The following is a 69,289-nucleotide window of genomic DNA, read 5'->3' on the forward strand; positions in this document are numbered from 1 at the left end:
GAATGCGTTTATATAACATTGTTTGACTTTACTTGTCATTTGTGAACAAGAAATATGCACTATTATGTGATATGGTTTAATGGTATGTAGATGTATCGTGACATACGCCAATTTGGTACGTGGACACGTACTATAATTATAAGCGAGTGAGCGAGTATGGTTTTACGCCGCTTTAAGTAATATTTCAGCAATATCACGGCGAATCATTTATGACACCTGCAGTTATAATTATATTAAGCGTAATGGTATATATCGGTCATTATGCTGAATGATTTTGCACTGATATTTCATATCAAATGTTGTACTGGTATGTACCAGTAACTGATATGAAAAATATTAAACGTGAGTTGGGTGAACAATTGACTTGCCCTGGCATGTGTTTCTGACGGGTGCCACCGGTTGGGCAGGATACGCCCACCTGTTCACGAACACCTAGTATCATCACTATTTGATAGTGATTCGGAAACACTTGCTCATGATATAGTAGGAATGGTACAATCGAGATTTCTTATCAATATGAAAAGGGTTTTGTCGCTATAAATTAACGCCGCTTTAAACAGTATTCCAGTTATTGCACGACGTGTCAGCTTAATGTCAAAGGAATCTCCGAAGTGATGCAGGTCCATCAAACGTTTTTAGACCTAAAATAAGGTAATGGTATACCGAAACGACGTTCACTTAGACAATGAATCATCTCTCACACCAATATCGGGTCGATTCCTAGTGAAGCACATGAACTCCATGTGATAAATACTTAGCTTCATTTGACAATGATATAAAACATAATCAAGTCATTATTGTTTCCATACCAAGTTTAAATGGTGAAATTATGCACATAAACAGCCATCATATTGCACTGTGTTGAGTCCTTTCAGCTATGAATTACACAATAGGTCCTGTAGTATTGGTAATGTGATTGATCAATCGAAATGTAAACCCACAGGTTAGAACGCGCTTTCATCGTTATGTATCATATACTTCACGCATGAAAATACTTGTAAAACTTGCAATTATTATTTTTTATCCTGTATTATGTTTTCGTTTAATTGCCTATCTTACTTCGTCCGTTCATGAAATCCTTTAGGGAAGTAATCAATATACAGAGAAGTATTATTTTTCTGTTCAAAATGACGTTTTGCAGTTTCAAATCACTTCAACCTGTGACAATCGGATTCTCTATCAAAGTTAACTACAGCATCAACTTTGTTGCCCGAATGCATTCATAATATAACAGGGCTGTCAGATCAACGAGAGTTCCATTTCAGACTTCAGTAGCAGGAACCATTCATTGGATACAAGTTACAAGGTCTTTTAACTCAACACAGAAAAACCATTGTGTTACTGCCAGATATAAAAAAAAATGTACTGACAGTTTTAGGTTTCATCCTTGCCTACATTGGACTCGAAGTGATTATCAACATCTCAATTAATCTGTAAACTGTAACATGTGTGATTCTAATTTGAATAATCTAACTACGCATTGTTGTTGATGACTTGCGCTTGGTGTGTAGCTATAAAAACTAACGATGCTGCAGGATTGCTATCCAGCGATATCTATGAATTGTTCCAGCCCTTTGTAGTAGTTTTTTGTGTGTGGCACATCTGGCGTATGACGACAAGAACCTGTGAACTGATGTTTAACACTTATTGGTGTGGAATACAACGATCTGCTACCACGAATCTGTGAATAATTTTAACTTCCACGTCTCTAGCTAATAAATATCACTTCAGAGTAATGTAGGCAAACTTCAGTGTTAGGCGACATAATCACACGTCATTATAGACAGTGAATCGTTTATTCGATTTTGTCTTGTTTTCCAAAGAACGGCGATGAACGAGATATGGGTGTCTTGTTAATACGGTATTTGAGAAGACATTTTAAACATAGTACGTTTAAGTGGGATTTCATGAGAATACAGCTATCAGTAAAGTAATAGAATATATTTAAATGTATAGTATTTCATTTAGCTTAAAAAAGGCCACTCACAAAAGTCCAATTTCATGTGAAGGTGTAAATACTGCATATAGTGCCATGGTTGGCACTGACACAATGTGTAAATATGGTACTGTAGTATTTAGAACTGGGGATGATGTACATTGTCAATGTGTGAACGTTGACAAGAAAAATGTTTTTTATGACTTAGAACTGCAAATTTGCCTTCCAACGTTGCCTATTTCATCTTAAACCGACGTACCAGTTTTTGGCAAACGTGTGTTTACACACTCGTATATACGAGAAATATTTCAAATAGATATTTGCCGCGTGTACGTTCCTTTATCCTGCCCCAAGATGACAATACAGATTTTTAAATACGAAGTGATTCCCTTCATCAAATTCCATCGAATGCCATACTGAAAAATATTGGTACGCTTTAATATAATCTCTAGTTTGTTCATCCCCTGTTGTTATTCCCAACGGCTAAACACCCAGAAGTGGTATGTTTTTAAGAAAAATAACCTCTGGTGATATTACCTCGCCCATTTTACTCCACATGAAAGATCTGAAAGGATCGAGCCTTGTACGTCGACCTGAAGACGTTGGTGTGTCGGTGTAGTTGGTGTCTGCCTACTCTTTGTTAGGCAACTGTTTCTAACGCGGGAGTCTTGTTCTCTCATTGTACCAACTATACGATCTTACGAAGCCAGCTGCCGTAAGCCGTTGCCGTTATTTACCTACCGTGACTTTACACCGTTTGCGACAAATCAGTGGAAACAAACGCGAGCTGCTAACAATACATTGGTATGCTGTTCTATTACTTTGTAGTTTAGGTTCGTCTTCTGCCTGTTCTCCACGAGATCCTCTGTCGCGTACGGAGCTTGATGGTTCCAGCGTAACCCGAGAGCAATTTCCCCATAATAAACAGTTAGCCTTCACAGCTCAAGAGAACCAGCAGTAGGCATTGTAAAACTACTGGGTTGTCGGGTGACTTTCGCCACCGGTATACAAACAGCGTTAGCCAACAATAACCCACCATGATACCCCCTTCTCGACCTCTCCCAATCACATACCTACCCCTCTCTGTCAATGCTCTCGACAACGTCCCGGTATCTTCAGTTAAACCTCTGATAAAAAGCTAACTAAGATCAAAGCGTTGAACATCCTTTAAAGCTGACGGCAAAGCAGTGTCTTATTTTACGTTTACTCGATGCTTATATCTATTCATCGCCTGTGTGGAAATATACAATGGACCCCAAAGATGAAATGCAAGGATATCGGTCGGGCAAACTAAACTTTTAAATTTCTATATATTCTCCAAAATACATGATAGTGTTATTACCTTAATGGTCCTTCTGTTCGTTGGAACTTTTTTTTGACTGAAAGGACCACCAACGTTTTGTCGACGGACACCTGTGTTGAGACATCGTGTAATAGATGATCAAGTGTTTTCAAAACAATTTATTAAAAAAATGGCTTTCAAAGAATCTCTTATTTACAAATATAGCAGGACATCCCCCACTCCATCCCCAATCCATCCACCTCTCTCCCCGCCAAAACCTGTTCGGTTAAAAGAAATAAATATACAGATACAAAGAAAAACACCAAAACATGGCTATGTGGGTCATCATGACCCCGAAACTTGATGTACTAAATGGCTGGGACAGAGCTGTATCATAAATGATAGTGAACGTGCGTTCTCTCGTATCAACTTGGCAGTCTTTTGCATTAAGAGATCAGCGTACTTGCCAATGTGTTTTTCCATATTAAAACAAGCTGTGAAACTTGAAACTACGATAACATATTTACACAAGAAACAAAAATATGGATAAAATGGACACGTTGATCGAACGTGAACTGATTTATTAGGTTAATGAGCGGATTTTTGTGTAACAGGGCAAAGATGCAGGTTGGGTTAACACGATGATAATGTGTATATATATAGAGAGAGGGTTTTGTGTCATTGAAATCTCCAATTAATACTTGCATGCTTGCGTGTGAGTGTTTGCTTTTGCATTTGTGTCATCGCTTATACATGATATATATATATATATCTATTCTTCCTGAAATATTAGTCATTGTTTGTTCGAATGAGAACATAAGAGTGATGCATTGAGTATAAATGGGAATATCTTTATAACATCATTTATAATTTAAATGGCAAATATATATATTGCATCTGCTTTGTTAAAGTACTAAAGAAAAGTATTCTGTAAAGCCCAAAGAAAGGAATTCTGTATACCAAAAGAAAGGTATTTTGTATGTTAAAAGAACGGTATTCTGCATATTCAAAGGAAAGGTATTCTGTATCATAAAAAACAGGAATGTATTCTGTACTGCAGAAGGGTATTCTATTTTGTATACATAGGCTAAGTATTCTGCATAAACAACAAAAGTGTATTCATTAAATGTATATTTAAGGAAGGCACTCTGCACATAAAGACGGAATATGTTCACAAACAATACAGAAGTATTATGTATATGTAGAAAAGAAACATTCTGTTCGTGAGAAAGAAGGATATTCTGTAGAAATAAAAGGTATTTGTATTCTCAAGATATGTGCTCTTTTAATACAAAGTAAGAAACGCATTCTCTATTTTTTTTAAAGTATTCTGAATATTCGAGGGAGGCATTATGTATCTGTGAATGAAAAGAAAGCTTGATGTACGAATGAAAGGTAGTTCGTATTACCGTTCGTGCAGAATAATGGCATTCTGCATAAACAATAGTTTGTTGTTTGACGCCGCACTCAGCAATATTCCAGCTATATGACGGCGGTCTGTAAATAATCGAGTTTGAAACAGATAATCCAGTTATTGATATCGTGAGCATCGATCCACGCAAATGGGATACGATGGCATGCATCAACCAAATCAGCGAGCCTAACCACTAAATCCCGTTAGTCGCCTCTTACGTCAAGCACAGTCGGTATAAACAAGAGACAAGAGAACGCTATTTTGTATATACGATGTACAGGGAATATATATTCTACATAAGTATGCTGGATACGTAAGAGAATCATATTTTGTATATATACTGGAAGTGCATTCTATATTATACAAAAGAAAAGGCATACTGCACATAAAAGAGAAAGACAGTTTTAATGGACAACAGAAAAGTGCTCTGCATATACAAGAGAACGATATTTTGTAAATGCAAAGGAAATCTATGTTATATTATACATATAAATAAGGCAATATGCATATGTAAAAGAACTATTTTTGTATGTTTAAGAAAAATGTTTTCTGTATATACAACAGGAAATCATTATACCTTTTCCAGTAGAAAGGCACTCCGTATATAGAACAGTTATGTATGCATGATACACAGCAGAAAGGTAATTCGTGTATACAAAAGAAACATAAAGGGTGCTGATGATACGAGCTTGCCAACTGATGCAACACGTGGGCATATTCATGATCGTTCATGCATGTGAGATGATCATTGTCGGTATTCTGCCAGTGCACATCAAAGTGTAAGTAAATCTAATTAAGTCCCCGGATGGTCACATGGTCGCACGTGCAAGGCCAGCTGATACACCACAGCTCCTGTGTCATCGTGCAGTGGACATGTGGGATTAAAAGTTGGTTTATTGCGAGCAAATGAGAGGGTTCATATTTCTATTGTGGGTATTATGAACAGGTTCCGATGATGATATATAGGCAGTGATACTATGGTTGTCTCTATCAGGATGCATACAATTAAGGCCTTGGTAACTGATCCATGCAGAATAATGCATGTTAAGATGTGATTTACATTTAATTGTGGGTGTTTTATTTCGATCCTGGTTTGATAGAAGTATATATGGAACATTAAAACACCTGCCCAATGTATGCCTAGAATGTCGTTTTACCGTCCGTCATGACTTAATCGTGTTTCGAAGCGTCCATAGACTACATATAATCTTCAGTCATCGGAGGAAATAGAGAATGTATGTATGTATGTATGTATGTATGTATGTATGTATGTATGTATGTATGTATGTATGTATGTATGTATGTATGTATGTATGTATGTATGTATGTATGTATGTATGTATGTATGTATGTATGTATGTATGTATTCCGTGCGCTTTAGGAGAGAATTTGAGTTTGCCGGAGTTGGTCGGAATGGTGTTATGTCACTTTTAGCGGAAGACATGTACCCTGTCCTTCATAAGTACCCTCGTATCCAGTTGCATATTAATGAATAGCAGTCAACATCCTTAGACCCCTTAGGCTAACCTTAGATCTCTGTATGTATACACATAATTTTTCAATGACACAATAATGTTGACATTGGCGGTCCCTACATCGTGCATATACCATTGCAGTAGACGGAAAACGTCCATTCTATTCGAACATTTAATATACATAGTCTGATTTTCGAACCGAATATATTGTCGTCAGCAAACGTAATAACAGCCCAACAATCACATGTTGTCCATTTCGATAAAGGTTAATATCATAATGTATTAATAATATTTCTACACAACGAATACTGGGCGTGATGTGAACATCTAAATGACGTTTTTAAACACTAGATTTTTATTCAGCTACGATTTAGACAATCAGACATAGATCTGAATACTTCATATTATCGTTCTACATAATTTGGTTACGTGTTTAGTATTAACTTACAATATAAAATAATCAATGCCGCCAGATCTATGTGCCAGGGTTCATCCAAGGCAGAACTTCTGCAAACGACTATAGAGTTACACTTGCAGCAATATGAAAAATACTATGCACAACTGTGAGTTGATACTAATGTGCTCAGTGTGTTCTGTCAGTTCGATATATACAAAACCTTTATAAACTTTCAAGTCATAACCTTTTTTAGTCTCATTCAACACCTTCATGAAAAGAACGATAAATATACACATAAATGTTAATATTTAGATCATTACAGTAATACACCTTGCAAGTTTATTAGTTAATCTGAACATTACTTTATTGGATGCCATGTTGCTACTGACATATTGTACCAGCATCCAGATGATGGTTTAATTAGAAAGCCGAAAAGCGAAACTGGTTATAAACGTACACACAAAAGCAACGCCAAAAGTGAATAAACACAATCAACCAGCGTGTCTTTGGGTACAGTCGCTTCTAAAAGCAAAACATCAGTAACAGGTGGTTTATCATAGCAGTATTCAAAACATATACGGTACTGACATGAAGCTTGCAAAAACAAATTTTGATTATGTAAACCAAGCAGAGGTTTTTTTCAATTACTGTATGCTAAAGAACCTCAGATGGAGTTATTCTAGGCTTATTGTTAATGGGGCATTTCAAATGATGCGAGAAAAGCATATGTCAGATGTTTCAAAGAAAAGTTTGTGCTGGATATATATTCATTGATATAGGGTCACGATTGAGGTACTTTCAATTAATAAAAACATATCATCACTGAATGGTAATTATACTCGTCTAGCATTTCAAACCATTATTTCATGTATCCTTTACACTGCCTTACAAATAGTGCGATACTGTGCATACGTTGCAGTTACTGTGACAAGAAAAACATACTGACACAAGGTCGAGAGGCAAATGACGGAAAGAGGGAGAGAGAGAGAGAGAGAGAGAGAGAGAGAGAGAGAGAGAGAGAGAGAGAGAGACGGAGAGTGGGGGTCACATAAAGACATATATAGACATGTACACGCACTCTCGAGCTCTCTCTAAGGGATAGAGAGAAAGTCATGTTGGATAAAAGTATTGGCATTGCAACATAAATCAACGGTCATACAAGGGAAAAATGAAGACATCGTTAATGAAGATATCTATTGTAATTCCTCTATTGTCGCAATTAATGTTGTTGGGGATCACAAGAAAAGTAGCAGATTACAGGAGGATAAACGGAGCCAAAATATTTTTTTCTGAACAAACGTCACAGTTCGGCAAAAACATAGAAATAGCAATATTCAATTTGCAATTAGCGTTATAAAATCGTAGAATCAGAGGCAAGGTTGTTGTAATAACAACCAAAATAGAAATATTGCTGACTGTCAGGAATTTCAAAACTCAACATGATATCCTTTTGGAAATAAATACATAATCAGAGAATTGTCTAGATTGTCTGCCGAAACAGTTTATGGTGAAAATTATATAAATGGATAACTGAAAATTAGAAAAGACTGTCATTGTTTGCATAGTTTTAAGTATTATCTCACATTGAGACACAGCCTTTAAGATAAGGAAACTGGTTACATCTTATAGTTTCAGAAACAGAGTACGTTATGTGTGAGCATTCTGTAATGCGACGGTGGGGACTCGGGGAGTCCAGATAAATGGATTTTAGACTTTAATTAGCTGATGATTTAATTACATCTTTGAATTAATTAACACAACGTGAAAGTTATGACACACCAGTGGTTCAGCTTCTCACATATGTGTTACACTTATAATATATAATTACAGGCTCGCACGGTGTTTTATCATTGCTCCTTATGCGTGCAGTAATTGTCTTCTCTAGCCTATGAATCCACATATGCTGATCAGTAATCATGTTTTCTTATCAAAGTGGCCTGCATCACACATACAAACCAGTGTTTGTGTATAATGTCAGTGTTACATAAATTAATTTGCCTAGATAATGTATGTTGTAGAGGGATTTTTCGAGTGAATGGTTTTCACATATGGATCTTTTTTTATTTCATTTCTCTTTTTGTAACTCTTTTTCAACTTTTTTTAAAACGTTTCAACTAGGTTCATATAAAATTAATTAAATTAGCATAAATATGATTTATCGCCGAAGAGTGTTCCAAATGGGCATGTTTGACAAATTTCATGCATTTTGTTATCAGTTATTTGTTTGCTGACGCTACACTAATGATGTATAATTTGAGATATTATACATGTCATATATCTGGAAATAAATAGTACTCCGAAACTGATATTATCTTGATTTCCTTAGCCTCTGTTTTCGCAGAGAGAACATGACTACACAAACTTCTTAAAATGGAGTAGTAAAATTCATATTTTGCTTTTGGCTTTAGGTATTAGGGCTTTATACTAATACCAAAATCCTATCTCTGGTTCCATGTGGGTAGAACGAATGCAAACACTGTTGGTGGAACACACTTTGCCCTATGGAAAGGCATTCGGTCTGATGTGCTAAAAATCACCCTATCAATGTCAACTTTGAAAATCTGATTAAAGAAGCCAAATCGAGTCTATCACGCAGTGACACTACGGTAGACACTACCTTGTTTGCTTTTGGTATATCATTGAACAGGTTTCGTGCCATCCGTATGAAGTGAGTCGGGTAAAGCAACCGTGGACAAACACAGGGAGCACCTTGTGCCTACTACACTCAAAGAAGAAAGGTCTTTCTTGGTTTCTTGTCCCTCTCCAGTTTCAAGCTAAAGGTAGGCTTTTTGTTTGCATTAAATTGACTTACTTTGTTGTCGATATATAAGACATTGTTCTTTGGCTCGTTTTCGCTCCCCAGCATGGGCGCATGTTGTTATCCTTTTGCTTTAATTCTTCCCAGCTACTTTATACTATATTACAACATGGTAAGCTTTCCCTTCGTACATGTTTGTACAATATATTTACCTTTCTTTAATATATTGAAACCATCAAATGTGTTTTTTGAAAATTGTGAAAATAAAATAAATAACAGAAATATTGTCATGTTTTTGCTGTTAATTCGAAAATTTATGTTAAGTGTAAACAGACAGTTGATTTGCTGACTAAATGTTAGATATTCGACATGATGTGACATTCTAGCTGATTATGAGTTAAAGGTACATTTCTAATGAAAAAGGTAAGATAAAGGAAATAAATACTTAATAACAAACAAGATTGTAATATCTCGTTTTCAGGTGATTTTTATTGAAATGTGTTGCTCTCAAAACAACATATTGCTCATTAAATTATGTATACAGGTGTCTCGGCATTGACTCGCCTAACGTATAATTTCCTAGTTTCCTTCAACAAAGAAAACTGAAAAAATGATAGACTTGCTTGATTCGAGTTGTCAAAAGATAAACTTTAGTAGAAAAATATTAACATCGCTATGTTTGCAACATTCTTTTTCAGAAATTAATCAAGTTTATCAAATCAATCGAGCGCAATCACAACAAGTATATTTCTTAAACAAGAAAAGGTATGTGAAAGAAGAAATCGCAGATGAAAAAAGGTTTTGTCATTGAAACATTTTTTCAGAACAACGTTGATGTGGATTAATAATTAAGACCTGAGAGTATATAGTCTAACATATCATTTAATCACCATATTTGTCTTCACGGTGGTTTCCTGGGCTGAGTCCACTCGATGAGTAATCACTCCCCAACTGCTAATGTCCAGCCCGGTGGTCGACAAGGACCTGTCATATTACCACGGCTATTATCACCTAACACACTGAGATCTCCGTTTGTGAAGTAATTGTGTCTAGTTATCTGGGTGGGGAAAGCTTTTGACGAATTCCAATACAAGTGACATTATTCTCCATACACACCGACTAAACAGCTAAGTCCCTGCCTCCAAAACGCCTGTGCTTTATCCGTGCGCTTCAAGCATGCCATCCATTGTTGCAGGGAGCCAATCGCGAGGGGGCTGGCTTGTCAACGCAGGAGTATGTAATCATACAGTTTGACTTGTCGCCACCAGACGAGGCCAAGTGAGAGAAGCGCCAAATGGTGCTTGTTCGTCTCGCGCTCCTACTGCTCTGTGATTGGCTGGCATAGAGCTCGGGTCAAAGTGGGATTTATCTGTTCTGCGACAACTTCAACACGGAGTAGACTACGCCAAGTGATAGCACAGGAGAGTGGATTAAGATGAATCGACCCTCGGGAACTTCCAGTAAGTGTTTGGTGTATATATGTAGATAACAAGTCTTTTCTTAACACGCGTTATACAGACACTCGACGAGGATCACTTCCGTCTTTGTAACATTGTGTAATTGTAGTGATTTGTTACTACCGATCAAAATGTTTATTTTCTCCCGTGAGTATCCAAAACAATAACATGCTCTGACGAGCGAATAGGGATTTTTTTATGAAGTTGGAGAGAAATCACTAATGTCTAAATATATATCAGTGATGTCTTTAATCAAAGTACAACCTTTTGTTGAAATAGTGTTGTTAGAAATTAATGTTATCAATATTTTTTCTCGTTTGGATACATGTTCATATAGAAAATTTATTTCTATCCTTCTATTACTAATAATACTTCTAATTATATAAAAACAGCATAAATACATCCAGTTGACACTTGAATAGAATATCATTTGAAATTACGACATAATTAAATTTACCAACCCACCATAAAGAGTGTTAGCTTGTTCAAGTTCATGTCTGGGTGGATAGCACATTGTGTGTATAAGTGATTAAGTTCTGAAGGCAACACATTATGTCTCTAGTTATGTATTCCAGCCTGTATTTACGATATTGACTGTTGAAGATTCCTAGGTCGATGACAACTACATGACACAACCCTTATCTCAACCTTGTCAGCTTATTTATGCTACAGAACAAATCTCGTAGCTGTAGTCTTTAAAATGACTTCTGAATAATATATAGAAGCAATTATTGACTCGCGGTTATTTGGTAAATGCACGAAGAGCAAATTTCCGTTGATGTATAGGACGAGTTGACTTGTAACCGGGTGTCTCTGGGTGGGACGTGGACTGAGAGACGCTACACTGGTGAAAAGACGTGATAAATTAAGAGACTATCCCACACAGTGGTACTTGTACTATAGCAATCCTTAAGTGTTTTTAATCACAATATTGTTGGGGTAAATTAAAGTGTGATAAATTCCACGCCACTGGCCTACATGCAGACGCTGAGAATTAAATCTGGGAATACTGTTTCATTATATATGTATGTTTAAATTTCATGCACCTTGTAAACCTGTGCAAAATTGAATTTTAGAAATGTATATGGTGGCAGTTTGAACACAGCTGTCAAGTACTGAACATTGTAAGGTGTTAAATGCAAGCATAAATTTTGATTATTCAAAACTAATGTCTTTGAGCATGTTATATTTTGAAATACAGTTGCACCCCTTATGGAACATTTATCTGTAGAATGAAAAATAATTCCAGCCAAAATACAACGCATTTGATTTTTCTATTCTAAGAATTTCTCACTCTTCGGTTACTATGATACTGTTGTATTAGTATTCTCTATTGACACATAAGGCCCCTTATGTCCTTGAACCGTATACTCATTCAATACAATATATCTGTAAATCCACCTGAAAAATATTTTAACCTTCTGGAATAAAAAAAATCAGACAGCGGTATTTCTATGAATGGTCTAAAATCTTCCATATTTCTAATATAAAGTCTGGTAAAACAATGTTTTAAATGATTGTTTGTGCAATTTTTTTAAATCAATTTAAAAACAAAATTGAAAAAAATCATTACCAAAATGAATAGGTAAAATAATTAAGTGCAGATGGTAATATAAACATAAACATACGATGGTTGAAAACACAGAACAAAACTACAAATATTATTGTATAATAACTATTTTGATATTCCATGAATGCAAATGTGTTTTCAGAATATCGGGAACGTGTCCATTGCACTTTGGATAATTTGAATTCGATAATGACAGGATATGTATACTTGTGTCGTAATCAATCAAGTTACATTTGTTTTTAAAACAAAACAAAAACGTTACACCTTTCGTTATTATCACATCACACATTTTAATTTATTACATTACACTTTTCAAAAGTCCTCTTTTTCAATCCATCAGTTCAAGCAGTTGCTGCTGGTATATAAGAAAAACTTTTGCAGTTTCGTTTCACACTATGATTCTCTTAGAACAGGAAATACCATAACCTCAAGTTAATCGCGTTTAGCCTTGTGGGTGATCCTTGTGAAACGGAGTGACCGACAATAAAGTCCTCTGGTTTAATCTGGACGGGCACTTGGGTCCAAATCCTTCACTACAAGTGTTCCAAAGCTTTTGATACAAGTGCCAAATGGTGTGGGATCATCTTCAGCGCCGTGGTCAGACGGTCTCTATCAGAAGCTTCCTTGATCTCCCTGTCAAACAGACCCTAACTTTACTTGTTCGAGTTCGCCCTCCTTATCCTTCCAATGTTTGAATGTTCTTTACGAGAAAAACATTGTTCATCCCTAATAGGCCCTGAATGCCAGATAGAAAGCATCTTCCCTACACTTGTCGCGGTATGAGATGCGGATTCTGTAAACTGACTCGAGATATGACAAGGATAAACACATTCGAAGGCGCTAGGGACTGTGTCTTATACTTAAGCATACAGTTGACGTTGCAGCAGGTTCACGATAGAGGCTGCAGGCGGACCTTAAACCCTGGACGGATTTTCTAGCATTAACCAAAGCATACCAAGCAAACATCAAGTCAGATTCGGACTGTGGATCAAATTGAAATTCATGGCAATTTTTTTTCCAGCAGAAGCATTTTGAATATGAAACTCACCTTTCAGCAAACTAGGAAAATCACATTCTGAAGCTAAATGATATAGGTTAAATGTCACGTGGGTGGTTTTGCCTGTGTCATAGTGGTGTACTTGGAAATTCGTATACTCACGAATCAAATTTTCAAAAAGGATATTTGAACGACTACTTGATCATCTGTACAATATATTTCAGTCAATTTCTGTATATAGCATATTATCTGTCACGTGTGAATATGCCTTAATACTATGTTGTTATTAAAATGCTTACTCAGATATGCAAATCAACAGAATACCACTTCTTTACTATTTATGCATACTTTGTTATGACAAAAATATAACCAGAAGTGATGTATAATAATTTTCAAACATAATCTCCCTTATGAATATCATGTAAACAGAATATATAGTGCATAACATAAATCAGAAACACGATCATGTTAACAGATTGGTGAAATTATTCTTTTCAGAAATATTTAATTTATTCCTTGAAATAAATAAACAATTGAAATAAGCATAAACTATACCTTTTTTATACCTGTGTGTTATCATATTGCACGATTTCAACGCTGTGATTAATTGTCCGTCGAGTTAAAAAAATATGACTAAATGGCGTGAGCAAGATAGGCATAAAAACGAAATGCCCGTATCGTGTACAATATAGCAAAACAGGGTGGCTGGTAGATTACGGGATTATCCCAGCACTTGAGCTCGCTATTGATTGTTAAGTGTCACCGTGTTGCTTGGACTTACTTAATCATTTCAACATTCATCTAATCTCGTAATCAAGTCACGCGGCCTTCAGAATACACTCTCTCAATTGATTCCACTGCGAGTTAATTTCACAAGACTCCTCACACGGCGAAACTTTTAATGACACAAGTTTATTGTATGAATAAAAGTTTATAAGGCAATGCTTTGACATACCGCGTTACTTCCTTACTTCGGGGTAGCGTCACGTGTTCCTCAGATTAGCGCGGATTATCCGATAAAGGATGAGGTATTACCGAAGGATATTGCACATGCACGCGTGTGGTATTGCTAGCTATATTGCCCGATACTATCTACGTGACGACTAGTTTCATAAAACTCTGCCCAAACCTCCTCATTAAAAAGTTAATAAAATATTTTTATGGAAAGCACTATACAGCGGATATTAAATAGCATCGTTATGTATCGGGGTTACCGAGAGGTGTCAGGTGTATGTTCAGCAAATGATCCGCTGAATCATTCTTAAACTATTCATCTCAAATAAACGCGTAGTTTACACAGATATTATCAGTGTAACAAAGACTGTTCTTAAATGTTTTCGATTCTGAATCTTTTTTAGTTTCGATAGTTTCAAATAAATGTGGGAATATGTAAAGTTTATGTTTGAGGTAACAATGATTATTTGCTATGAATTTATTTCACTGACACCCAAATTTAAACGCACTCTCTGTGTGTATATTGTAGATCACTGTATATAAGGAACAGGGTCGGAAGTGCACAATGGTCTCCGCTTCTAAGAGATATTTCACATAAATATGGAAAGGGTTTTGACGCTTTTATTTGACATTTCATGGACCATTTTAATCAAGTACATTCGAAAAAGAAATTCATTTTTACCTGCTAAATTACAATATAAAACAATTATGTTGGAGTGAATAGGTGTTATTTCAGTTACCACAAAGCCATAATAACATTTCGCCAATATGAGATATGCCTGAACGCATTCTGATTTTGTCTCGTGCATCAGTCGATTACACGTAACAGAAGACAAAATAGCATACTTTTGAATGAACATAGTGACATGCCCCGGCCACATCTTCCTCTGTTGTAGCATCTCGACATTACTGCAACCACATTCATGTTGTTTTTTTAATGAACATCAGCTTCGGTTTTTAAATTATTGCACAGTTACAATCCGTCAATAATAATTATTTTTGCTCAATCGTCTGAAAATTGGTTCGTTTTTGAACATTTTTCGATAGATATACAGAAGCTCAAGCATTAATATATTTTTGTATTATTTCAAATCTCTACACGAAATCTCTCTCTCTGGGAGCAGATAATGATTGCCTTCTAGCGCGTTATTGTGTATGCACTGTTTATATTTGCTGTAATTTCTAAACTATGGACGGTCGCTACTCTGTTCTAATCGTTGTCACTGTACAACTTTTCACTTTCGTTTACCAATATAACAAACTGTTCAATTATCCCCATAACAAGATGACGGAGCATGCGGGGACATAATGGCTATAATATTGACATTCCTAGCTAAATGAAACGAAGTCGGAACCCGTGTTTGCTGTATTCATTTGCATGGCTAAAACTTTCATTATAATCTTCATCATACTCCCTTTATGACTAAGTCATTCTGCTTTTGCCGTGTACCGTTTTAACAAAGGGTAGAGAGATACTGTTCTGGGCAGTCTGGCTATAAATGATTCCTCTACAATAATCATTTGTGTGTTTAAGATATCAATGGACGCAGTACTATCTCATATCTGCCAATCTTCACCATTTTTTTCCCATCACGAAAGACAAGTCGGAGAGATAATTGCTACCGTTGGGTGTGAATGAGCTCGGTGTGTTTGTCTGAATATTGATTTTTAATTGGAAGCCTGTTGACTTGGATGCGACAAGTTAACATTCGAATCTGCCTGATGGTTCGCAAAGAACGGCCTTCTTTGATTTAGTTGTTTGTACATTAGCGTACCATGCGGCGAGCACAATGCTCCTTTTATTACGAATCGGATGCTCACGACTCTCCCGGCGATTGTTCTAGACAGTCAATATGCAGACACTGTTGGGAAATCAAGCTTGTTGTTTCGGAGGTATCGATTTGGAACATTCATCTGAAGCCCTACAACAAACGGTGATGAAAAGTCGGGACAAGGGAAACACATACGCATACCTGTGTTGTCAGATGGGAGGACGACTTCTATCTGATCATTTGTCAACACCTGTAGGGCTCCCGAAATCCTCTTAAGAGTCTCGCTTCTACAGTCCTCATTGCACAGCGGTATATCTGGTTCTCGTATCATTTCGACATAATTGGGAAAATCTGGTGGTTATTAGATAACTGGTCATTACGCAGCGGTCATTATCTAACCACGAGGCTGGGGTAGCAGTGGACACCTCATACTGACCAGCTATTGTCTGGCCACAACGCTGACTGTTTAGGGTTGAAATGCGACCACGAGAAGGTAACGCTCCCTTTCACGCTTTGGTAAACACCTTACGCTTTTCTTGCTTGTCAACATAAGTGAGAGCTTCATTACTCTGTTATGTGACGCCATGCCTTCTATGGGAGATACGTGGTTTCGTAATCTTCACTTCACTTTCACTCAACTGTTTCAAATTGCTGGTCGCTTTTTGTCCCTGGTATTGAGTCGACAGTGGGAAAACCCGCCTCTTCCCCGCTGACCGTGGGGAGACAGACAGTACATCTCACCCGGGGGCACTAATCATGGAACGCTACTCTCACACCTGTAATTACATATATGCTACCTGTAGAGACTTACATGTGCCGTTATTGGAAACCAACAGGCTGTAAAAACAGCTACCTTTCCAATCCTTTCCCAGATTCTAAGTATATCTTACACCCAATTATATTCATGCAGAACTTGACAACTGCTTAGCTTAAACTAGACCTAACATAAAATAAATGACACTGGTGTATCATAACACAGTGGTCCTACTTATACTGGCGACATCATATGAACATATTTTATGAGGTATTTTTATGGATTTGAAAATGAGGATGACATGGTGTTTTTTGTTTTACTTTAGGTCGTATTCTGGTGGACATACCTTGTAAGGTCTGTCAAGATCACTCGTCAGGAAAACACTACGGAATCTATGCTTGTGATGGGTAAGGATGCAATACTATCTTATTTTTTTGTTAAAAAGTTCTTGAATGGATACCTGTTTTTGTATTATTAAACAAGATTTTTATTTATTTATTTATTTATTTATTTATTTATCTTTACTTGTTTATTTTTATTTGTGTGTTTATTTATTTTTCACTTATATATTAATAATATGTACTTTATATCCCACTAATGACAAAATTATTTGATTGCAATACAGATAGTACAGGGTTTGATCATCAAATGATTCCTCTATCAAAACACCTATCAGTGGATGGGTATATTTCGTGTCATCAAACAACTGGTCACAATTTAGGATACTCTGTTAATCCAATACACTGTCCGCCCAATAACCCTTCATTGCAGCAGTAGTAATGACGCTGTATATCTACCTAACGGTTCCATATGTTGTACTCAGTTTCATTATTTGTACAAACTGCAATATTGGCTATATTGGCTGGCTTCCACGTAAACTACCATTGCAGTCATGCCTTGTACCAGCTTGCATAGGTCTCAGTGTTTAGCTGTATTGTATTGGCACAGTCTGGTTAATATACCTGTACAGGTCTTCGATATTGTTCGCGAGCTGACATTGTCTGTTGATCTCCGCTCTTAATTATTGCTCTATCAGAGGGATGACTACAGGATTCGATTAAGTTTCAAATACCAGGATAAATCATAGCTGTCTGAGTTTATTTTCACCCATTTGTTTCATTTGAAACGGAATACAGAGCACATATTTAAAATCATTTTCAAATTTTGATTTATGGAAAATAATTTTGTTCTCATTAACAAATCGGCTTTGTTGATATTGAAATTCTATCCCTTTCCTCCCTTGTGATTATCTTTCAACGTATTTACTTTGGACCGACATTGACATAAATCATGACCTTGTTGTTTGTGTTAATGGTATTATCTTTCAAGTTTAATCATTGGTACAATTTACAATTGAAAACTAGACGATCTACAGATCATAATGAAATATCACAACAACGTCTCCTGTCAAAATGAAGGTTATGAACAGGTTCTGCACCTGACGTGCTTGACAAGCACCTGTCATGCATTATTCTATGTAACTCAATGTTTCGACAAATCATCAATCTATATGCAATCACTAGTGTAGAAGTTTGGAAATAGGTTTAAAAACAAATCGTTTTTATAGTATTAACTGAATATTTATCTGAAAAATACACTTTCCGTCATATACATGTTCTAATATATTAGCATTCTTCATTCCGCTTAGAATATATTATTTGTCATAATTAAGTTAAGATTATTATTGAAAGACAAAAATGTATGTTTACTTCGTATTACACTACCAGACACACTGATGTTAATAAATGTTCCCTAGAAACGAAACGACTGGATACATTATGCAATGATAATTCCCATATATTGCTGCTCAACTATTTCTTTCCACTTAAACGTTTTGACGGTTAATTACCACTGAGCATCGTCATCTGTTCGACGATTTCATTTATTATTATTATTATTATTATTATTATTATTATTATTATTATTATTATTAACACAACAGCCCTATCATCAACTTTTGATAAAGGCCCCAGTTTCCAGGCATCACTTAACAAAGTTTCTAAATATACCATATTTTATCATGTCCTTTACAGGCAAACCTCACTAATGTTTTTATAATCTTCCTTTCCAGCTGTGCCGGGTTCTTTAAGGTGAGTTTTAAATGTCTTAGTTACTTAGTCCGCCCTTTTAACATACATACTTGTCCGCCTTTGAATCAAAGTTAAAAGAGACGCAACTTTTCTCCAGGTAAAGTAACGCGTACTGTTTCCGCCTGCATCCCGCAAAGACAATCAATTCCCATCTTCCGCCCCTCCCCCATTCGTCACCCCCATTCCGCCACCCCAACCATGATGACAGTCATATGAGGGGGGTATTTGTTGAGGGGCACATCGCACGGTCCGCAAGCTGAAGTCGTCCCCTAGTGCAGTGTGTCCTTTGACTTCAGCTTCAGTGTTGGCAACCTGTCTATCCGGATCAAGTATTAACCCCCGTGTTTACTAGAACAAAAGTCTTCCGATTAGAAAGTTTAACATTTTCTTACCCAAACCCACCCGTAGCGGCTCGGCACGCTGACATCAAAGGACCAGGTTTACGTCCTCGTAGCTACCGATGTTTCGAACAATATTTAGTTTATACGACAGTCCCCTATAGGGCTGGCACGGGATTTCCTGATATCCCTGGCTCGCAAAATTAAACCAAAAGGTAAAAACTTAACGCAAACCTTGTAAAAATCTGTCGATAAAGCGTAGAAGTGGAGGGCTTGAATGTCAATAGCACAACTACGGTGGGGCACGTTGGATTGCGGAGGACGGGGGACACTACATAGCATGGATTGCCAATACTGAGATAAAGTGAGAGCCGCAAAAGTCAGGTTTGCTTATGGCTTTTGATTCTGTTGAAGTTACAGAAACAAACCAACGGCAAAAACTCGCAACATTTCTGAAACAGCTCTCACAGCTCTTCTCAGGAAGATTACAATGATTTGCAAACTCGAGTATTTGCCTAAAGCCCCTAAGATCAAAACTTGTCAAAGATTTGTTGATCAAAAGCTTTAGAAGTTGTGACTTTAGCGATTGCTTTGGAATGATTGATTTGACCACACGGCACGAGATCACGGCGTGACCCTGCGAGATCTCACTTCACAGAGCTGAGTTGCGTCATAGAAGGGTGGACAGACTCAAGTAAACTCAAACATTCGGGTTCTCGCGGTTCACCCCTTCCGACCTCAGTATCCAAATAAAAAATGCGTGTTCGAGTTTCGCGCGTTGTCCTTCGTCTCGTGTAGAACGTGATTTCCTACATCCGGGTGATGAAAAGGAAACGTACAATTTGCAAACCATTTTCCAACTATTTCATTCACAAATAACCACATTCCAATTTTATTAGACCGGAAATGAAACAAAACATATTACTCACTCACTCTTCAGTTATGCATCCTTAACGACGTCTATTTTCTTGACGTCAAGACAATGACACCAGTTAGTTTTACATGCATTCTTGGCTATATCAGTGTCGTTTATACCTACTTTCTGTGACGTTTCTTCTGAAATGATTAGTTTCTTAAAAGCAAGATACATTCTATGCTCAGGGAGAGAAGGGATTTAGATGGTGACGTCACTTCCGAAAGCTATCGTTGGAAATGGGTCCACGGTATGTCAGCAACCCATGCTTGTCATAGGAGACGACTAACGGGATCGGGTGGTCAGGCTCGCTGACTTGGTTGATGCATGTCATCGTATCCGAATTGCGTGGATCGATGCTCACTCTATCAATCACTGGGTTGTCTGGTCAAGACTCGATTATTTACAAACAGCCGTCATATAGCTTTGATAGTTCTGAGTGCGGCGGAAAAAAAACTTGTATCCTGTAGAGATAATATAGGAAGATATAATACCCTGGGTAGTCGATGGTGGACAAAGAAATTATCTAACAAGATGGAAGACAATCCATGAATCATTGTAAACAGTAACGATAATGACACACAGGGCCAAATTACATGTTTACTTCTATTTAATGAATGGCACCTGTGAAGATTCGGGTTAGAATAGGTCTTCAACAACCCATGCTTACCGTAAAAGGCGACTATGCTTGTCGTAAGAGGCGACTAACGGGATCGGATGGTCAGGCTCGCTGACTTGGTTGATGCATGTCATCGTATCCCAATTGCGTGGATCGATGATCATGATGTCAATCACTGGATTATCTGGTCCAGACTCGATTATTTACAGACCGCCGTCTTATATAGCTGCGATATTGCTGATTTCGGCGTTAAACAACAAACAAACAAACAAATCAATAAATGGGCAACTACATTCTAAAATATCATGGTATTAATCTGTTAATTAGTCTTTTAAGATGAATTGACACGGTGCGATTTGTTGGTACAAGAAATTGTATACGATAAGTTGTACTGTGTGAATGCACCTTAACTCCGTTTTAGCAATATCCAAGCAATACCATGGCAGGGGACGCTCGGGGTACACATTGTACCTATGTTGTATTCGAAGCCAGACGTGGGAATTACGCTTTAAGCACCACGCTAATACTAACCTCCTTAACACTTGTAGATATCCCATGTCAATAGGACGTTGTATGTAACCGTTTCACTGGTGTTTTATATCAAAGAGCGAGGGTTGTGTCCGGCTCACAGCGGGTGATCAATACCTTGACTGACATTATCTACCTGTTACGCCGGCGTCATAGTTTCCACTGATAACGACGTCTACAGCTCCACCTACTCAGACCAGTCAGATACATTTAGGGTACCTAAGCTGGCTTGTTAATATCACAGTCTGAACGTGGAAGTATATAATTCCACGCGTGGTGGAAGGTGAAGATATTTTATTAAAAAAGAAACTTTTCTCATTCACGAGATAAAATAAACATTGGACAACAAATACCATGAATTAACGAAGTAGTCTCTGTCATGATCATTTTGTGGAACGCAGTTGTATTGAATATTCTCTGAAATGCTTTGTCAACAAGGAAGTCGGGTTGCCGTGGAAACGTCTGTTTTGTGATGGCGTTACAGAAACTTTACTGTACATGATATCATAGATGAACTGGCCTTCAGCAACCCATGCTTTTCGCGAGAGGCGGTTAACGATATTGGGTGGTCAGGCACGCTAGCTTAGTTAATGCTTGCAATCGTATCCCAATTGCGTAGGTCGATGCTCATGAAGTCAATCATTGGATTGTCTGGTTCAGACCCGATTATTTGCAGAACGCCCTCATGCATTAGAATACATTGCATAAGAATATTGCTGAGTGCGGCTTTAAGCACCAAACGAACAAGCATATAGAACTTAACGACGACGTTCAATGACATGGTTGGCTAGCTATATTCGAAGTTCTCAGTATCAGTAAATACTGCACAACGGTACACAATAAAAACTAACACATTTATAAGGACTACCATTTGAAATTGGTTGTCAAAGCGACGCAACAACAATCGAATGGCGCATTTTTGTATATATATTCAAGTGTATTCTTCAGTTCGATTTTATCATATATGTCAAGCAAATCTCGTTTTCTAACACCATTTCAATGAGATAAAAACAATTTAGATCAGTAGTGCTGATTTCTTTGAAAAAGTTCTTGACGCATGATCGTCAAAGTGCAGCCAACTTTTAACATAACGATTCATTAATTAATATTACGTAGGGGGATTTCTAATCCCAGATGAATTGAACTTTATGTTATAACTCAGGCATATAACTTCGGATATTATAACCAATCCGAATGGCTTATTAACACACGTACTTTACGTCATATGGAATAACATGACATAGGGTGGTATGAAAGCCGATATACATGCACATGTTACCTCATTTCTATGAGGGGCGGTCGGGTAGCCTAGTGGTTAAAGCGTTCGCTCATCACGCCGAAGACCCGGGTTCGATTCCCGACATGGGTACAATGTGTGAAGCCCATTTCTGGTGTCCCCCGCCGTGATATTGCTGGAATATTGCTAAAAGCGGCGTAAAACCATACTCACTCACTCATTTCCATGTATGTACAGCTCAGCGTTGTCTCATCACGCCAAACAAAGCGCTGGCACGTCGCGCCAAACACCCCGGTTCGATTCCCAGTTTGGTTTCAATGTGTGATGCTCGTTCTTACTGTCAGTCGTCGTAATGGCTGGTATAAGGTCACGGTTGGTGGAATATGTTAAACTCTTCTTTTATAAACTTCTGTATTATTAAAACATGTTGAACAATCGGTATGTTTATGAAACATGAAAAATTGTATGTTTGCCTCTTCAGCGCTCAATCCGACGCAACCGCCAATACATTTGCAAATCGAGAGGACAGGGAAATTGTCCTGTGGATAAAACTCACCGCAATCAGTGTCGGGCGTGTCGTCTTAAGAAGTGCATTGAAGCTGGTATGAACAAAGACGGTAAGTAAACTTTGTGGCATTGTCTTTTCCACAAGGCTGTCACTTAAACACGAATAATGTGTTTTATTTCTTCAGAAAACTATCATTGGTTTTTACTGAGAGCGAGCATGTTGCAGATGAGGATGATGGTGGCTGGGAAAGGAGGGGGCGTGGTTTGTTTACTTTCTCTAGTGGGGTTCCCTCCCCATAAAGACCACTGATGAATGTGCCCCTCTTTTCTTCTTGCATATGACTAGGGGCTCCTACTTTCAAATAATGATGCTTTTTGCAGCTTTACACATTCTATGACCTTTTATATGACATCAATCGTGGTTTTGTTCTGAAGTTTGTTTGATTTTCAGCTTATAATAACCCCTTTTTGCCTTTGAAAATAATTCAATAAATAGTCATTGTCTGGTTTGGACTGTGTATTTTTCGGCATTGAAGCAATCAATTTTCGTAATTGTGGTACGTTGACGCGTTCCGTCTTTTCATAACTCCCAACAGTCGTAGTTCACACAGGCAAATAGTTCAGATCGCCAGGAACAATTAAGCCAGTCGGTGACTGTTTGGTTATCTTAGTGTAGCATAAATAATATGATTGACCGAAATAATAACGTTAAACTAAATAAATTGACCCCAAATCACATTCTGTGGTAGTGTATCCCAAAGACCCATTAGTAGGCCCCTACCTTCGACCAATCCATAAAGTTATAATGTTCGGATTGACTAAGACAGACAAAAACGAAACACGGTTACTAAATCAATACCTATTCATAATGGGAAATCAGTTCTTCCTGACATTGGTCACGTTTGTTGAAAATCACGAAATCAACATAATCGTCATGCTTGACACATTTTGGCTTCACCTTGTACATAACTGACAATCAAGTACAAAAGTATAAGGGCCACGCATAAAGAGATGTTTCTGTGTCAAACGTCCCTTTTCACATCATCATCTGCAACAGCTTGCAAATTCAAGGAGTCAATCTATATGACCCACAATGCATCATATCCAGTTCCGTCATTGAACAATGCAGATGCAAGCGGTGTCAGCTTTACGTGATAAACATTATTTTTCACATAAAGTCATAATTACCACACGCGGCTTTTCATTCCTTTCTCTTTGCGTTTGCTCCCGATCAGGTCTAGTAGTCCTCCGATGAACATATATTAAAAAATAATTAAATCCTTTGAAACGTCACTTGAAATGGTGGTGTTCTTCTAGGGCCTGCGACACTATGACACGCAATAAGGGCGTCGGGTCTTTAGCACCAATTGTTGATGGAGATAGCACTTCACAATTGAAATAAAAGATGCTATCGCCATGCAACCGATCTATTTGATGGTTTACTTTAAATCTGGTCATATGACATATGATTTCTTGTTTCTGGAAATGGAGTTAATAAATCCATATAATATCGCGTCAAACCGAATAATTATCTCAGTTTATCTCTAATCAAACTCACTGTTACTTTGTTCTAAATGACAACATCAGGAAGGCCTAAATATTTGTTTATAGTGATCGCAGGAAATGTTTTAAAATAATTCATGCAAGATTCGTAAATACGTTTCGACACTACATTATGTGGGTGGACGTGTATAAATGATTGTATTTTAAATATCCATACATATGAAAATTATTTTACTTATTGTTACAACCCCTAAGATATAGTATGGTGACATTTTCTCATGGTAGAGTACAAGCTGACATGTTTGGTGGTAGTTTTTTTAATTAATTAGAGTCATCTGAAGAGCGGCATTTTTTAAAGTTAAATTATACATTACATTTGTTCACAACTCTTCATTATTGTGGGTACATATAACCACACCATAGTTTAATATTTGCAAAATTAAAAAAATCAATCTTATGACCAATTAAAATCTTAAATCAAAGAAATATGTCAACCGATTTTTAATGAAAGGCTAATCGTTTTCAACGATTCAAACACGATTATTAAATCTAAATTAAACGCCAGTTAATATCTGCGGATTAACCATTTTGACACAAAACGAGTGATCCCCACTCGAGACCTCCACTCCTATGAGATCGTGTTTCCCAAGCGCATGGACTCTGTGGTTAGTCTAGCCGAAAAGCAGGGTGTTCCTCATAATTTAGTGATAATACGGCGATCAGCGAGTAACAACTTTTAATGAGACACTCGAATTTGATGAGTCGATCGTCAACACAGGGACGCAAGGCGAGAAAGCCCCGCAAGGAGCAGAAGCGGAGACACGCTTGTACGTGGACGAATAATTGACTCGGAAAGCACACGTACAAATAGAGTCGAGGCAACCAAACACGAAGGATAGGGCGAAACACTCCGATTGTAACCCGATGAGAAATGCGCTCAACGATTTGATTAGGCAATTACCGGAGTCATTGTATGACGCGGAACGTCTGAATAGATGGTCACGTAGCTAACCTGTCCTTGTGTAATTATACTCAGGGGGCAGGAGCTCATAATCCGGGGGGTGGGGCCCTCATGGCCAAAAATCTGTCACTTTTATGAAACATTTGTTTTGATCTTAGTAACATTTGTTACATTCAACCAGAACCGGACATTGTAGGACATTGTAAGACGTTGCATTAGCGCGTTCCAAATACCTGGAATGTCCAGTGACACTGATGACAATTCCCCCTAAGATAACACTGACTTTAACGTATGTTTAGCGCTTTGTTAATTAAGTTCACGCACATCTCCAAAAATGTCATCGTTTACGGTGTTTGGAGGCAGAAACTGTTTCTTTTTAAAGGGACCATTTCTTAAATTCCTGAAACTGATTAAATTCCAGACATGACGCAAAGGTTGGCGGTGAAGCATCCTTCTGTGATATGGTTATTTTACAAATGAAAAGTTTAAATTCCATTTTGTTTAATCGAGTCCACATCTGTCACCATGCATTTTGTTTATCAACGTCTTGTCCTAACCAGATTTCTTCTGAGTGGCACAGTGTATTTAGTATCTTGGCACGCGAAGACTTAATTTAAGCAAGAGCGACATCGGTCATGTTTGCTAATCATACATGTTTGCAATATCAATAATTTAATTTCAAAGAGTTTCATCGACAATTTACGATTGAATTTCTCGATAAGTGACACCTTTAATTGTTTTTTAATGTTTAATGAATGTTAATCATTTGCATCACATTTGTAAACTAGAATAAATAATCCATTTACATTATAAAACATTTAATTTTTAATAATGCTCTGAAACTTACAATTATGACTTTAGACGCGTCAGATTTGTAAAAAAAATATAAAAAGGATTTTCTTTTTAAAGTTACCTCCCTGGTTAATAGGTTTACAGATTATGGCGTAGGATTAAAAAAATAAATGTTCCAACAGGTTCCGATAAAAGCAGTTCAGTAATGCTCTGATAAGCCAGCAATATCTGAGAAGAAAATCAATTTAAGAGACACATTTCGTCAAGGACTTTTTATAGCCTCAATAGAGTAGGCCCAAACCCTCTGATAGAAAGATAGCAGGGTAGAGGTGAGCTGGTCTTGAGTGAAGGTATTGTGATGGCTTTGTCATGGGGTTTCCTTCTCTCCCACCTGTCTAAATACACAGCATAAACTGAATAGTCCCGGATATCTCTCAATTTCCAGGTTTGCAAGTAATGTACACATGACGTTCTCCGTTGGTCCTCTTCTTACTCCAAAGCTAAAATAGTCCTATCATCCGACCAGTCAAACACAGAGGACTTTTGTTCGGGAGTCTATTGAAAAGTTATACTTTGTGAAGGCGGGTAGGCGATGGGTTTGACCTCCGCGAGTGTGTGTTTAACCGGCGCATGAACACGTAGTGAGGTGGTCTCCTCACACAGAAAGTACCACAGAGAAACTTTTGATTTTCATGAATACGATATAGGCTATGATTTGTTTAAAGCCCACTCGCGTTAGCACCTCATTGGGGATTTGTGACCGATGAATAGGACTAGGTGAGGGACTCTTCAGAAGCCACGAAGGCAAACATGGATTTCAACGACATCTCTGCCAAACAACAAATCTCTGCCTGCGTTCGGGACTCTTCCCACCTGACTCAAAGACTTAGTAAAAGTTTTCTGCTTGACACCTCTCGGAGTCAATATTTTTTTGTCAGGTCGTGAGGTGCTGGCATATTTGCTGATGATCGCAAGTGTCTTTTCCTTCATCCATTTAATTGCCTGTTGTACATCTACATCAGTGACACCGATAGAACCCACAGAAAGTCGAGTGTTCTCGATACACTGAACAAGAAGCTATCCCCGACTTGTCTAACCTTACCCTCAAGCTCTACCCGCCTGCGATCAAATAAGAAAGTTGTTTTGATAATGACACATTCAGACACCTTGTGCGGCGAACCTTTCACAATAATGTCATTCTCAGCATACCTTCGTGCTCTTGATAAATATTAAGACGCTAAGGATATATTCAAATTTTAAAAAAAACACTTTCCAGAAGTCTAACGAGTATTTGACTTCTATTCAGTTACGCATAGGAGAAGGTGTGTGCAGCATCCCACTAGAACATCCTCATCGTATCAGGGTTTGGTACTTAGCCAAGAGAAAGGTGGAAGGGAAAGACAACTTGACGTGGATTGTGTTTATTCAATCCTGTCTTATGCTCTATCCGCGTAAAGTGGCTTCACACAACGACATTCGTCTGACTGTTAAAGGGATTTTTAGAAACTCTGCAACATCCTCAATGTATTCGGATATCTTAAAACTGAAGCTGTAGTGTTTAATTGGATTTCAAGTCATGTAGACTACGACACAATGTCATGGTCATTTAGGTTACTCGTTTATCTATACTTGTAGGTCAATACAAGTATAGGCTAATACTTTTCAAACGGGCTTTTCAATTCTTGTTGTAATCGATACAATCAGTATGAGACGTTAATTATTAATACTAGGCCTTGTTGGCCCTTTTAACACGTAAGTGCCATTATACCATATGTGTGAGAGAGAGAGAGAGACGCCCAAAGGACCATGAGCTACAATAAAAGGACTAAGTTACAGCTAATCCTAGCAAGTTTTATTGCCTTTCTGTCGCTTTAATTCAATTTCCCTCTTATATTCCGATGAGAAACACGAAAATTCGTCTTTACTTTTTGCGTGTTTTCATATGACATTTCCTCCATTTTACCAATTCTGTGAATAGCTCTTTTCTTCTCCACAGCCGTTCAGCACGAGCGAGGACCCCGTAACTCCACGATCCGCCGCCAGGTGGCGATGTATTTGAAAGAGACGAGTGAGTTGGGGACGGTATTAGCTGCTAATCCGTACCGATCCCCCTTCCTACCCGCCTACGTTGGCTACGAACACGTCAACGACGGTATCACGGTATCAGCCGTCGACCCACCCCCCACCGCTACCCCCGGGGTCATTATGCAACCTGTGCCAAAGGTGGGTACAGATGTATCTACCATCAAACCCAATCAGGTGCGATATTGAATATTAGCTAACCTTTTTTTTGTCTGTACAAAATATTGAAAGATGATAAGATCCATCCACGTGTAACAATTGTTATGGACCAGAACTAACCATGTTATGATAATGATTAATAAGGGTTGATTTAATATTATTTCCGTTTCTGTGGGATATAAACTGGACATAATAAAGAGAATGCGAGTAAGGCTTTGTTTGTTGTTCGATATTAATAGCATTATAAGCTAAAGCTCATACGAAAACATATGCCGCTGATCATATATACTAATAAAACTTATTATAACGTCTCTCATAAGCCGCATGGCGGATGGTCTCGAATGTGGTTCATGGTGTTTTATCCTGTCTTGTGTTTCAAGTCATTTGAGAACTATACTGTTTGTACTGAATAATGAGAGAACGAATAAATAGGGAGCCATATGAATGTCATGACAAGTCATGTACCAAGATATTGTTTGTCAATTACCAGACATTTGCATTTCACTCCTTGCCAAGTTTCGTTGAAAAGAATCAGTTCTTTGAACACAAAAAGTAATTTATTCGGCAATATTGTCATGCGGTTCCTCATATTATTACATCAGTATATATGTTCAACGATGTTCTCGGTTCAAATCGTACTTCTAGGATCATGTCAGATATTGTGAGAACACATGTGTCTAACCGATCCAATATTCATTTCAGTATCCGCACGAGATGATGCAGGCCTATTTCTCCAACCCCGAAGCTGTCTGTGAGGCAGCAGCGCGACTGTTGTTCATGGGCGTGAAGTGGGCCAAGTCAGTGCCAGCCTTCCTCAGTCTGCCCTTCAGGGACCAGGTGATTCTCCTGGAGGAGAGCTGGAGGGAACTGTTTGTCCTGGGAGCAGCCCAGTTCCAGATACCTCTTGATGCAGGACCTCTTCTCTCTGCTGCAGGTTAGTTTTGGGGGACATTATGTTACCTGAACCTTTTGTGGGATATCCAGTTCACTCTGAATATTATTCAAATCCATTGAGTGAGTGAGGGAGGATGGTTTTACGCCGCTTTAAGCAATATTCAAGTAATATCACGGCGGAGGACACCAAAAAATGGGCTTCACACATTTTACACATGTGGGGAATCAAACCCGGGTCTTTGGCGTGACGAGTCAGCGCTTTAACCATTAGGCTACCCACCGCCCCTCAAATCCATTGGATACACCAGAAGGTCGTGATAGCGTGTACTATGATTACAAAACTTTGCAGATTAACAATAGGTTTGTCGAATATACGTTGAAGGCTTCATTACAGCCGGACATGACTGTATGACATAAAATAGTGAAAACACGTTTGACTTTTGAAACTAGTAAACTGCCGGGCAAAAGAAAGTTAACCCTTGAATTCAGATTTGACCAACAAACTACAAACGTTACGCCACCTGCTTCACTCTGTTGATTCCGTCGACATTTCTTCATCTTCTTTCATTTTTAGCAACCATCAAAAATTGGTGTACACTTTGTTGGGCAATTTATATATTTAAACATTTGCTTGCTATGTTTTCTCACTTAAACGGATGTAGATCTTATATTGTCTAAATTATGTCATTTGTAATCTAGGTGTAATGGTTTTATGGTGCTTGTTATCTATTGAAAAATGCATTGTGTCACGTCGCAGATACAATGACAAAATGTCCAAGGACAAATTCGAAAAAAAACCCACTATGTACGTTTGTACTGGTATGGTATATTTTCAAATCATTTTGACTCTGATTACAGGTTTCACAACCGAACACACTCAACCAGACAAAGTCGTCAGCCTCATGACTGAAATCCGTGGCCTCCAAGACGTCATCGCCAAGTTCAAGGCTATACAGGTCGATCCTACAGAGTACGCGTGTCTGAAAGGGATTGTCTTATTTAAATCAGGTACGATACAACCATATCAAACAGATATAGGCAGTGAACTGTTAAAGGGCAAGTTCACACGGAAATGAACCAATTTTTCTTGTACTTTTTCCACATTAAAAGTGTTAACATAGAAGTGTCATAGACAAAATTATAAAAACATCATATTTAATTAACATATTTTTTGCATTAAAACGATTTATATTTTTCACATTTACTAAGTGTTCTATTTCCATAACAAAAACACCATGGCTTATGCCCCTTGCAATATGACGTCATTGGTGCCAATTGATAAACATTATGACGTCATCATGCTTTGTTAGAGCCGCTTCACGTGGTGTAGGTACAGTTTTGTGATTTTAGCGTCTCAGATGCCAGCCAGAATTGTGTTATACTGAGTCACCACTGCGCCGGAGTGTGTCGTAGACCATGTTGTTTTACATAAAAAACTGGTCCTTGATATCTTTTGCGTTGAGAATAGACAGGGACCCAGTTGAATTAGCACCAATTACGTCATAATCTAAGGGAGATAACTCAGGCCTATTTTGCTCGTAAAACGAAGGCCTCATAACGGCATATCATTTTAACACTATTGTGAGCTTCCTACTTTCACTGTGAGAAAAAATGAGTGTATATTTTCAAACACAGATACTAACTAATTCTAAAATTGCGTTTTGTTTAGAAAAAGAAAGAAAGTGATTTTTGCGTGTACACTTCCCCTTTAATTATGCTTTTTACAGTATTGTACGGTCTTACTATCCTTTGGATCTCTGCTGCACAGAGGCTAAAATTTCCTGTTTGGAAATATGTTGAAATAGAATGGTCCGCTTGATGTACTCCATTTCTTAGAGCTTTCACACTCCACACAAAAATAGTAGTGACAAATAGAATGAATATGCACTACGAATCATTGTGATAATACATTATATCACAAAGGGGTTCCAATGGATTCATTATATACCAGTAACTACCTTGCATGAATGTGGAGGCCATTATACAGATGGGCTCCACAAAAACAATATCCACTACCAAAGTCGAGGAAGTATCCTTTCGCCCATGCTTGCTTGTCATAAGAGGCGGGTCGGGATCGGGTGGTTGATGCATGTCATCGTATGCCAATTGCGTAATAACAATAACTGGATTGTCAGGTGCAGACTCGATTATTTACAGGCCGCTGTCATGTAGCTGGGATATTGCCGAGTGCAGCCTTTAAAAACAAAGAAACAAACACACAAAACATTTGTGTTCCTCGTCATGATATGGCTGAATATTGCTAAAAGCGGCGTAATCCAACACTAACTCACCTATGTGTCCTTCTTCGTTTCAGTATTTCCAAGCAATAACACCGAGATGAAGACCCTACGAGAGTTCCACACAGTAGCTACACTCCAGGATCAGGCACAGCTCACCCTTAACCATTACATACGGACAGCCTACCCAACACAGCCATTCCGCTTTGGCAAACTATTACTGCTACTCCCATCTCTCAGGTCCGTGTCGCCCGTCACCATCGAGGAGGTGTTCTTCAGGAAAACGATAGGACAAATTCCCATTGAACGTCTCTTGGTTGACATGTTTAAATCGAGTGACTTCTGAGTACATGGTTGTGACTAGTATTAAAGGTGAAGGTTATGGGGAATGTGCTGGCTGAACCAAGTATTCAGACGGGGACGTCAAGGTCATGGCGTCGAGAAGCCTTTGCTTCAGAAGATGCTATTCTGGAAACAAGACCAGGTGCCTTCTTAATCAAAGTCAAGAACGTGTCCGCACTCCAAAGAAGGTCAATCGACAATCCACGTTGGGATTCATCCCCGTTCCAATAAAGAAGTTGATGCGCAGAAGAAACTACATACAAGGGAGATTATTCACATGCCACCGAGATGCGACGTGACCTACTTAGGCCGATGCTGTCCCATGCTGTCCCAACAACCCTGAACGCTGATCCAAGCAAACCTTGGTATATCCGGGCAATTGTAAGGTATCTACATACCTACATGTATATGCTGTCGGTCCAAGCATATCATTGAATATGAATACCTTAGCTGGGTGCCGTATTCTATCATCTGTGATTTTTGTTGCAATGGACTTTATTAATTCTGATGCAACGTTGAAGCTACCTCTGTACTCAAATTAGTGTTGTGACGTTATAGTCGTTCCATGCAGAGACTTGTTAACCTTTAAAGATCTGATACACTTTGTAGATAGATGTGATGCAGGAATCTCCCTATTTCAAATATTTCCTTTTCATAACATGTGTTGGATCTGATGTATTTTATCCGCAGCCCTCGCGGCTCTAAAGATATAGTCCATGCACCAATACATTCAGCAACAAGTATGTCTTTCGTCTTTAGCAAGCTAGTCTTAACTTATAGTTCAATATAGTGTTACGAGTCCGTGTACACACATTTAGCAGGCTTGTCACCCCTGTCGTTTGAATTTAGCGAACATTACCTCTCAGGTAATCGGCAGTTGCTCACTGTCGGATTGTGTTGCGCGAGTTTGTAAGGATTATCTTTCTTCCGCGGCGATCGCGACACCTCTGACACAATATCGCCAGGGAAAAGCTGTCGACACCTTTCACCGTTCGGTTTGTGAAGCGTCCGGTTTCATCGTCCCCTGAGTGGCTGTATGCTTTCCTGGCGTTGGGCGGGCACCTGACCCCCTTGTGCGTGCCGGGAAGGGGGGACCACGCTGGACTTGTAACACCACTGTGTAACTCAATCTTTATCCCGAAACCAGAGCTCCCCGTGACCATGACAAAAAGTCAATTTTTCCTTTGATATCCTTTTCTGACGGAACGGAGAGCGTGTAGGAATCTTAATACATACGGTGACTTGTGTAATGCAACCTGTTCTAGAACAATTTGAACTCAAATCACAAAGAAAAGATTTCCCTCAAAGCTAATACCAGGCCCTTATCGGGGGGAATACAAATGAAAGGCATATATCGCATGCCCTGTAATGCCCATTTGCTTGCTCACCTGGTGGGAAACATCCTAGTATGCAATTCTTACGTTTACTCCAACACCAGACCCATTGATGACTGAAATGTTAACTCCTAATACTCTTATTGTTCTCAAGCCCATGTTGACTGAAGCCAAGTGCATCATTTAGTGCTAAAAATGTACAAACATTGGTCCATTTTCACAGAACCATTAAATACATTTACAAATGAAAAATGATTAAGGGACCGAGAACTGTTTAATTGAGAGGGTTGGGATATCTGTTTCAGGCAGAATATGTTGCAAGTCAGTGCTTCCAGACATACAAAAACATTCTCTCAAAGAAAGAGTGAAACATTTTTTGACCCACAAAACATTTCTTTACATCTGTACATCCAGCTTGTCCCGTGAACGATTTAATATTTTTTGCCTGAGATAAATTATTTTTACAGCAGTTTGGTGAAAGTATTATGGGTTTTTTTCAAAACAAAAATCACCACTCACCGCCACCCTTCAATCTCCAACGAATAGTATCAAATGGTCAACCCCTACCTATTTGGTTATGAAGTTCTTTCAACATCGGTATCTGTTCTACAGTCTATGTCGTATCTTTGAAGTAGTTGTTGATTTATTGGTGCAAAAAGTAAAATTATACTAGTGCTGAGTTTTTATTTTTATATTTGATTTGTGCTTCCAGATCTTCAATGTTTATCGTGTTTAGTACATTTATCTCTGTAAAACGGATTGTTATGTTTATTTATTAGCTTTATGAGTATCTTTGCTTGGGATGTCATGTCTATTTGATAAATAGTATGTTATTTCAAAACCTTTCCCTACTTTTCCTATATGAATAGCAATATCACCCTTCGGTTTGTATCAAATGGATCTATAAAATTATTTTTATTTTGTTGACATATTCATATTCATTTGGTAAGTCTGTCTTATCGTCTAAAGTGAATGCAAATCTTATTTTGTTTATGGACTTCTTATACCACTGAAAGTGGATCACTATCATAAATCCATACTTTTCGATACATTTACATTTTTTAAGATGCGGTTCTCTAAAGTTACCGCAGGTGTTAGTAATTAAACCAATATATCTTTGTAAGATTCTTTAACGGGGGGATTATATTTGAGACTTTATTTCTAACTGATTCCCTATCATTTTAAACGAATGCAAAGTCTAATGTAAGCAAAAAGATCTAATTTTATCGAACTTAATTGAAGTTGACAGCAAATTAACCGAAATATCACTCAACAAAACAACTCTGGTATTGCCTCGTTATTCGTTATGTTCTGTCTTTCCAGTACTGTTAATGTGAAAGACTTTCTACTTTGTCTCTTCTCCATCACACACGTATGGAAATGTTAACTCCACTTCCTTTTGAGTGCAATACATTTCTTCACGCACATGTCAGTATCTCTGGCTTAGCACCATTACAGATCTTTAAATATGATGTATGATGCAATAAATGATGAATATACCTAATGATTTTGTTATATCTCTGTGGCCATAGCTGCATGTTTAACCACGGATTGGGCGGTGGGTAGCCTATTGGTTAAGGCTTTAGCTTGTAGATCTCATGGATACATGTGTGAAGCCTATTCTTGGTGTCTCTTGACTTCATATGCCTTGATTACTGTCAAAAATGGGACCATGCGACAGACGTTGTTTGACTCGAGGTGACTTACGACAGATATATCATAATTGGCTCAGAACTGACGTAGCATGGGAGGCTTGCGAAAGACGTAGCGTTCGAGACTTACGACAGACGAGCATGAGATGCTTACAGCGGACGTGGCATGAGTGACTTACAGCAGAGGTAGCACGAGCGACTTACGACAGACGTAGCACGAGAGATTTATGACAGACTTTGCTTGAGGTGCCTACGTATACGACAGACGTTGCATGCGATACTTACGACAGACGTAACTCGCGTGAGATACTTACACCAGACGTCGCATGAATCACCTACGACAGACGCAGCATGAGTGACTTTCAACAGTCGTACAGAGACGTACAGCAGGCGTAGTATGATAGACTTACGACAGACGTAGCATGAGGGACCTACCTGTAGCATGAATATTTTACGATAACCTTATTATGAGATACTCTTAGACTGAGATGCTTATGAGATACTTATGAGAGACTATTGTCAATAATTCAATATGAAACATCAACGATTAAGTAATCCCAACCGGAGCGAAAACCTATATGGAATTGAAATTGAGTCTTGTGATGTCTTAAGGGATTATTCAAGACACAATATTTCGAAAATATTTATGATAAACACTTGATCTATATAAATAATAACAACTGACACGGAAACACATTCTTCATCAGTCAGATGTATGCTCACATTATTTGCATTAAAATACACGGCGACATTTATTGAAAATGGCACGTAGCATAAAATACTTAGAACACAGACGCAGCAGTGACCTATAACAGACGTAGCGTGAGAGATTTACGACAAACGTAACGCTAGCATGAGAGGCTTACGACAGACGTAGCGTCTGTGACTTACGACAGACATAGCATGAGAGACTTACGACAGACGTAGTATGAGATACTTACAACAGGCGTAGCATGAGAGACGTACGACAGACGTAGTATGAGATACTTACAACAGACATAGCATGAGAGACTGACGACAGACGTAGTATGAGATACTTACAACAGACATAGCATGAGAGACTTACGACAGACGTAGTATGAGATACTTACAACAGGCGTAGCATGAGAGACGTACGACAGACATAGTGTGAGTGACTTACACCAGACGTTTTTTTGAGAGACTTATAACATACGGAATATGAGAGACTTACAATAGACGTAGTTGGAGAAACTTACAACCGGCGTAGCATGAAAGACTTACAACAGATGTAGCATGACAGACTTGCGACAAACGTAGCATGAGAGACTTGCGACAAACGTTGCGGGAGAGACTTGCGACAAGCGTAGCATGAGAGACTTACGACAAACGCAGCGTGAGAGACTTGCGACAAGCGTAGCATGGGTGACTTGCGACAAACGTTGCGGGAGAGACTTACAGCAGACATAGCATGAGAGACTTACGACAGACGTAGCATGAGAAACTAGCGACAAGCATAGTATAGGAGACTTACAAAAGACGTAGCATGAGAGACCTACTACAGACGCAGCATGAGAGACTTGCGACAAGCGTAGCATGAGTGACTTGCGACAAACGTTGCGTGAGAGACATACAGCAGATATAGCATGCGAGACTTACGACAGACGTAGCAAGAGATACTTACAGCAGACGTTGCATGAGATCGCGACAAACGTAGCATGAGAGACTTACAGCAGTCGCAGCATGAGAAACCTACAACACCTGTAGCACGAATATAAGAAACTCTCAGATTGAGATACTTCCTTTACTCGTTGAGGGAGAGATTTGCAATAGCTGTAATATAATATATTGAGCATGGGAGACTTACTACAGCCGTTATACGTTATACCCTTTGCGGGAGAGAATATCATCAACAGTTCAATATGTAGCATCAAAGATTAGTTGTTTCAACCGGGACGTAAACCTAGATGGAATTGAAATTGAATCTTGGGATATTTTTAAGGGTTATTCAAGATAGTTTATTTCGAAAATATTTCTGAAACACACGTGATCTATTTGAATTAAAACAACTTTATATGTTTGACATCGAGTTGGTATTCTCATTGTCCCGACCGTCATCTGCTGTGTCGCTTCGCTGACATGGAAAACACCTTCTTCATCAGTCAGATGTGTGCTCACATTAAATTGCATTGAAAATACACAGCGACATGTATTGACAATCCAATTGAAAGAATGTAAATACGAATGCGCGGTTTAAGCATTACAGGGACGCATTACAGTCTTTAACACACCGCTTTGCTGGTGATATAGATAGAGAATACACAGTGGAGTGGATTGGCAAGCCATTTACACAATAACATTTTCAGCTTGAAGCAAATAATACCCATTTTCAATGCATTATGGTTTAACTCACTTGCTTCTTAAAGCATACACCCCAATACAAATGGTATAATTCAATATCAGCTTGAAGCAACTTGTACCCATATTCAATACATTTTGATTTTACCCAATAAGATCTTAAAGCAAAAAGCTCAAATACAGTTGCCTTTAATTCAATACAAAAGATTTTCAATACATTTTGGTTTAACTCACTGGCAACTGGCAGCTCAAATACAGTTGTGTTTAATTCAATACAACCTTGAGACGCGCTATGGTATAAGTCACTACATGTATTAGCTTGAAAAAAAATTATACCCATCTTTAATACACTTTGGTAAACACAATGTAACATAGCACGTCACTGCAAGAGAGTATAGGGCAAAATAACAGTGAAAGTTATATCAATGAACCAATGAAAATCAGTGTTCGCGAAAAGAGTAAGCAACATATTAGTCATACCTGTGCAGATTAAATTATGTGCAGTTTTAATGTACTTGTTTACAAAACTCGTATTCATGTTGTTAGATTTGGAGTTACAGTAATTGTGTGCTAAGCTTTACGTTATTCAGCACTACAGTACAAATACTTATCACCACACTTTACACATGACCTTCTTTCGAAGCTATGTTTCTTGACCCGCCGTGAACTCAATGTTTTCACGTCTGATTTCTCACCTATAATCCTGGATTAACTTGTGTGTATAACCTCTTGCAAGTCATGGCAATACCAGGTAATTCATCCACTTATGAAACCGTTGTCGCTTATGATTAAAATGTAGTGTTTAGTTTCACTCTGACTCACCGACGCTGTCAGGTTCGAACAAATATGTTTGTTTAAAAGTAATATTCCTCGTCCAGATATATTTGAAAACAAATATTGACAGACGCTTAACCCGTCACTCGTGTTATGTGTAGATGTACTATTCAGTCTGTATTATACCTCAGTAGAAATAGCCTGCTTTCAGAATTCATACAGTTGGCAAAAGTGATTGGTTTCTGGGGTCTTTGCTGCAGAGGTGCAGAGGTCTGATTATAGGTCTCAAATTGACAACCCGTAAAACAGCTGTGATATAATTATTAAAATGGTGTTAAAAATAAACTTTTCATATCTGAATTCGTCATTCGCTGTATACCGACTAGACGCTGCTACTACATGTAGGCATGAGCCTTCTCAGCGTGGACACAGGTTAAAATAGGTCGCCAGCAGGCTATTGCTAGCGATGAAATGTAATGGTCGTCGTGATATGGATTAGATATTGCTGATTATAATCGCGTAAACCTTTGCTTAAGTTCGCAGTTAGTAACACGCGTACATCTTTGTGGAATGTTTTTGACTTCGTGATTGTCGTAAGTAACGAATAAAATGTGAGCACAATGTATGCGCGCGCGAGTGTGTGTGTATATACGTTATGTGAGTGAGTGAGTGAGTGAGTGAGTGAGTGAGTGAGTGAGTGAGTGCATGGATTAAGTGTCATCATACCTATCGCTGTTCTTGCCACCATACAGGTATCAAACTTGCAGAGATACTGCATACATGTTAAGATTGCATGTTGTAATCTCTAATACGAATGAACCAAAGAGTAAATATGCCTCACAAACTGATATAATCAAAGTTCTGTGGTACGTGGTCCTTGTGCTGAGTAATCATGCTTTAACAGTCATTTTCACACACAAAATAGCTAAATTGAAATGAAATATTTGCAATTATCGTTCATTTTATTTGCTTTATCAATATTTAATGTTCAAAGGATTTTGTAAAAAACAACTGTACGATGTGCTATATATATTTGAACTAATAAAAATATGACTATATCTTATTCAAAGAACTATATTATGCAAAATGTCATTTTTTGCTTCGTCTTTTCCACTATGCCTATACGAAGATGTCTGGTCGTCCTCTTCATATTTACACAGATGAGGGGTTTCGTCTTCAATATAAACCCATTTTAAATTACAATTTCACGTTAGCGCTCGGCAAACATATGTTGTTTGAAATTAGTTAAGCTGCTTCTGTAATTTTAATACTTTTCCATCGCTTGTACAACATTTATCCTTTCCTTCATTGTACGATTCACGATAAAGTCAAAGGTCCTTCTTCAGTGGGCGTGTCCTTCATATTCAGCATAGAAAGGGTGCTTTAAAATCTACAAATGAAACATATAGCCCCCGGCCAGGAAAATTCTTCCCGACAGCAGATTAATTCTGCATTGTGGAGATACTACTAAGAAAGAAAGATTGAAAAGCCACCGAGGCAAAATCTTCATGACAAGCCGTACAGGACATCTAGTCATGATTCTGTATACACCTGGCCTCACACTCTGGTCCAATGCTTTAACACTTTTGTCACTGGATGATTCCACTTTACGTTTCGGGGACACTGTTTGCCCTTTGCATTCTTTGGTAATAATAATTTCGACGTGGCCTAAAAAGTCAGCGTTTGACAGTATCTTCAACTTCTATCCATATGCCAATAAGGACTCGGCTTTCAATTAGTACGGGTCTGACACTCCTTCCCTCGGGGAGAAATTTACTGAAGGGGATTCCGACTGAACACCCCTTTTGTGTATCAGATTCCAGAAGAAACACGGGCTTATGAGAGATTGGGATTCACATGTTCTCCTTTTGCCATCCCATACAGAGACCTCGGTGCGGGATTTCTGTAGCCCGTGGCAGTTTTCATCCAATCAAAGCTAACCAATACATGCCACCGTTTTCCCACATATCCCTTGCTTTGTTGTCTTTGAGGTAACAGGGTACCCCTGTTCGGATATTGTCTTTTGTCGCACCTCTTTTTCATCGCCAAAAATGTAAGATGGTATATCTTGCACCATAGCTTTTCATCGACATCATATACCCTACCCTGCAAAACGAACTCATTCCGATCCGTACCTTATATGGGCCACCCGCTTCCGTAATATATTATGAACGATGCTGTGATCTGCGTGACACCAACACAACTACATCTGCATGAAAGTAACGCAACATGGTTGCGTTTGCATGACACCAACACAAAATGTCTTCATCTGCATGACACCAACATTACATCTCTTCATCTGCATGACAACCAACACTACATGGTTTTATCTGCGTGCCGCTAACACAACATGTCTTCATCTGCATGACACTAACACAACATCTCTTCATCTGCATGACACCAACACAACTTGTCTTCATCTGCATGACACTAACGCTACATCTCTTCATCTGCGTGACACCAACACAACATGTCTTCATCTGCGTGACACCAACACAACATGGTTTCATCTGCGTGCCACTTACACAACATCTCTTCATCTGCATGACACTAACACTACATCTCTTCATCTGCATGACACCAACACAACATGTCTTCATCTGCGTGACACCAACACAACATGGTTTCATCTGCGTGCCACTAATACAACATCTCTTCATCTGCATGACACCAACACAACATGTCTTCATCTGCATGACACCAACACTACATCTCTTCATCTGCATGACACCAATACAACATGGTTTCATCTGCGTGCCACTAATACAACATGTCTTCATCTGCATGACACCAACACTACATGGTTTTATCTGCGTGCCGCTAATACAACATGTCTTCATCTGCATGACACCAATACAACATGGTTTCATCTGCGTGCCACTAATACAACATCTCTTCATCTGCATGACACAAACACTACATCTCTTCATCTGCATGACACCAACACTACATGGTTTCATCTGCATGACACCAACACAACATGTCTTCATCTGCATGACACCAACACTACATCTCTTCATCTGCATGACACAAACACTACATGGGTTTATCTCCGTGCCACTAACACAACATGTCTTCATCTGCATGACACCAACACAACATGGTTTCATCTGCGTGCCACTAAAACAACATCTCTTCATCTGCATGACACCAACACTACATGGTTTTATCTGCGTGCCAATAATACAACATCTCTTCATCTGCATGACACCAATACAACATGGTTTCATCTGCGTGCCACTAATACAACATCTCTTAATCTGCATGACACCAACACTACATCTCTTCATCTGCATGACACAAACACTACATGGGTTCATCTGCGTGCCACTAATACAACATCTCTTCATCTGCATGACACCAACACTACATCTCTTCATCTGCATGACACAAACACTACATGGTTTCATCTGCGTGCCACTAATACAACATCTCTTCATCTACATGACACCAACACTACATGGTTTTATCTGCGTGCCGCTAACACAACATGTCTTCATCTGCATGACACCAACACTACATCTCTTCATCTGCATGACACAAACACAACATCTCTTCATCTGCGTGACACCAATTCAACATGTCTTCCTCTGCAGGACACCAACACAACATCTCTTCATTTCCAAGACACCAACACAACATGGTTTCATCTGCATAACACAAAACATGACGCCTGCATGTCACTAACACCACAAGTCTTCATCTGCATGACACCAAACAAAATCTCTTCATCTGCATTAGCTCTACCCCATATTTAGCAGGCTTTGAATTAAGTGCCCAAAAATTAATTGCAAGAACACCCAAGCGAAATACGAAGATGGGGATGAGTAAGTTAGTATCACGCCCGCTTTCAACAATATTTCAGTTAAAACACGCCGTGTCAACAAGACAAAAGAAAAAAACCTATGTGACGTTTCTGTTTACCAGTTTGGTGGAACAAATATGGTACTGAGTTTGGTTTAACGCATAATGGACATTATTTTACTTTGTCACAGCACGTCAGCTTGATGTTAGTGGAAAATCCAAAGTGATGTAGGTCATAGACGTTTACCACTTACGTGAAACCCACGAGCATGGGCATGGTGCTGACAAACATAGAGAACTAACTAATCAGGGCGAATCGGGAAACGAACCCTCATATGCTTCTAGCTGACACGCCTGATACCTTAGACGACTGGACCATCCATGCGTTGTGACGTAAAAAGCTGAGTGAGTGAATTGAGTTTAACGCCAGTATTCCATTTATTTCGCTGCATGTCAGCCTTGTGTGTGAGGAAAGACCTAAATGATGCAGGCCTCAGACGTTCATCAATTTGGTGAAATCTACAAGCAGGGGTATGCTGCTGACAAACCTAGAAACATTAGACGAATGTAACATTCCAACCCATTCAAATAATCGAACACCTATATCTCGCTACCCCACTTACACATACATCACATCCTACCACATTACACAACCACACACCACTCGAATATTTCAAATCAAACAACCAAGCCAAACAACCCACTTCACTCCTCGCCATCCTCGCACCTTCCCACCCATCCACGTATCTCATCACACCACCTCAATTTCTGTACTCCAACTACTTCACCCCCCACCCCTCTTCACCTGCACCACCCAAGCCTTCCATCTGGGTGAACAGAGCTGACTCGTCATCTCATCGCCCCATTGTCCGCCATTTCGCGGTGATTGTGAGCTCCATGTACACGTTTATCCGCCCAGTGGAGCCCTTGCAGCGTTATTTGGACTAGGAAATAAGCAGGGTAGATTCCCCGCCTTCATATCACATCAAGCGAAAAATTGCTCCGACGAGTCATTCAAAGGCGTTGTGGGCAAGTTAGAGTAGCGACAGTTTCGAGACTGTTATTAGGGTCTCAGTTCAACGGTTTCAAAGGAACAGAGTGACTTGTTCACGGGAATCATTTGACGTCGAAGACGGGAGAAAATTACGGCGCCCATCTCAAATAGAACTGAAGTGTGAGGAATAATCAGCCTATGCTGTTACTGCAAAGTGTGTGCTGAAGCGAGAAGGGAACACCTTTCATCCAATGCCCCAGCACTTGCAACTACAAATGACACTGATGATTTTAACGCCACATCCCGCGATACGTTACTTCACACGGTCTTCGACGCCATTGTTGAGCTGAGCGTCTCTTTATGCCGTGATATAACTACCATTGCTAGAGAATTGGGTATAATTTGCTTCGCTTATTAGGGCTTCGACATGGTTGATAACTCAAGCATTGCTTATTGTCATTTTATTGATCATTTGATGGTTAAAAGCCAAATCTTTTAGCATTTGCAAAACTGACATGAAATCGATTTAAACATGGTTCTATACATTTTTTTCACATTTATTAACGCTGTGGCAGCTCCGACTGGCCATTGTTTTAAGTATTTAACGCAATTTATTCACATATTCTTTGTTTTGCTAAGAATAACAGGTTTTAGTGTAAATGTCATGTTTTTATATGAATGCACTAATTTGTATAAAAATTATGCATTCTGAGCTATTCCATATTATTCACACAAATAAAAGCATCATTTTTATATATTTTATGAAACAATGGAAACATCCCGAGTTGAGTTATATTTCAAGGTGCTGTTCCCGAAAACACTGCCAAAAGTAGCAAAGTATAACAATGTTGTTTTACACATCGATTGCTCTCTGATGTACACAGGACAAATTAACGTCATTTTTAATGCGAATAGCATTTTTAAATTACAAAAATCCATAATAACTAGTTTAATGTTTCCTTACAAAGACGATATCCCAAATTGCACTTTCATTTGTATTTCAAATAATATGGATTTATTACATATGTTCTGAAATCAGCTGTGTTGTCCCACATGGGTACAATGTGTGAAGCCTATTTCTGGCGTCTCCCTCCTTGATACTGCTGGAATATTGCTAAAAGCGGTGTAAACCCATACTCACTATCTCACAGCTGTGTTGTTTGTCAAAGTATCGATGTTGTTTCAATTTTCTTGTTTTTATTTTAGTACAATTATTATATACGGTAACACTCCAAAATTAGAAATTTAATCTGAAAATAAGGTTCATTTACATATTTGGTAATTTGGTAATATTGTAAACATTATAAATGCATTTCATAAGGATATCAGACCCATATAGTCTTTCATCACCTTATATTTAAGGACAACGTGCATCAGTTCATTCGTTTAGTGACCATACATTATGTCCTATTAACCACTTGGTTTCGGCCATGTTGTCAATCACTGGATTGTCTGGTCCAGACTCGATTACTTACAGACCGCCGTCATATGTGTGGCGTTAAACAACAAAGCAAACCAAAACCAAACTTAATTTCGGTCATACATTCACTTAAATGTTATGCATTAACTAATGCACAGTATATGCTACCTGTATATTTCAAGATATCAATCAAAAGAACATCAATGAAGATACCGTATCAACCTTGTTATATCTTCTTATATTAAAGAAAAACATTGCGTGTGTGTTTTGTATTACGCTATCATTGGGAATTCTGAAATTCTAAATATATAACAATATCAACTAATAATTATATATTTTCCTCACTGAGACAATAAAATCATCCTCTCTCATTACTCTCTCATTACTAAATTATTTATGACTTATAAAGAATCATCTTGCATAAAAAAATATCTATAAAATGATAAATCCTCTGCAAACCTAGTAGTATCAGTGTGTTTCGGGATTCCTATATTGACAAAGAAACCGATGGTGGCTATGTTAAAATGATTCTAAATTTCTAAATTGTTTAACGTAGTTTCTTTCAGCTTTCGGGTATATGATAACATTTGATAGGGATGCTGATACATAAAATGGAAGCTGATTCAGCACAATTACTTGCCAACTATCAGAGACTACATTTATGAACTGCTGAATAATACGCGTATCTTTATCACAAGTTGAGCATCATGTATCTGTTTCGCTCTCCTGTGTGATATCGTACTTACAACAATGCCGACAATGCAAGCTAATGTTTAAACCTGTTGATCATAAATAAGTAGTACATTCACCCAATGTGTTTAATCAGAATTTGCGTTATGTCGTTTGCCCTTAACAGCTATTTGATGTGTCCAACCATCCCGCTACACATGACCTATGAACCAAATTAATTAAACCAATGATAAAAATTAAACCCCCAAATAAGGAAATTATTAGCTCTGCCAATGTCCAACTGTCCATCTCGCCGTCGCCTCAGCAGGGGTGAGCCAAGGTGTTGGTTGTCGACAGCCTCTCTTGGCATCCGCAATGTCAGTGTTGATTTTAGCCACCGCGAGCTGAGACACAGAGGGCTGCAATTGTATTCAGTGTGTGCTACAACTACAAACCTGCTTGATATGTAACCATAATTGCTTGTTGATGTCCTCCCAATAGGATTTCCCACGTTACAAACAACACTGGCTTTGTAACGAAAGTATTCCACGAGAGTTTCGTTAGTGGTCTGGACCGTCACTAAGTCTCTGGTTAGATATGTCGCTGTAGGTCGTGGATTGTAGCGTTATGACAGCTACAGTTTAGAAGAGCAAAGGGGGCCCCCATCGTCACTTCTCAGACTATATATATCCCGGAAATTATCCCGAAGCAATTTGAAGCATTTTGGAAGTATGTACCAACGTTAAATTCGAGAAAGGTCATGGATTCTAAAACTCTTCAAATTTCTTAAATATTTGTGATACCAATGATTCTTAATGCACTATAGGAGATTGTAAAATAGAAGAGACCTGGACGTCACAGATTATGTGTATCCCGGAAGCTGACTTGAAGCGATTTGAAGCATTTTGTTGACGCACGTACAACGTTAAATTCCAGGAACGAAAACATTCCGGAACTTTCTAATCTCTAATGTACTGGTTATAGTATAGGAGGGTGTGAATTGGGAACATTTCAACATCCCTTTCAGACTAAATAATATAACTTGCGAGTTCTGGTATTGCGAGTATTAACAACGTTAAATTCAAGACATTCTAAACATTTCATTTTTATTGGCTAGCTCACACGGCATGGTCATATGTCTGGAACGAATATGTTAATGTAATGTGGGGGATCCAAGTTAATGATAAATGAACTATCAACCATGAACAAACGTGTAAGATATTATTTACGAAAGCTCTCAAGTGTTAATCAGTTTTATTTTACAACATATCGGCAAATGACTCATAAAGATAACATTAAATATTTAGTGGTATGCTTGTGTTTGTTTAGGTTCAAAGTCGCTTTTGCCTATTTCCAGGAAATGTCTTACCATGTTCGAAATCGTACAATCTGAATCGCATTAAACTGAAAAATCAAACAGCTAATTTAGGGCTGGACATCATCCATGTTACCTTCGGTTGCATTTAATATACGTATACATATTCATTACGATGTTCCGAAGTCTACACTATCAAGTAAATCACTTTTTTAGTGTATTCAGTATATCCGTAATGTGTATTCCGACGTCGTACATGAAGTTCATATTCAAACGTCGTATTACGTATGCTGACGTTTTAGTCCGTCGTTGGGGACCGTTTTTGTCGGTTGTCGTCGTATTCCGTCGCCGTATTCAGTTCGTTTTCAGTCCGTTGTCATTGTCAGTTGTCCTTGGCATTGTAGTCCATTGATGTAATCCATCTCGCTGTAAGTCGTTGGAGTACATACTTTGTGGTCGATGAGGCTGGCAATATGTATCCATATCTATAATGATACCTACGTTATAAATGCTCAATATGACTACAATGACAGACACAGTGTGACTCCTAATTCGACTGGCTGCTATCAACGTTTCCTTTCAGTGTCTTGCCAGTGCAACTGATCGGCATTGTTATTTTAAATGCCCTCATTGTCTTTCTCTCTTGGCTTCGTAAACCTTTAACTACATGTCAATAAGGTTTTCTAAATGAATTACCATTCATAATCCCATTAACGAAAACTTGTTCAACTAACAACAGATACACCTCCATGACAACGTGTACAATGTCCTTTATAACTACATTAAAAGAAGCAAGTATATATTGTTAAGCCTAATGACTACGTTTATATAATCTGTTTAACTTGACATAAGCCACCATAACTAAATTAAAAGAAGCAAGTATATATTGTTAAGCCTAATGACTACGTTTATATAATCTGTTTAACTAGACATAAGCCACCATAACTACATTAAAATAAGCAAGTATATATTGTTAAGCCTAATGACTACGTTTATATAATCTGTTTAACTTGACATAAGCCACCATAACTACATTAAAATAAGCAAGTATATATTGTTAAGCCCAATGACTACGTTTATATAATCTGTTTGACTTGACATAAGCCACCATAACTACATTAAAATAAGCAAGTATATATTGTTAGCTAAAAAACTACGTTTATATAATCTGTTTAACTTGACATAAGCCTCCATAACTATATTAAAATAAGCCAATATATATTGTTAAGCCATACAACTACATTTATATAATCTGTTAAACGTGACACGCTTCGCGACTACATGTATGGAAGCCTTCGTAACTACTTAAATATAAGTAAGTATACGAGTATACGGTTAAGCCTTATAACTACGTTTATATAATCTGTTTAACCTGACATGCCTAGCGACGACATGTATATAAGCATTCAAAACTACATTAAAGTATGCAAGTATATCTTGGTAAGCCTCAATAACTACGTGTATATGTTGTCTTGTCGTGAAATCAACCTTTGTTATTACAGTATAAATTGTTTTGATGCTGCATCCAGGCAATGTGATGTTGCTATAAGGGATTAAAACACTGGGCTAGTCGGAAAGTGCAACTGTGCTCTGAAAAAAATTATTCAAATGGATTATACATTAATTGACGTTGAGCTCACTCACGACAAATCAGTGAGTTCAACTACAAGTATTTGATATATGTTCACTCACATTGTCACTTAAATAAAGTTTGTTGTTTAACGCCGCACTCCAGCTATATGACGGCGGTCTGTAAATAATCGAATCTGGACCAGACAATCCAGCGATTGACATCATGAGCATCGATCTACGCAATTGGGGTACGATGACATCCATCAACCAATCAGCGAGCATGACCACCCGATCCCGTTAGTCGCCTCTGACGACAAGCGTGGGTTGCTGTAGACCTAACCCGGAATCTGCACGGGACCATTCAAATGCTAATGTAATGACGATGAACACATGATCCTTTTTATGGATAGCAACTTCTTTTATTTCAGAACGTGAATCATTCACCTGACGAAAGAGCAAGAGGTAGCTCTGAAAAGCCCTAACGTCGTGACAAAGAATAAAATAAGTTGCTATCCATACAAAAGTGTCATGTATTCATGTTCTTCCAACTTCTAAATGCCTATCAAAGACGTTGCTAATGTCTCACTTTGGTAGTTAGAATATAAATGCCGAAATAATTTTGAGAAACATCCTTTTGGATCGAGGATGACCTGCCTTTGATTTCGTGAAACCACTTCCAGACCACCGGACCACCCACGAATAACCATTTGGAATGATGGCATGGAAGACTGAAGACGTTAATGCAGAAGGCTCATCCCGGCGTCTTCGAGATGCTGTCTTTCCTCAAAGAAGAGCAGAAATTGGACGAGCTCCGACTTGTTCAGATAAGGCATAAATTGTCACCAAGGAAAAAGAAATACGAAGATATTAACAGAAGCTTGAATCTACTTAAACACAAACTGCAGTCGACTGACATGGATATCGTCCATTATGCAGATGCTGCCTCTCACCTGCTTAAATTGTCATGAACTGTGACAACTGTACTAAAATGTGTTTAAAGCGTGATACGAATTGTTAAAGATTGTCATATATGTGAATAAACATGAGATGCGTCTATTTCGCATATTTTTCATTTCCCAATGCATGTAATCACATTAAACGTCTGTTGTTCTGAAAAGGCAACCAGCCCGTTCATCCTTTTATGTATCATCCGCTTTGTTTTTTTCTAACAGCACAAAAGGTCGATCTCACGGTAGTGAACTGTTTATATTATGTGTCGATCTCACGGCAATGAACCGTTTATATTATCTGTTTAACTTGACACGCCTGGCTACGACACGTATATAAGCCTGCATAACTACATTAAAATGTGCAAGTATATCTTGGTGAGCCTAATGGAGGGGAACACCATAATTGGGCTTCACACATTGCACACATGTGGGGAATCGACGGGAATCACAGTTTCAAGAGATCAAAGAAAACTAGGATGACGATAAATTCACAATGAAAGGCACAATGAACAGTTGGCAGTGGCAAAATTGGCAGTGGCAAGATTGTTAAAAAAAACACATAATTATTTTTAGATATATTCAGCTATACGCAGGACCGTTTTGTCTTCATCAACTTACAATATGACGTTTCGGTGAAGATATTTGCATCTGTATCAACGTTCATTATGAGAATTATTGGATCGGGTAGTCAGACTTGGTACCCGTGGATGCTCATAATATCAATCACTTGATTGTCATGTAGAGACTCTATTATTTGCAGGCCGACGTCGCATACTTGACATATTGATGAACGAGGCGCTAAGAAATGAACAGACATGCCTACACCATGTACATAAGCTTAATAACTACACCACATGCAAGCCCTTGTAATCATATTAGCGTGTAGTCAGGCTCCGGGCATAGCCTTCACTTACGAGAAGCTGTTTCATGATATATTGCCTCATGCAGGAGAGGCTAAAGGAGGTTCATTGTATCGCTGCCTTTATTTCTATTTTATCCCCGATATGTTGTGAAACACATATCTTAATTATCATCTCTCACAAATTGGCGTTAATATCGTGTTAGGCGTATTTGTAACTGCAACCGTCTTCAATGTTATCGGGTTAGCAGTCGCCCCTTAATCCAACCTGTTGCCGCTGTTAGTTGAATGACTAAATCTGCATAGAGCCTCGCGTCTCCTTGTGATAAAGCAACAGGGCTTTAAAGACAAATAAAGTTGTCGCTGACAGACGTGCCGCTCTGATTAATCACGAGGTATTAGCTTTGTTAATAAATCAGACAGCTCTCGCCCAACTACACAGGGAGATAACCCTGCCCCTTCAGTCCCTCCTCAAGTGGAACGTTTTCAGGCTGTAAATGCGATATTCCTGATTACCTGCTATTATAAGTATGACAAAGGATTTTGAATTTGATACTTTCATGCGAATGTTATATCATATGTAAAAAAAGCATAGAGGATTTAATTTTCATAATAATAAAGGATATCGAAAATTACAAATATTGAGCCATAACGCACATTACTTTGAAGTTTTTATTCAATGTTAATTTTCTAAATGTGATCACACGATACTAATATATATACAACATATAAGGTCAGAGGGGTCTCGCGTTTTGCAATACAATGTTATCATGTTTTTTTGTTTTGAACATCACATGTTTATGTTTTGTTAGGCACCAGGGGATTGTCCCATCGTCTGGTGTGTGTGTGTGTGTGTGTGTGTGTGGGGGGGGGGGGGGGGGGGGTGGGGGGGGGGGGCATAGTTTGCTAAAAATTGTGATACACGCGTACGACGTTTCTGCGATTGGTTTCTGTCTACAAACGGCCATAGCGAAAAGACTTGTCAACTCGTTGCGTGATGATTCACATATATTCCCTTCAGGTGTATATTCCAGTATTCCAGATGCTATTTTAGACACATGGGAACTTACGGTATTATACAGTGTAATTGAACATATTTGACTGTATCTTGTGTATATTATTAGATGCAAGACATATTTCAAAACAAAACTTATTCCAGAGTGATTCTTTGAAATCATGCGCACATTCTGCTCGGTTTGTCGGAATTTCATTTCGGTTTGTAGCATTCATCGTCATTCGTCACCACTCGCCCCTTTCCGTAACTTGCAAGAAGACTCCCCCCCCCCCCCCCCCCCCCCCCCCCCCATCGATGAATGTTATGTGCGAAAATACAACAAAGCAATCGGAATGCGCGTATGACGTCAAAGAATCCCTCAAGAATAATATTTGATTTTACATATGTCTTGCAACTAAACATATACCCAAGACACAGTAAAATGTGTTCAATCCTACTGTATAATTGCGTATGTCCCGATGTGCTTTAAATTGCATCTGAAATATATATGATATATGTGGAAATATATGTGAACCATTACGCAACGAGTTGACAATTAATATTGTTTTAGGTATGCCCGTTTGTGCTAAGACGGAACCTGGTCGCATAAATGGACACGAGAGGGGCACGAGTCGCGCTATTCGGCTTGTCCCGGAATAACACGAGTTGGTCACGAATGGGTGACGAGTCTTCATGCAGGTTACGGACAGTAGCGACTGGTGACGAATGAGCCGAACGCAACACAATATGGGACATGCACAGATTGTGTTAATGTATGTTTATTTATATTTTCAGGAAGGTAAAGTAAACTATGGAAAACTCATTACAGGTTTGCTGTTGTTGGGTTTTATCTAATTGATCTGTCAGGGGTCTAACTGTTGTTGACCCTTTTAATAAAATTTAAAAGTGAAATAATTAAATTTACAAGTTTTGAAACCAATTCACTTTACCTTTGATGTCACTATCATCACAAATTTATCAGCTTCAGCCGTGGATCAAGAGAACATGGTATGACAATCAATTTAACATTGAAACGCACTACAAGCGATATGCAGTGACGACATTACGCATGTTCAACAATATGCAGAAAATTTAGAAAACATGGTTTGAAATTTGAGATTTAAAAAAAATATCGGTTTTCTTGCTTTTGTATGAACCCATGAAAACAGCATATTGAAATTTGTTAATACTTCTAAACGAGTTTCTGGGCAAATGGCCGGGATTCCAGAATTAACACTGGACGTTTTGTTTTATGTTTGGTGGAATTGTAGTTTGTTTGATTGTGATCTAGTCGTTCACTTCTGTGCTGCATCCCCAAACATCCCCCTTCCAAGGGAGACACACGTGGTTGCCAGTGCATCCGTTAGACCGTAATAAACATTCCAAAGCAAATGCATCGCAAAGAATTGCATGGTGACTTTCTCGGGAACATCAAATTTAATGCAGTCATATTTAATGACGATAATATATCCCTGGCAGGTAGATGCGAATGGCAAGGACACTAACGAAATATTTCACCGGTTAGACACCTCGCTTCGGACCTATACTTACAATGTGACGTTTTGTTGTAGAAATATGCACTTTTATCAACAACAGTGTGACTTTTCGGTACACATATTTGCGTCTTCATCAACTACAGTATGACGTTTCTATGCAGATATTTGCGTCTTCGTCAACTACAGTATGACGTTTCTATGCAGATATTTGTGTCTTCGTCACTACAGTATGACGTTTCTATGCAGATAGTTGCGTCTTCATCAACTACAGTATGACGTTTCTATGCAGATATTTGTGTCTTCATCAACTACAGTATGACGTTTCTATGCAGATATTTGTGTCTTCATCAACTACAGTATGACGTTTCTATGCAGATATTTGTGTCTTCATCAACTACAGTATGACGTTTTTATGCAGATATTTGCGTCTTCATCAACTACAGTATGACGTTTCTATGCAGATATTTGTGTCTTCGTCAACTACAGTATGACGTTTCTATGCAGATATTTGCGTCTTCGTCAACTACAGTATGACGTTTCTATGCAGATATTTGCGTCTTTATCAACTACAGTATGACGTTTCTATGCAGATATTTGTGTCTTCATCAACTACAGTATGACGTTTCCATGCAGATATTTGTGTCTTCATCAACTACAGTATGACGTTTCTATTCAGATATTTGTGTCTTCATCAACTACAGTATGACGTTTCTATGCAGATATTTGCGTTTTCATCAACTACAGTATGACGTTTCTATGCATGTATTTGTGTCTTCGTCAACTACAGTATGACGTTTCTATGCAGATATTTGCGTCTTCATCAACTTACAGTATGACGTTTCTATGCAGATATATGTGCCTTTATCAACTTACAGTATGACGTTTCTGTGCAGATATATGCACCTTTATCAACTACTGTGGTAACGTTTGATAAAGCTTTTAATGTTTTGGACAATTCCAATTTTCAAGAGTATACTTTCTTTGGTCCGGTAGTTTATGTTATGAAGAAAATTAATGTGTAATTTTTACACTTATTCTACATGTCTAATATCCACGAAATGCGTTTTGTTTGTATGCTACAAAGGGGTGATACATATTTAAAATGCTAACTGTAGCGACCGATGCTCATGATTTCAATCACTGAATTACCTTGTTCAGACGCGATAAGTTACAGACCGCCGTAATATAGTTGGATAGTTGCTAGGTGCGGCGTTAAACATCAAGCAATAACAACGACTAAAGTAACGCAATCTCTTTTCCGCGGATCCGGGTCATTGCTACCAACTCTCCCCCTCAACCCTTGTATGTATATATATATATATATATATATATATATATATATACACCCTATTCCCATACCTACCCCCAATACCTACATCATATCCCCACCTACCCCCTACCTATATCCCTTCCGCCCCTATCCCCATACCTACCCCCTACCTGACCCTACCCCATTAGAACACCTGCAACCCCAATGCATACATGTGTCTCTACCTTCATAACCACCCCTACTCCTATACCTACCCCCTACCTCATACCGCCACCCGCCACATAAATGTACCTCCACCCTCATAACCACCCCTACCTCCATGCCTAACCCTTCCCCACACCAATACCCGCTAACCCCATACATACATGTGCCTTCACCCTCATAACCACTCATACTCCTATACCTACCCCATACCGACACCCGACACCCCCATACATAAATGTACCTCCACCCCCATAACCACTCTTACTCCTAAACTACCCCATACTATCACCCGCCACCCCAATACATACATGTACCTCCACCCTCATAACCACCCCTACCTCCATACCTAACCCTTCCCCAAACCAGTACCCGCTACCCCCATACATACATGTGCCTCCACTCTCACAACCACCCCCTTCTCCCATACCTACCCTCCACCGTGACCCTTACCCCGCGGTAACTGAGTTGTTAGTCTATAGCAGCTATCCTCTACCTGCGTGTGCGACACATAATATCCCGGTATCTCCACACCTAACACTCTGTTTTAAACACAAAGCCTGTGTGTCGGGTCTACATTGCTGGGGTGTAACACGACGCAAGGTAAATAACACACCGCTTTGCTATCTCCCAACGCTCCGGGTTAGCACTCCGCTTGACTTCACTTCCATTTCGCGCATTAATACTGTGTTGAACTGACAGGTGAGGATTAACGGCTTATCATGGTTTCATGTCAGCGATTTCAACGTGGATAAGTTGCCTATTTCAAAATATATAAAAAATGTAAAAAATCATTGAGTCAATGCAATTATAATTATCACTGGCACATCGTGACTTCAACTCTTTTTTCCTCGTAGAATTTAAAAAGGCAGGTTATCGAAAATGGCAATTTAATGTTTTGGCAACAAATATAACTGTATTATGTTTACATTAGAAGTATAGAAGTACATAGTCCCCTGTTATCATAATTATTATTTTTATTATAATTATTTTACATCGACGGGAAATTATACCGATTCGATAATCATCTTTATTTCTTTTTAAAACTCCACTTTTCTTGTTTTAAGCAGGTAGCAGGTCAGGAACAGGGTAAAGGTACATTTCTACATCCGACTTTTTAATAATATTCACGCCCTGAGATACCATACATGTGGATAAACCTTAAACGTTAGAATTCTCTCGGGTTCGGAGAATTTCAATGGATATTAGGGCAGGGGAAGTAACTCTTTCACGACAACTTGATGTGATTCCAATATCACGCTGATACTCAATGAAAACGGGTTCGCATCCCTTGCTCAAGCACTGACATTTAACAAAAGTCTCAAGGTATCATATGAACGTATATATTTTTTAGTATCGGGTTAAGATATCCCATTGTTTCAATTCATACTATGTGACAGTTTAACCGAAAATGTAGGTTGACAAATATTAACCTCACTGTATGACGTGCAAACCTTTAGGTAAGGGGTAAAACAACATCTTGGATCCAATAAATGTAAGAACTGTTATACGAATTTAAAGTCATTCTATCTCTATAACATATCAACAGACAATCTCGACTTTTTGCAATTTGCTAATTTGGTGCAATCAACGAAAAATAAATATCCTGATACTAAATACCGGTGATCCAATGGGGAAACAGTGTTAGAATTGGTCACCAGAAACCTAATATACTATTTGTAACATGCGACCCAATGGATTAGGTGATATGGTTGACTGCGTGTCATCAAACTCCGATGGCGTGGATCGTTGCTCACAGTAATAATCACTGGTTTGTCTGGTTTCTCGATTCCGTACAGGCCAACGTCTCATAGCTGGGATATTTCTGAGTACAGAGTTGGACAACGAACAAAACATAAATGATTTGGTAACTTCATGGACCACATGAGACCGCCTCTGTGGTCTAGTGGTAGAGCGTCCGCCCGGAGAGCGGAAGGTCCGGGGTTCGATCCCCGCCCGCGTCATACCAAAAGACGTTAAAAGATGGTACTTGTTGTTACCCTGTCTTGCGCTCGGCATTAAGGGGCTAAAACAAGGACTGGTCGGCTCGGGGTCAGTATACTGTGTCTGAGTGGGGTATTCATGTTAAACTGCGGCATGGTATCTCATTTGGCTAGCACTATAAATCGGCATCAGTCCGTTCTAGTACAAGCAGCCACACACACACACACACACACACACACACACACACACACGTGCATGCACGTCGCTATATAAGTGCAATGATCTTGGACGCGACGTTAAACCCAATTTCACCTCACCTCACTTCATGGAACACATGCCTTATAATCCTGGGGTTTAATATGAAAACAATGATCATAAAAAGAAATGAATTATATGATATTCTCTAACAAATTGTATGGATGAACAAACAATTAAAATAGTTCTTAAATTAGCTATGCATAACAATTACAATGAAGCAAGTGTCAAGTGTATGATGCTGTCATTGGTAGAATTCACAAACTCAAAGAGAGGAAACCCCATTCTGTCACAACCAGCTGTCATCTTAAGTCTGGCTGCCCAACATGAAACGTGATCAGTTGTTTCCATTGACAAGGCCTCATGTAACCTAACCTTTATATGTAGGCAATACCACACTAACTGTTTGATCAGGGAAGTGTGTAAAGGTGATACATCAAACAAGGACACATATAATATGATTGTGATATTGTCGGAATCGTACAACGGATCTGCTGTTATAATTCTGTTATAATTATAATTCTAGAAATGGTTTTGTCGCTTTTATATTTCAATAAATTGTAGACGTTTACGGTAAGCGTGTAAATTTTGAACTGTTACTAAATGTGTTGAAATATCATAGACGTTTTCGATTATTTAATTATATAAACAGGATATATTCTTTGACTCATCTAGTGTATTACCCCTTTCAACTCTCATAATGTACTTCCTGGTATCATTTGCTAAAAAAACAATTAATGTACGAACTGTTTTTAATTTGTTATATAACACTCTTTTAGACTTTGACGTACATAAAATTATATAAGAAAAGATAATGTTTCCCGACTTAATGTTTCTTAAACATAAAATAGTATTTATTATTATCTTATTTTTTTAATGTACTTAATCCCGTTCTAATTCTGGTAAAAATCATATGGCATCCTGCCTTAAAAGTCTTCAATGACATGTTCATTCCATATCGAATATTCTTAAGTGTACAATGTATGATAGAAAATCTTGTCATCTTGCTACAAAAACAGTTCTTGAAAAATTAATCGATAATATAAAAATGCAAATATTGAACTTTAAAAAGTCAAGCGAGGTCTAATCTATCAAAATATCAAACATTGCTCACGGTCCAGGGAATGTTGCAAAGTCGTCTATTGCCCAACCATCTCGACCGACTTTAAAATTGATTTTGTATATGAAGCATTTAATCACTAAAAGAACTGCATTAAAATCTCTAAGTTAAAAGAAGGCCCCAGTGAAGTTGTCATACAAAAATAGATCTATTTCAAGCTCGTGGATTTTGAAGCTGAATGGTCTCGGTAATTGTTCATTTGCATTTCAAAGCTATTTAAAGCAAACAAAGATGTTGACAACGAAATAGTGCGTTTCCATGTAATCTGGTAATTTGGTCAAACTCAAGGAAATAGCATTATGAATACAATAGATTTTGGTCGTGTTAAAACGAAAGTTTTGAAACGATCACTCTCCATGCAGCAATTTTACGCATGGCGGTGCCTAATTCAGGTATCGAATTTTCTCCGCCATAAAGTCAACGGCAGGATAGTTATTGATATTGTCTATTGAATCCTGGAAACGCTATTGGAATTCTTGACAGCGTATCAAAGAGAAGCGAGCAAAGGCTTCCTTCTGACAGAGCCACAGAAGAGGCAAATTGAGCGAGCGTGTTAGTGTGAGTGGGGACCGGAAACAAGCCATGATGAATCAAAACGCCACTTTTGTTTTCTGTTTGTTTTGATTTGACTGGAAAATGCGTGCTTTTCTTGTCGTGGAAATAACATAATGATCCTCGCTTTTAAGACAGCATTTATTGGATTTAGTACAATCGAAAATGTGAAGGGTTTTAAATGACTAGATGAAGTGATTAGATGATGAGATGAACTGGTCGATTTTGCGTTGGATACTCGGGGCTTTAGAACAAATGGTAAATGTGTTTGTTTTCTGGAGAAAGTGAAAAACTGTGTTAATGAGTCACCAAATACAAGATACACGTGGACAGGCTGAACTGGGAGCATACATGAAACTTATACAGGCGTTCAGTTCCGGTTGCTCTCGTGCGGATAATGATCGGTAACGTTTAGCAATTCAAGTAGAAACGCGACATGTTTGTAAAATGGTGTACTTTTTTAATTTTGATAATAAGTGCTTGTTTTGTATTTCTTGATATGAATAGATAAGAATCTTGATCCGATTATCTTCGAATGAGCTGTAATGAGCTGTCATATGGGATAGTGAATTGCAACAAGATTCATTGACGGTGTCCATTAGTTCCAGTCGACTTATCATGCAAGCTTAAAGAGCTCGTGCAACACGTATGACACATGTTTTAGTTTTTTTCAAAATCTCATTATTATTATTATAATATTATGATGATGATGATGTTGTTGTTGAACAGACATGCCACAAGGGAAACAGAATTGTCCATATTTTGTCAAGAGTGTTTAAACGTATGGCAGTTATTCTGGGAGCTTAAATCTAAGTGAGTGTAAGTGAGTTAACATTTAAAGTCACTTTGACGGTATTTCAGCCATATCGTGAAATGTTATGCATAATAAATACAATTAGACTATCTAAAAACCTGCCATTAAAGGACAGTAGAATAACTAGATATATCACACATTTTTATTTATAAAACTAGTAGGTTACCATAAAAAGATGTCGTTGTATATAACAAGATATAATAAAAACGGGCTATTGATCACCAGCATCGATATCTAAAGTTACGACACCATACTAGGGACCGTGGAGACTTACGATATTGCTGTTTCCTGCATGTTCCCCAGCAGGATTTACACGAAATCGTCAGCTGCTGGTGATGATACGGAATTCAGCCATCAATTAAGATGACGAATATACTACGTATTAAAACTGTAGTAGGAATTAAGGTCTTACGTATCCTCTCATGGGGGACAATATTTTTACACTATTTCAACCCCCATTGAAGAAACAGCCACTAACAATATGAGCTACAAATCAAACACTACCAATATTACAAAATTGAACTGTCTACATAATTTTAAAATGTATTAATAAGTTCAATTTTTAAAAAAACACAATAATTAAATGAGAACTAATGTTATTAAAAAGATCCTTAAGAGATGATAATTTGAAATAATTATCCCTTGTAATGGGCTTAGATATGAAGTGTTTATAGCATTTACAATTTTGCAAGCGCAAACCGATGTTACAAACACATGCAAAGAAAAGTCATTTCTTCGCCTGAAAAACACACAGGAACATATGGTACAAGTCAAAATAGGTTTATTGCATCGGACATCATTTCGCTCACTGATGCGTCAAATTTGAAACTTTCCTCAACAAGTCTACCGCAGAACGTTTTGAAAGCTTCACTGAGACCTCGAATGTTGTAAACTTGATGAAAATACCTTTGAGCAAGTGTCGTGTGACGCTCTTGGCAATCTTCTTAGAAAGAGTATGGTCGATTGTACCTCAAAAGATGCGAAAGAAACCCCCAAAAATAAAGGCTGGAGCTGCAGGTTTAATGCTTGACATAAAGGGGAAGTTATTAACTGTTGGAAAGATGAAGTCGCCCCTCTTGTCATACAGTCTTGTGGAGGATTTTATATCACTTTGAATCTTTTTCTTCATGTTTGTAACGTTTTCCTTTCGTTCCTTTAATGTGTCCCTATTCATGTCCCTGACTTGTGTTTTCATGCATGTCACATCCCATCCTTGCTTGGAACGTGTGCCCGATGCATGTAACGTGTCAGATGCCGGTGCCCTTTCCCTTACATGACCGCCATGTCTCACCTATAACATACTCCCTTCATACAGGTAACGTTCCCACCGTGTCTGTACCAGGCTGTTTTTCCTTTAATGTGCCCCTATTCATGTCCGTGGCATCCCATCCTTGCTTGGACGTGTACCCGATGCATGTAACGTGTCAAATGTTCATGCCGGTGCCTTTCCCTTACATGACCGCCATGTCTCACCTATAACGTACTCCCTTCATATAGGTAACGTTGCCACCGTGTCTGTACCGGGCCGTTTTTCCTTTAATGTGTCCTTATTCATGTCCGTGACATCCCATCCTTGCTTGGGACGTGTGCCCGATGTAACATGTAATATTCATGCCGGTGCCTTTCCCTTACATGACCGCCATGTCTCACCTATAACGTACTCCCTTCATACAGGTAACGTTCCAGCCGTGTCTGTACCGGGTCGTTTTATCCTTTAATGTGCCCCTATTCATGTCCGTGGCATCCCATCCTTGCTTGGGACGTGTACCCGATGTAGCATGTAATATTCATGCCAGTGCGTATATGACTGCTATGTGTTTTTATAATGTAACGTGTCCACTCATACCTGTTACGTTCTTACGTCATGTCCGTAACGGGCTTATTGATACCTGTAACGTAGCCCCTATATACACGTCAATTGCTCGTATCTTTAAGGTGTCCATTTTATGTCTGTATCCTATACCCCGAGCCTTGCAACGTGGTACCGTCATGTGTATGTTACGTATTCCTGACCCCTGTAACGTGGTCCCTTACGTTACGTATCCCCTAATACTTGTAATGTGCTCCTTTATATTTGTAACATGCTCCCATCATACCTGTCATTCATCCTCCCATACCCGTAATATAACGTGCTCCCGAATACCTATAGCGTTCCCCCTTCATACATGTATAGTTATCTTATCTCAGACTGTAATTTGCCCTCTTCGTGCATGTTACATGTCCCCTGACCCCTGTAACGTGCTCTCTTTATGCATGTTACTTATCCTCTGACCCCTGTTATTTGCTACCTTCATGCGTGTTACGTATCCCCGACCCCTGTAACGTGCGCCAGTCATGCAGGCTACATATCCGCTTTTACCTGTAACATGCTGCCTTCATGTATGTTCCTTAGCCCCTGAAACCTGTGTCGTGCTGTCTGTATGCATATTGCGTATCCCCGACCCCTGTAACGTGTTCCATTCATGCAGGTTACATATCCCCATATACCCGTAACGTATCTCCTTCATGCTACACCAGTACCCCGGGTGGGATACAGCCCACCGTACACCTGTCTCCCATCCGTACCACTATACAGTTAAGGTTTTGTGTCAGTCTCCCCACTTGACGAGATGATCACAGGACAGACCCACAATTTGTATGTGTAAAGTTTCTCCCCTACCTCGCTGTGTGTTCCATCCGACCTTTCTCTGACTTATATTCTCGCATTATAATCCCCCATCCTTGCCACCCTAGCAGCCCCCTCCTCAGTCAATGTAACACGGCGGTCGGTATCATCTGTTGAACAAACACCACAATAGTCCTCCCGAGACCACTATCACCCCAAGGAAACACGACTCAAGGTAAACACACGGCTTGAGTCGCTCCACCCGAGAGCTCTGAACGCCAGCGGAGTACAGTTTCCTCCAATCTCTTCCCCTTCAAATAATAAACTGTCGTCTTTAATCGAACTTTAACTCGGATTAGCGGCCCGACTATTCCGTGTACCCCATGCTGAGGGTAAAACTCTCTGGTTACCTTGAAAAAGTCTCCCTTTCCCACCTGAGCTCCGTGTGGGATCGTGAGGGGGGAATGCCTGTTCCGACACGGTTAATGTCGCTAATCTGGGGCTTCTCTTTTGTGAGGGAGGGTGGTCGACTTTATTATACACCTTCTTCAACGACCGTAATATTCTTATTGTAGAGGCCGTTGACGCTAGCATCACAACCGTTATGAAACCGTTTCATTTGTTATGAAGGTAATATTACTGAGAGAGAGAGATGTCACATGTTATATACACTTCGTGATAAGATATATACAAAACAGTACTAAAATATAACATCCGGCCAAATATGACCTACGAGACACTGTAAAACGTAATAATCATAAAACTATTGAAACAGAATAAAAAAATGTAGCACACGGACACATACCTACGAAAAGCTACTTTTCAGCAACACGGAGGCGCGTACTCATATTTAACATCACGTCATACATACATACATACATACATACATACATACATACATACATACATGTACATACATACATACATACAAACATACATACATACATACATACATACATACATACATACATACATACTCCCGGTAATATTTGTTAGAGCAAAGTTTGAATACATTTTGAATATCCATCGGTTTCGATATTAAGAGGGGTGCACATTAACGTTAAGAGAAACAGGACTAAACGTTTCGTCCTTTGGGAGATATTGAAGATGAGATTCCTTTTGTATTTTGATATAAGAAAACAATTTCTGTCTCAATGAATTCCTTTATCTTGGTCATCATATTTGTATTAGTTTGTTTTCCAGCAATATTCCAGCTGTATGACGGCGGTCTGTAAATAATGAACCAGACAATCCTATGATTTTCATCGTGAGCATCAACCTACACAACTGGGATACGATGACATGCATCAACCAAGTCACCGAGCCTGACCGGGTAATCCGGTCATGGTGAGGTGAGGTGAAATGGGGTTTAACGTCGCGTCCAAGATTATTGCACTTATATAGCAACGTGCATGTACGTGTGTGTGTTTATGTGGCTGCTTGTACTAGTTCGTACTGATGCCGATTTATAGTGCTAGCTCACTGAGAAACCATGCCGCAGTTTAACATGAATATCCCACTCAGACACAGTATACTGACTCCGAGCCGACCAGTCCTTGTTTTAGCCCCTTAATGCCGAGCGCCAGACAGGGTAACAACAAGTACCATCTTTTAACGTCTTTTGGTATGACGCGGCCGGGGATCGAACACCGGACCTTCCGCTTTCCGAGCGGACGCTCTACCACTAGGCCACGGAGGCGGTCCGATCCGGTCATGACAATCATGGGTTGCTGAAGAGTAATTCTAACCTAATAAACTCTACCTGTTAATGACAACTGGCCGCAGTGTAAATACACGAAATCTATCAAGGTACATTTGGTGGTAGCATGTGAGGCCCAGTCACCTGAAGCGTCACATTTCTCTGTGCAGAGTTGCGTCCCTTGGACACGCCAAAAACCTGTGTAAACAATGAAGGGAGCAGTTAGGTATTCTTGTGTTGTTTCGAAAACCAAACATTTTTAAAAAAAATTATTATACAGGCTCGATGTTTTAGTTGTTAATTCGTACAGAAAATTCATACGCCTTTCCTATGTAGTCCTACATACACAGCGATGTAGAGAACAACTCTTACTTTTTAATAAATGTGCGAATGGCTTGGTGAAAATGTCATTATATCCCGTAATGTCTGAGGTTTCAAATAGCCATATGGTGGTACGATGTAAACGTTTTGCGAACACCTAGTGTCATCATTGACTTTAATGACCATGCCGCATTTAACATGGATGCCCCGCTCAGACACACTATACAGACTCCGATCCGACCAAGACAGGGTAAGAACAAGTACCATCTTTTGGTATGACACGGCCGGGGATTGAACCTCCGACCTTCCGTTAGAGCTCCATTCGAGCACGGATGCATTCTCCGTGAAGTATGGTGGACCAACCCTGCAGTGAAAATACCACACGGCGCAAAGGCAGCTACTGTAAGATTCTAGCATGTGCAGTCCATTATAGCTTCAATGAATCACGTCCACAGAATAAACAATGGTATTTGCAACAACAACAATTTGAAACAAGCACTGACGTTTCAGTTTTCAGGCAATGGCCGTCCACGTGCTGAGCAGTATCAATTAACACGGACATCAGAGGTGTTTTTTATGGAGGGTTCTTCTTACAGCAGTCAGTGGTGGTCGGACAACAGAGTAAGTTGTTATAGAGGGGTTAAGTAACTGCAGTCAGGGGTTGAAGGGCAACGGAGGTGCCTGTTATCGAAGGGTTCTACTCACTGCGGTCAGTGGTGATCGGACAACAGAGGTGGTTGTTATAGAGGGGTTAAGTAACTGCAGTCGGGGGTGGAAGGACAACGGAGGTGCTTGTTGTCGTCAGTGCAGTCAGTGGTGGTCGGACAACAGAGGTGGTTGTTATAGAGGGGTTAAGTAACTGCAGTCGGGGGTGGAAGGACAACGGAGGTGCTTGTTGTCGTCAGTGCAGTCAGTGGTGGTCGGACAACAGACGGAGTTTGTATTGGAGTTGTTAGGTATGAGGGGAGTGGCAGATTAAGTAGCCGCAATGGGTGACAGCCGTGTTCCCGGCTCCACACGGGTTTCCGTCAATTACCCAGTTGGCTGAAGCGAAATAAAATCATCAGATATTATTAATTTTGGTGTCTTTTCAGCAAAAAGAAACTGACTATCTGACATATCAACTTATTTACAAGTTATCATGATAGCGCGTTCGGAGGCAGTTTGCAAAGGGGTTAAACAATATCTTTGTTTTGTGCCAGCTGTCCACTGGGGGTAAAACGAGGTCACAATACGATGCCTATAACGATACACAGGTCACGATACGATACGTATCGCGATACACATATTTACGTCAAATCGCGTGGAAACTTCTATAACTTTTTCAATGCAAGTTCGAAAGGAAACACGTGTTCGTAGGGGCTATGTTAGTAGTGTATTTGGAACGCTAATACAACACATTTTGCGATGTTGGACTGATAAAAATGCTGGGGGCCATTAAACGAGTAGAAAGTAATTTATATTTTTAAAGTGTATCGTCTTGTATCGAAACCAAAAAAAATCGTATCGTGGCAAGAAAACTTACATTCGAGTCCAATTCGTGTTATTCCGGGACAAGCCGAATAGCGACTCGTACCCTCCCTTAAGGCCTGTCATATTTTGGATGACCCTCCCCATGGCACAATTTGTTCATGAACCTCCCTGAAACGACAAATGCAAAAGCACTCTATATTTTATTGTAAATTTTCCACACACACACACACACACACACACACACACAGACACACACACACACACACACACACACACACACACACACACACACACACACACACACACACACACACACACACACACACACGTGTGTGCAGGCACGTCGCTATATAAGCGCAATAATCTTGGACGCGACGTTAAACCCAATTTCACCTCACCTCACCTCAGGAGTCTAGCTGCCGGGAAGGACGAAACTACTTTTTTGCTTTGACAGTCAAGTGAATTTGATTGAATTTCGTCGGAAAGCATATTTCGCCAGGAGGGCTGAAAGAGCTGACAAAGGAGCCGACTATTAACTATTCTGGGGTTTTAGAGACAGTGTATTCCGTCACTGCATCAAGATATTACTAGTTATGGTGTCTTGAGTTGCCGAGTGCTGTGCCATATGTTTCTGCTTACCCAATATGACACCGTATACGGCAACTAAAGATACCACAACGAAATTATTCTGCTGAAAAGTTTACACTATTTGGTATTTCTATCGCACATTCCATGTCAAATTCAAAACTTGACACTTACAATACCCATACCTCTTTGGTTTGTGTGTAATAAATTGATAAAAGGAACAAATCACAAAGCAACTGATTACATCGCATATAAATGAGTATTATCACATCATAATTACTCTCTCTCATCACACTCTCCAACGTGTGTGAGACGCATTCTTTAGTGTAATGCCTTACCTGTAATGTGAGAATGATATCCGTCAACCTCACGCTAATGTATACTGCTCGAGGCTTGTTTGAAATGTGCCAGATACGCTTTAAACGTTTTCCTTGTAGGCACCGAGTTATTTTTCATCCACACACCTGTAATTGACATAGAAATACATCTATTTCAAGAATACTAAAAATGGCTGCTAAGTACAAGCAGCCACACACACACACACACACACACACACACACACACACACACACACACACACACACACTCCACTGTAATATATTTCAGAAAATTAATGTTTAATGATGTTGTAGTCATAGTAGAAGGAGATGAGCAGGAATCTGGGTTGTCGATGTTCACCCGGCACTCTTCACCACCCGTACACGAAACACCTACATACATCTTAGTGTCATAGATAAGTGTACACTATTTTCAAATCAGGCCACATTAAAACTGGGAATATTATGCGGGAGGATATAGCGATCAGCCAGTCTGTCTGTCCGTCTGTCCATCTGTCCGTCCTTAATCATTTCCTTTTCCGGGGCAGAACTCGAAAAAAATTCAGTGTATTTGATCGAAACTTGGCAAATCTATCAGACACATACTAAACTGGTGCCTTGTGCTTTTTAGGAATTTTATTATTTTTTATTTTTTACGTGTCCATGGTAACAAGTTGGACTTTGGTTCTATAAGGGTGGTGTTCGTTTCCGGAGCGTAACTCAAAAACTGTTGAATACTTTCTTACAAAACTTTGCATGTCTACCAGGCACATACTGAACTGGTGCCTTTTGCTATTTAGGAATTTTATATTTTTTTATTTTTTACGTTTCCATGGCAACTAGTTGGATTTAAGTTAAATATAGGGTTGGTTCACTTATGGAGTATATTTATAAAGAACATACTGAACTGGTGCCATTTGATATTAAGGAGTTTCAGAAATGTTTATTTTAGAATTTACATTGCAACTATTTTGACATGGGCTAAGAGAAATGTTGGGTCAGTTACCTGGTTTGGGACCATAACGTGTTAAAATGGGCTGGGGATATAGATGACCTCGTTGACTTTATGCTTGTTTAGTTATAGTTTCTTGTAATTTGTCATTTGTTTGCATAAAAAAACCACAGAAACACACTTGTTTTACGTTCCATTTCATATTGATGCGACCATGGTGGATCTTTTGCGGGTAACCAATGTATGCTTCTTCAAGAACATTTAACTCTTGACTCATTACATACAGAATAGCACATTTACTTGTGGTTACTTTACAGACAGCTGCCGGGGGGGTATGTCTTCTTTCTGATGACTCTTGTTGGTGAAGACACTTCTACGTTCTCGTTGAGATCGAAAATTGAAAAAGAGAGTACACATGTTACTTTTAAATGATCATTAAGAAACCAAAATACGAAATTTGTCTCAATTTGCCATTTCAGATTTGCTGCACTGTTATGCTTTTTGTCAAGGGTGCTTAGACCGGCTTGTGGCTACCTTCGATTGAGAGGTAGTCATTTTATTACAGATAAAATTTTAAATGTACTTCAGACATAAAGTGCGCCTCATGCATAATGTGATATTTAGCAACAAAACAGTCCGTTTGGCTCCAAAAGAGAACGATGAATTGCAAAATAACTCAAAATCGGGAATAGTCTATCAAATATCAGTACGGTGCATGACAATGAAAACCCTGTTCCCAACAATGTTTAATTTGTTATTTTTTATTCTCATCACTGGAAAACGTTGTTTAAGAAACTATTATGTTGTTATGCGTATAAGTCGACATCTTGAACGGATCGGGGGCACAACGGAAGGAGGAACAGCGCAATCACGTACTGCACTTGCACATAGTATGCATTGTTGTTGACTGAGAAGATGCGCTACTCAGCTGATGCGAAACAGTTGATTGTTAAGGTGTATGCTTTCTTGTGAAGCTGAAAGAGGAAAACCATTTTATGCTGTTAATAAATACTTGAAACGAACTTCTAAAGCTCTTGAACTGACTCCTGACAAGCTGAAAAATGTTGTCCGTTGACGGGACTCCCACAATCAGACGAAGCAGGTGGGGAACATATCAAAACCAATGAGGGTTGATAAATTAGACGGTTTCCAGAAAATTGTTAAATTGCATTCAGAATAGAAGTACCTGTCACTAAGACTCTTGAAGAAATACCTTGAAACTTGACATGATTTAATTATAACACTTTACAAGCTTTGGCACCTTTTGCATACATTTGGATGCAGATACTGTTTACGTGTCATTTTACAAATTGAAACAATATGTTAACCAAGAAATATGTATGTGAAATCAACCAATAACAACAAGTGGTATACAATCAACAATTGTATTACACAATCAACTAGGTTTATACATAAATACAAACTACTGCACAGCAATTACTGTGGTAGTAAACAGTAGAGTGGAAGTACAATATTCAACGGCAGTGTCAAATACAAAATATGATGACAGTGGTGATCAGTGATCATCATATTCACCTGTTCGCAACAGTGGTCACGCTTCCGAGATACATGTAGGCCTACCCTACCAGGGTGATAACTGATCTTCACACGAAAGTAGGTATTGGTGTTATGTCAGATGAAATGTGGGATGACATTTCCTGCACCACTTGTATACTCTAACTAACCTTTTTACTGGGGGCGGTCGGGTAGCCTAGTTGTTAATGCGTTCGCTCGCCACGCCGAAGACCCGGGTTCGATTCCCGACATGGGTACAATGTGTGAAGCCCATTTCTGGTGTCCCCTACCGTGATATTGCTGGAATATTGCTAAAAGCGGCGTTAAACCATACTCACTCACTCTAACTTGCTTCAAAAACTTTCCACACAGTGTTTGACCAGTCCAGTGTCACTAGAACATCTCTGAATATTCCACATGTTTCTTTTACGATTGACATTTATCCATGCTACTCAGATAACAGATAATTTGAGCATCTAAATATAACAACTTCCTCACAAGTGCTTACATTACCACTTATCACTGTTTAAAAACCATGCAATGAACTTCTACTGAATCTCAACAGAAACAATGTAATGCAGTTTCAATCATTGTTTAACAACCAATTGCTTTGCCATATGAAACTCTCCCCCCTCGGAGAAAGACAGTTTGAACATTGTGATGAAAGTACAAAAACTGCCGAGTATAGTAAATAATAGTAAACATTATATATGCTTTATAAGAAATGTTTACAAAAATGCAAATCATGTTTGCAGTCAGACCTGATCACATTCAACTAACTCGAGAGAATGAAAGAGCAATAACGTTGTCTTTGCATTTGATATGCTTGATGTCTAAATCACATTCTTGCAAAGACCGACACCAGCACAATAAGTGTCAGTTTTTTCTTCATTTTATGAAGAAACGTCAGTGGATTGTGATAAGTGTATACTTGATTAGGAAACAAAGTAGTACCGAAGTACAGTTTAAAATGCTGCACATCTAACAATAGAGCGAGAGTTTCTTTTTCAATGGTGGAATAATTTCTCTGGTGTTTGTCAAATATGAGGGAATAATAACAAAGAGGGTGATCAAAGCCTGATGTATTTTCCTGCAAGGGGACTGCTCTGGCACCAAAGTCACTAGCATCTACTGCCAATTTGAACGTTTGGTGCTTGAAGAACAAGAGTTTCATGAGAATGGCTTTAATGGTCCCAAAACTTCCGAATTGTTGAGCTTAGGGCTAACAAAGTCCGCATTGCCATCATCTTGACTAAGTCACAATTTTCATCACAATCTGATACAATATTCACAGGAGAAAAACTGGCAACACACAGAGTAGGTACATTGTCATTTCTGTTATGATACCCATTATCTTATTGACATGTGTCTTTTTGCGACGGCCTGGTGTTTGTACAACATAGTCAGTATCACTGACTTTTATGTCATCCTTAGCAACTTCACAAGCTTTTGAAAGCCTAGCCTATGACCAAGCTAATGCTCCTTCAAGTGCTTTAAAGGTCAAAAAGGACTAAAACCAAGGGACTCCTGAACCGACTCCCTCACAGCA

At 38.7% G+C, this 69,289-nt stretch overlaps 1 protein-coding gene across 3 annotated transcripts; it reads left to right on the forward strand.

The window, feature by feature from the left end:
• The first annotated feature begins 10,516 nt into the window (after nt 1-10,516).
• Nucleotides 10,517-34,565, forward strand: LOC124111700 (nuclear receptor subfamily 2 group E member 1-like). Of its 3 annotated transcripts, none has more exons than XM_046471476.2 (8): nt 10,517-10,722; nt 17,092-17,173; nt 18,838-18,856; nt 22,973-23,108; nt 28,251-28,513; nt 29,198-29,429; nt 30,248-30,397; nt 31,704-34,565. In XM_046471476.2, the coding sequence occupies exons 1-8, from the start codon at nt 10,698-10,700 to the stop codon at nt 31,970-31,972; spliced, it is 1,176 nt and encodes a 391-aa protein (XP_046327432.1). In that variant the 5' UTR covers nt 10,517-10,697; the 3' UTR covers nt 31,973-34,565. The 3 variants fall into 3 exon arrangements, with proteins under 3 accessions (XP_046327432.1, XP_046327448.1, XP_046327440.1); XM_046471492.2 differs by having other exon boundaries at nt 28,251-28,477; XM_046471484.2 differs by lacking the exon at nt 10,517-10,722 and adding an exon at nt 15,872-16,505.
• Nucleotides 34,566-69,289: the final 34,724 nt, after the last annotated feature.

The sequence above is a fragment of the Haliotis rufescens genome, unplaced genomic scaffold (assembly GCF_023055435.1).
Source record: "Haliotis rufescens isolate VD_foot unplaced genomic scaffold, xgHalRufe1.0.p SCAF_5, whole genome shotgun sequence".
Taxonomy (NCBI): Eukaryota; Metazoa; Mollusca; class Gastropoda; order Lepetellida; family Haliotidae; genus Haliotis; species Haliotis rufescens.

What these genes read in the sequence shown, in the direction of transcription:
- LOC124111700 (XM_046471476.2), top strand. Translation starts at nt 10,698, where the DNA reads ATGAATCGACCCTCGGGAACTTCCA. An exon ending in TCGACCCTCGGGAACTTCCA is followed by an intron (nt 10,723 to 17,091) that starts GTAAGTGTTTGG and finishes GTTTTACTTTAG; the next exon opens with GTCGTATTCTGGTGGACATA. An exon ending in AGCTGGTATGAACAAAGACG is followed by an intron (nt 23,109 to 28,250) that starts GTAAGTAAACTT and finishes TCTTCTCCACAG; the next exon opens with CCGTTCAGCACGAGCGAGGA.